At 37.5% G+C, this 72,089-nt stretch overlaps 1 protein-coding gene across 2 annotated transcripts; it reads right to left on the reverse strand.

Annotated features, from left to right (window-relative positions):
• Positions 1-26,526: 26,526 nt before the first annotated feature.
• SEC62 (SEC62 homolog, preprotein translocation factor) lies at positions 26,527-55,093 on the reverse strand. 2 transcript variants are annotated; one of them, XM_079704155.1, is made up of 9 exons: positions 55,040-55,093; positions 46,584-46,692; positions 45,448-45,553; positions 39,350-39,554; positions 39,012-39,104; positions 36,116-36,176; positions 31,786-31,905; positions 27,244-27,747; positions 26,527-26,692 (listed from the first exon to the last, which is right to left on the reverse strand). In XM_079704155.1, exons 1-8 carry the CDS (start codon positions 55,073-55,075, stop codon positions 27,278-27,280), a joined length of 1,200 nt encoding a protein of 399 aa, XP_079560281.1. In that variant the 5' UTR covers positions 55,076-55,093; the 3' UTR covers positions 26,527-26,692; positions 27,244-27,277. The 2 variants fall into 2 exon arrangements, with proteins under 2 accessions (XP_079560281.1, XP_079560280.1); XM_079704154.1 differs by having other exon boundaries at positions 27,230-27,747.
• Positions 55,094-72,089: the final 16,996 nt, after the last annotated feature.

The following is a 72,089-nucleotide window of genomic DNA, read 5'->3' on the forward strand; positions in this document are numbered from 1 at the left end:
TTTCTAAAGCCCTTCCTTTATCCTTTTTTTTTTTTTTAAACCCACATGATTCTGTGTGTCATCAAACCCTCTTTATTTTCAGTCATGTTTGTCCAAGGCCTTTAAATGCTAAGCTGCTCTGGAACAGCAGCTCTCACACCTATTGGTTTCTAGAGTCCTTAAATACTCTTTTCACAATTATTCAGGATGCTAAAAAGCTTTTTTTTTTGGTGGATTATTTCTGTCAATATTTTACTGCATTAGAAATTTAAAAAACAAAAATTTTAAAAATAGTTATTAATTAATTTAAAAATAACGATGAAAGAGATTACAGGTTAACATAAAATGTTATCATGAAAAATATATTTTTCAAGACAAAAAATTTGTGAGGAGTGACTATTTTACATTTTAAACAAACCTCTTGAATGTCTGGGTTAATAGAAGAAAGGTTGGTTCTTATATCTGCCTCTGCATTTATTCTGTTGCCATATCACACTGGAAAATTCCACTATACACTGTGAGAGAATGGGAATGAAAATAATTTGACTTTGCAGATCTCCTGGAAGGGGACAACCAGGAGTTCCCCTGGACCATACGTTGAGTATTGCTGCCATTTTTCGAGCTCATCATTCCTTTGTGTAGATCCGTACTTCCACCTGGCATCTTTTCATCCCATGTAAATAACTTCCTTTTACATTTCTTGCAATGTGGGTTTATTGGTTATGAATCCTTTCAACTTTTTGTATGTCTGAAAAAGTGTATTTTGTCTTAGTTTTTGAAAAAATATTTTCACTGGGGTAGTAGAATTCTAAGTTGACAGTGTTTTATTTCAGTATTTTAAAGATGTTGCCCTACTGTCTTTTCACTAGCATTGTATCTTTTTTTAATTAAGGTATATTTGACACGTATCATTAAATTAGTTTCAGGTGTACAAAATAATGATTTGATATTTGTATATATTGTGAAATGATCACTACAATAAGTCTAGTTAATGTCCATCATCATACATAGCCACATTTTTTTCTTGTGATAAGAACTTTTAAGATCTACTCACTTAGCATCTTAAAAGATGAGGTTGTTCCACAGCTCGCTAGTGCTCAGTTAATTTTTTAAAAAATTATTTTAAAATAAGTATAGTCTCATGGGAAGTTGCAAAAATATACATAGAGTCCCTTGTACTCTTCTTCCAGTTTCTCCCAGTGGTATAACTGTAGAGTAGTATCAAATCCAAGAAAGTAACATTGGTACAATTCTGTTAATTTACCAATTATCTGTATCTGTTAAAATACAGATAAGGTTTCGTTTTCACCTTTTTTTTTTTTTTTTTTTTTTTGCCGTACACGGGCCTCTCACTGTTGTGGCCTCTCCCGTTGTGGAGCACAGGCTCTGGACGCACAGGCTCAGCGGCCATGGCTCACGGGCCCAGCCGCTCCGCGGCATGTGGGATCTTCCCGACCGGGACACGAACCCGTGTCCCCTGCCTCGGCAGGCGGACTCTCAACCACTGTGCCACCAGGGAAGCCCCGTTTTCACCATTTTAACATACATTCATTTTTGTTTGTGTGTATAGTTCTATGTATTTTATCTTATGCATAGATTCATGTAACCACCACCACAATAAAGATGTAAAACTGTTTCATCACCACAAAAGAACTCCCTTGTGCTACCCTTTTATATTCAACCACCATCCCTGTCTCCTGGTAACCATTAAACCATTCTCCATTTCTGTAGTTTTGCATTTTGAGAATATCACATAAATGGAATCATTATGTAGATAACATTCTCAAATTTACCAGTGAAACCATCTGAACCTGGAATTTTCTTGGGAGAAGGTTTTAAAATACAAATTTAGTTATAAAAAATGGATATAACAGTATTCAGGTTATCTATTTCTTCTTTTTTTTAAATAGATCTTTATTGGAGTATAATTGCTTCAAAATACCGTTTAGTTTCTGTTGCACAACAAAGTGAATCAGCCATATGCATACACATGTCCCCATATCCCCTCCTTCTTGAGCCTCCCTCCCATCCTCACTATCCCACCCCTCTAGGTCATCAAAAAGCACCGAGCCGATCTCCCTGTGCTAGCTATGCTGCTGCTTCCTACCAGCCAACTATTTTACATTCGGTAGTGTATATATGTCAATGCTACTCTCGCTTCGCCCCACCTTTGCCCTCCCACCCCATGTCATCATGTCCATTCTCTGTGCCTACCTCTTTATTCCTGCCCTGCAACTAGGTTCATCAATACCATTTTGTTGTTGTTGTTAAATTCCATATATATGCGTTAGCATACAGTATTTGTTTTTCTCTTTCTGACTTACTTCACTCTGTATGACACATTCTAGGTCCATCCACCTCACTACAAATAACTCAATTTCATTTCTTTTTATGGCTGAGTAATATTCCATTGTATATATGTGCCACATCTTCTTTATCCATTCATCTGTTGATGGACATTTAGGTTGGTTCCATGTCCTGGCTATTGTAAATAGCTGCAATGAACATTGTGGTGGATATCTCTTTTTGAATTATGGTTTTCTCAGGGTATATGCCCAGGAGTGGGATTGCTGGGTCATATAGTAGTTTTCTTTTTAGTTTTTTAAGGAACGTCCATACTGTTTTCCATAGTGGTTGTATCAATTTACATTCCCACCAACAGTGTGGGAGGGTTCTCTTTTCACCACACCCTTTCCAGCATTTATTGTTTCTAGCTTTTTTGATAATGGCCATTCTGACTGGTGTGAGGTGATACCTCATTGTAGTTTTGATTTGCATTTCTCTAATAATTAGTGATGTTGAGCATCTTTTCATGTGCCTCTTGGCCATCTGTATGTCTTCCTTGGTGAAATGTCTATTTAGGTCTTCTGCTCATTTTTTAACTGGATTGTTTGTTTTTTTGATATTGAACTCCATGAGCTGTTTGTATATTTTGGAGATTAATCCTTTGTCCATTGTTTCATTTGCAAATATTTTCTCCCATTCTGAGGGTTGTCTTTTTGTCTTCTTTATGGTTTCCTCTGCTGTGCAAAAGCTTTTAAGTTTAATTAAGTCCCATTTGTTTATCTTTGTTTTTATTTCTGTTACTGTAGGAGGTGGGTCAAAAAAGATCTTGCTGTGGTTTATGTCAAAGAGTGTTTTTCCTATGTTTTCCTCTAAAAGTTTTATAGTGTCTGGTCTTACATTTAAGTCTTTAATCCATTTAGAGTTTATTTTTATGTATGGTGTTAGGTAGTGTTCTAATTTCATTCTTTTACATGTAGCTGTCCAGTTTTCCCAGCACCACTTACTGAAGAGGCTGTCTTTTCTCCTTTGTATGTTCTTGCTTCCTTTGTCATAAATTAGGTGCCCATATGTACATGGATTTATCTCTCGGCATTCTATCCTGTATCATTAATCTATATTTCTGTTTTTGTGCCAGTACCATACTGTCTTGATTACTGTAGCTTTGCAGTATAATTTGAAGTCAGGGAGCCTGATTCCTCCAACTCCATTTTTCTTTCTCAAGATTGCTTTGGCTATTCGTGGTCTTCTGTGTTTCCATATGAATTGTAAGATTTTTTGTCCTAATTCTGTGAAGAAAGCCATTGATAGTTTGATAGGGATTGCATTGCATCTGTAGATTGCTTTGGGTAGTGTAGTCATTTTTCACAATATGGATTCTTCCAATCCAAGAACATGGTGTATTTCTCCATCTGTTTATGTCATCTTTGATTTCTTTCATCAGTGTTTTATAGTTTTCTGAGTACAAGTCTTTCACCTCCTTAGGCAGGTTAATTCCTAGGTATTTTATTCTTTTTGTTGCAATGGTAAATGGGAGTGTTTTCTTAATTTCTTTTTCTGATTTTTCGTTCTTGGTGTATAGGCATGCCAGAGATTTCTGTGCATTAATTTTATATCCTGCAACCTAACGAAATTCATTGATTAGTTCTAGTAGTTTTCTGGTGGCATCTTTAGGATTTTCTATGTATAGTATCATGTCACTGGTAAATAGTGACAGTTTTACTTCTTCTTTTCCAATTTGTATTCCTTTCATTTCTTTTTCTTCTCTGATTGCTGTGGATTAAACTTCCAAAACTATGTTGAATAAGAATGGTGAGAGTGGACATCCTTGTCTTGTTCCTGATCCTAGTGGAAATGTTTTCAGTTTTTCACCATTGAGTATGATGCTTGCTGTGGCTTTGTCATATATGGCCTTTCTTATGTTGAGGTAGGTTCCCTCTATGCCCATTTTCTTTTTTTTTTCGTTTTTTTTCTTTTTTAGTTTCTGCTTTATAACAAAGTGAATCAGTTATAAATATACATCTGTTCCCATATCTCTTCCCTTTTGCATCTCCCTCCCTCGCACGTTCCCTATCCCACCCCTCCAGGCAGTCACAAAGCACCGAGCTGATCTCCCTGTGCTATGCGGCTGCTTCCCACTATCTATCTACCTTACGTTTGGTAGTGTATATATGTCCATGCCTCTCTCTCGCTTTGTCACAGCTTACCCTTCCCCCTCCCCATATCCTCAAGTCCATTCTCAAGTAGGTCTGTGTCTTTGTTCCTGTTTTACCCCTAGGTTCTTCATGACATTTTTTTCCTTAAATTCCATATATATGTGTTAGCATATGGTATTTGTCTTTCTCTTTCTGACTTACTTCACTCTGTATGACAGACTCTAGGTCTATCCACCTCATTACAAATAGCTCAATTTTGTTTCTTACAAATAGCTCAATTTCATTTCTATGCCCATTTTCTGGAGAGTTTTTATCATAAATGGGTGTTGGATTTTGTCAAAAGCTTTTTCTGCATCTATTGAGATGATCGTATGGTTTTTATTCCTTGATTTGTTAATGTGGTGTATCACATTTATTGATTTGTGTGTACTGAAGAATGCTTGCATCCCTGGGATAAATCCCACTTGATCATGGTGTATGATCCTTTTAATGTGCTGTTGGATTCTGTTTGCTAGTATTTTGTTGAGGATTTTTGCATCTATGTTCATCAGTGATATTGGTCTATAATTTTTTTTTGTGATATCTTTTTCTGGTTTTGGTATCAGGGTGATGGTGGCTATGTAGGATGAATTTTGGAGTGTTTCTCCCTCTGCAATTTTTTGGAAGAGTTTGAGAAGGATCGGTGTTAGCTCTTCTCTAAATGTTTGATAGAATTTGCCTGTGAAGCCATCTAGTCCTGGATTTTTGTTTATTGGAAGATTTTAAAATACGGTGTCAATTTCATTACTTGTGATAGGTCTGTTTATATTTTCTACTTCTTCCTGGTTCAGTCTTGGAAAATTGTACTTTTCCAAGAATTTGTTCATTTCTTCATGGTTGTCCATTTTATTGTCATATAGTTGTTTGTACTAGTCTCTTATAATCCTTTGTATTTCTGCAGTGTCAGTTGTTATTTCTTTTTCATTTCTAATTTTATTGATTTGCACCCTCTCCCTTTTTTTCTTGATGAGTCTGGCTAAGGCTTTATCAATTTTGTTTATCTTTTCAAAGAACCACCTTTTAGTTTTATTGATCTTTGGTATTGTTTTCTTTGTTTCTATTTCATTTATTTCTGCTCTGATCTTTATGATTTCTTTCCTTCTACTGACTTTGGGTTTTGTTCTTCTTTCTCTAGTTGTTTTAAGTGTTGGGTTAGATTGTTTATTTGAGATTTTTCTTGTTTCTTGAGGTGAGATTGAATTGTTATAGAATTCCCTCTTAGAACTGCTTTTTCTGCGTCCCATAGGTTTTGGGTCATCGTATTTTCATTGTCATTTGTTTCTATGCATTTTTAAATTTCTCCTTTGATTTCTTCAGTGATTTCTTGTTTATTTAGCAGTGCACTGTTTAGCCTCCATATATTTTTGTTTTTTACAGTTTTTTTCCTGTAATTGATTTCCAATCTCATAGCGTTGTGGTCAGAAAAGATGCTTGTATGATTTCAATTTTCTTAAGTTTTCAGAGGCTTGATTTGTGACCCAAGATGTGATCTATCCTGGAGAATGTTCCATGCGCACTTGAGAAGAAAGTGTATTCTGCCACTTTTGGGTGGAATGTTCTATAAATATCAGTTAGATCTATCTGACCTATTGTGTCATTTAAAGCTTGTGTTTCCTTATTTATTTTCTGTTTGGATGATCTGCCCACTGGTGTAAGAGGGGTGTTTTAAAGTCTCCTACTATTATTGTGTTATTGTCAATTTTGCCTTTCATGGCTGTTGGCATTTGCCTTATGTATTGAGGTGCTCCTATGTTGGGTGCATAAACATTTATAATTGTTATATCTTCTTGGATTGATTCTTTGATCATTATGTAGTGTCCTTCCTTATCTCTTGAAACAGTCCTTATTTTAAAGTCTATTTTATCTGATATGAGTATTGCTACTCCAGCTTTCTTTTGATTTCCATTTGCATGGAATATCTTTTTCCATCCCTTCACTTTCAGTCTGTATGTGTCCCTAGGTCTGAAGTGGCTCTCTTGTAGACAGCATATATATGGGTCTTGTTTTTGTTTCCATTCAGCCAGTCTGTGTCTTTTGGTTGGGGCATTTAATCCATTTACATTCAAGGTTATTATCGATATGTTCCTATTACCATCTTCTTAATTGTTTTGGGTTTGTGTTTGTGTGTCTTTTTCTTCTCTTGTGTTTCCCCACTTAGAGAAGTTTCTTTAGCGTTTGTTTTAAAGCTGGTTTGGTGGTGCTGAATTCTCTTAGCTTTTGTTTGTCTGAAAAGCTTTTGTCTTCTCCATTGAATCTGAATGAGATCCTTGCTGGGTAGAGTAATCTTGGTTGTAGGTTTTTCTCTTTCATCACTTTAACTATATACTGCCACTGCCTTCTGGCCTGCAGAGTTTCCACTGAAAAATCAGCTGATAACCTTATGGGGATTCCTTTGCATGTTATTTTTTGTTTTTCCCTTGCTGCTTTTAATATTTTTTCTTTGAATTTAATTTTTGTTAGTTTGATTAATATGTGTCTTGGTGTGTTTTTCCTAGGGTTTATCCTGTATGGGACTCTGTGCTTCCTGGACTTGGGTGACAATTTCCTTTCCCATGTGAGGGAAGTTTGCCACCATAATCTCTTCAAATATTTTCTCAGACCCTTTCTTGTTCTCTTCTTCTTCTGGGATCCCTATAATTTGAATGTTGGTGCATTTAGTGTTGTCCCAGATGTCTCTGAGATTGTCTTCTTTTCATTCTTTTTTCTTTATTCTGCTTCTCGGCAGTTATTTCCACGATTTTGTCTTCCAGCTCACTTATTCGTTCTTCTGCCTCCATTATTCTGTTATTGGAGTGTATTTTTCATTTCAGTTATTATGTTGTTCACTTCTGTTTGTTTGTTCTTTAGTTCTTCTAGATCTTTGTTAAACATTTCTTTTATTTCCTCAGTCTATGCCTCCATTCTATTTCCGAGATTCTGGATCATCTTTACTATCATTACTCTGAATTCTTTTTCAGGAAGATTGCCTAGTTCCTCTTCGTTTATTTGGTCTTGTAGGTTTTTACCTTGCTCCTTCATTTGTGACATACTTTTTGCTGTCTCTCTTTTTTTTTTTAATGAGTGGGAATGTGTTCCTGTTTTACTGGTTTTTTGGCCTGAGGCTTCCAACACTGGAGTTTGTAGACTATTGGGTAGAGCTGGGTCTTGGTGCTGAGATGAGGAACTCTGTGAGACCTCACTCTGATGAATATTCCCTGGGGTCTGAGGTTCTCTGTTAGTCCAGCTGTTCAGACTCAGAGCTCCCACTGCAGGAGCTTCCATGTGACCCCAGGATTGCAAATCAAGATCCCACAAGCCACGTGGGGTGGCAAAAAAAACAAAATAAAAAATAAAATTAGACTAGGAAACTAACAGATATGTTAGAAAGACTGTAAAAATAAAAATATAGGTGAATCAACAACTGGAAGGTACATTGGTGCCACAGTAGTAAAAAAGAGGAAGGAAAAGCAAACGGGGTGGGGGGGGAAGGCCTTGGCTGTGGAGGGCAGGGCCTAAGCAAGGGTGAGGTTTGGGCAGTGGGCTGGGCCAGTGCTCAGGACCCACAGGGCTGGAAAAGGCCCTGGGAGCTGTGGGGGCTGGGGCTTAGGCTCAAGGAACAGAAGGGGCCCAGGCGTGCCCCCCACCCTTGGTCTCAGAGGGCAGGGGACCTCACCTGGGAGGCCAGCAGTCTTCCTGGGCTTGAGTGGGTGGGGCAAACACCCTCCTCTCCTGCTCCTCAGGCCTGGGGTCTAGGAGGGCCCCTCCCTCCTGCCTCTCCTGATCCCCCTGGCCTCCCTCCTATGCCCCCAAGTACCCACACAGCACTCCACTCCTTTCCTCTCTTCCTGGAGAGTCCCTTCCACCTGCCTCTTCTGATCTCCCCTCCCTCAGGGGCACTGATCCTTGGTGGTCAGAGTTCCCCACCAACAGGCGGCAGGTACCCTAGTTGTGGGGAGATGCTAACTCCACGTCTTCCCACACCGCCTTCTTGACTCCTCCCTATCTATTTCTTTTTGAGTGGGCTTTGATCATTTGCATCTTTCAAGGAATCTGTCCATTTCATCTAATTTATCCAATTTATTATATAAAACAACTAAAAATTACTATCTGTTTAAGGTCTGCAGTCTCTCATATTTGTAATTTGTGTCTTTTTTCTTTTTCTTGATGAGTTTGGCTAGAAGTATACCCTTTTAAAATATTTTCAGAGAACTTTGGTTTCATTGATTTTGCTCTGTCCTTTTCATTGATATCACTTTTTCTATTTATGGTTTCTTTCTGCTTGATCTGGAATTAGTTTATTTGTTTCTAGTTTCTTAAGGTAGAAGCTTAGGTTCTTAATTTGAAAACCTTCTCTTTTTCTAATGTAAACATTTAGTACTATAAATTTCTCTCTAAGCACTGCTTTGGCTATATGCCCAAAATTCCCGTATGTTTTGTCTTTATTTTCATTTGATTCAAAATATTTTCTGATTGTCTATTTGCCACCCTCTTAGGCCCATGGTTTATTTAGAAGCATGTTGTTTAATTTACAAACATTTGGGGATTTATCAGATACCTTCTATTTTATATTTATGTTTTAACTGTTGTGATCAGAAAATTTTGTACAATTTCAATTTTTAAAACATTTTTTATGGCCTAGGATATGGTGTATCTTGATGAATGTTTCATGTGCACTTGAAAAGAATATGTACTCTGATGTGATTGGGTAGCATGTTCTATAAATAGAAATTAGGTAAAAAAGGTTGATAGTGTAATTCAGTTTTATATCCTTTTTGATTTTTCTGTCTACTTGTCCTGAGACAATAGTGTTAAAGTCTTTAATTGTGTTTATAGAACAGTGTATTTCTCCTAACAGTTCTAATAGCTTTTGCTTCTTGTATTTTGAAACGGTGTTCTTAGGTGAATACACATTTGAGATTATGTTTTCTTGATGAATTAATGCCTTTATCATCATGTAATGTCCCTCTTTATTGTTGTCCACTTTGTTATAATAAAGCCACTACAGCTTTCTTTTGATTTTCACTCACATGGTATATCTTTTTCCATCCTTTTCTTTTTAGCCTATCTATACCTTTATTTTTATCCAATCTGGCAACCTCTGCCTTTTACTTGGGGGGGGGGGGTACTTAGACCACTTACTCTTAGTGTTAGCCTTAAACCTACCATCTTTCTAGTTGCTTTCTGTTTGTCTGATCTGTTCTTAATTCATTTCCCCTTCTTTCCCTGCTTTTTAATCTGATCAATTGAGTATTTATTATGTTTTTATTTAATCTTCACTAGACTTATTAATCATGCATTAAAAAATTTTTTTGGTGGATGCCCTAAAGCTTACAATACAGATCTTTAACTTAACACAGTGTACTTTCAAATAATATTATGGCTTTTTTGTTGTTGCTGCTATTGGTCTGCAATCAGATGAGGTTTGCAACAGAATATAAATCAACTGTATCACTAAGCACATTGTTTAGTACCTGACTTTTCTTCAGATAAAGACTTTCTTGATGAAGTAAGCAGTATGTTGACTACATTCTTGCACAAGCTTTCTTTGTTTTTGTAGTCTAGTAATAAAACCGTCACAGCCCAGCACCACTCCTCAGACCACACTTTGAGTAGCACACTGGTCTAAGCCATAGGCAAGAGTACCTTTAAGGATAAGGAGGCATATGTCTTCTTCTACCAGTGCCTGATGCATGATCTAGAGCCCAGTACCTTCAAGGAAGGAGCAGTCCATTCTTTTCTCAATTATCTCAAAGTACATAAAAGATATCAAAGTAAATAGCCCATAGAACCTTTGACTAAAGACTTCTTTTCTCAGATACATGCACTCCTATGTTCACTGCAGCACTATTCACAATAGCCAAGACATGGAAAAAACCTAAATGTCCATCAACAGATGAATGGATAAAGAAGATGTGGTACATATATACAATGGAATACAACTCAGACATAAAAAAGAACAAAATAATGCCATTTGCAGCAACATGGATGTAGCTAGAGATGGATAAACAACAAGATCCTACTGCATAACACAGAGAAATATATTTAGCATCCTATGATAAACCATAATGGAAAAAGAATATAAAAAAGAATGTATCTATCTATCTATCTATCATCTATCTATCTATCTATCTATCTGTAACTCAATCACTTTGCTGTACGGCAGAAATGAACACAACATTGTAAATCAACTACACTTCAATTAAAAAAAAGACTTCTTTTCTCATATTCTCTAACACTCCACAATTTTTGTTCTTGCTTTACTTTTTATTGAAGTATAATCTACATATAGAAAAGTGCACATATCATAAATGTACAGCTCAATGAATTTTCAGAAACTGATTACACTAGGGTAACCAGAACACAGATTGAAAAACAGAACACCACCAGCACCAAAGAAGACCTCCTTGAGCCCCCTGCCCTTTCAGTCACTGTCCCCTCATCAAGGGTACCACTATTCTGACCTCCAAGAGTGTACCTTAGTGTTGCTTGTTTTGGATACTTATATGAATGGAATTGTATAATATGTACTCTTTTGTGTCTGGTTTCTTTTGCTCAACCATTATGTTCATGAGATTTATCCATATTGTTGCCTGTAGTTTTAGTTCATTCAGTCTCACTGCTGCACAGTATTCCATTGTGTGAATATCTCACAATGTGTATATCCAATCCACTGTTGATGGGCATTTGTATTGGTTCCAGTTTTTAGCTATCACAAATAATGCTGCTTGGATTCATCTTAAAAAAAATTTGTAAACATCTTTTGATGCATTTCTGTTTGGTATATTCCTAGGAGTGGAATGGTTAGGTCATAGAGTTGGCATGTGTTCAGCTTTAGAAGATACTGTCAAACAGCTTTCTGAAATTATTATATCTATTTATTGACAAGGCATGAAAATTCCATTTGCTTCACATCTTCACCAACACTTGAATTTTCTGTCTTTTATTTTAGCCATTCTAGTGGTTATGTAGTGGTGTCACACTGTGGTTTTAATTTGATGACTACTGATATTGAGCATGTTTGCACATGTTTATTTGAGAAACATTTCAGATGCTTACTTGAGAAATGCTTGCTCAAATCTTTTGCTTACTTTTTATTTGGGTTATCTGCTTTTTTCTTACTGATTCATAAGAGTTCCTTATATATTCTGGATACAAGTCAGATATAAGTACTATATATATCTTCACTTACTCTGTGTCTTATTTTTTCACCTTCTTAATAGTATTTTTGATAAACAGAAGTTTTTACTTTTACTGTAGTTAAATTTATCATTTTTATCCCTTTATGGTCAGCATGCTTTTGGTGACCTGTTTAAGAAATTTTTACATACCCAAGGTCATGAAGATATACTCCTTTCCTTTCTTCATAAACCTTTATTATTCTACTTTTCATATTTAGACCTTTAGTCATCTGGAATTCATTTTTGTGTATGACATGATGTAGGGGGTCAATATATTTTTTTCCATATAGATATCCAGTTGACTCACATTCACTCCCCACCAGACAGGAGTATCATCTTTATTGTAAATCAAGTGAATATAAACATGTGAGTATTAATCTTTTTCAAGGATGTCATGGCTATTTTTGGCCCTTATATTTCCATCTACATTTTAGAATCAGCCTATCAATTTCTATTTTAAAAATCCCTATTGGGATACTGATTAGAACTTAATTTAACACATAAATCAATTTGAGGAGAACTGAAATCTTTATAATATTGTCATAATTCAGGAACATGTTATATATTAATCCATTTATTTGTGTCTTCTTAATATGCCTTAGTTCATCTTAATATTTTCAGTTTTCAGTGTAGAGAAGTGTTATATCAGCACAATAACATTCTGTGCACATTTTGTTAGATTTAATCCTAGGTAATTTACATTTTTTGATGCTATTGTAAATGGTATCATTTAAATCAATTTCTACTTGTTTGTTGTTTGTATATAGAAATTCCATTGAGTTTTTAATCTCTGTTAACCTTTATCCAGTAGCTTTCCTAGTTCCAGTGGCTTGTCTGTAAATTCTTTTATACTTTCTTTCTATATAAGCATGTCATACAATTTCTTTCTTTCCAATTCTTATACCCTTTATTCCTTTTTCTTTCCTTATTGCATCAGCTGGTACTTCTAGTATGATATTGAATAGGAGGCCCTCTTGTTTCATTCCCAGTCTTAGTGGCAAAGTTTTCAGTAATTCATCTTTAAATGTGATGTTTGTAATAGATTTTTGTAGGTACTCTTTATCAGATTTAGAAAAATTTCTTCTATTTGTAGTTTGCTTCTGCTTATTATATTTCAAGTCAATCACTTCAAGTCATCATTCTAGGAAGTGAGAGAGAGTTAATGTCTAGAGCTCAGCTCTGCACTTATGGAGGACACCAGATCCACCTCTGCATTTGCCTTTAGCCAATGGTGACATTTTCCTTTTGCTACACCTGAATCAGCCATTCCATCCCAGTCCTCCAAACTCCCAAGTTTCTGACCACTATCAGTTTTGTAGGTCTGCTGATTTCCTGCTGTTAACCCCCAAACAGATTTTTCTACACTTTTGCCACTCTACCCCCAGTAGGCATTTATTCTGAAAAGTGGCAGCATCCTGTTTTCTCATGTGGAGTAATAATCTTTTATGTGTGTTTACATTTCAGTTATTCTTATAGCTGATTTGTAATAGAGAAAAGATAAGAACTGGTTAGTATTTCTAGCAAATTGCTCTCAAACCTGCTGTACTCAAAAAATGAAGCACCTAAAGAATATACAATGGAGAAAAGACATCTCTTCAGCAAGAGGTGCTGGGAACGTTGGACAGCTGCAGTAAATTAATGAGGTTAGAACACACCCTCACACCATATGCAAAAATGAACTCAAAATGGCTTAAAGACTTAAACGTAAGACATGACACCATAAAACTCCTAGAAGAGAACATAGGCAAAACATTCTCTGACATAAATCATACCGATGTTTTCTTAGGTCAGTCTCCGAAGGCAATAGAAATGAAAGCAAAAATAAACAAATGGGACCTAATCAAACTTACAAGCTTTTATACAGCAAAGCCAACCATAAACAAAATGAAAAGACAACTTACAGAATGGGAGAAAATATTTGCAAATGATGCAACCAACAGGGCTTAATTTCCAAAATATACAAATAGCTCATACAACTCAACAATAAAAAAACAAACAACCCAATAGGAAAATGGGCAGAAGACCTAAATAAACATTTCCCCAAAGATGACATACAGATGGCCAACAGGCACATGAAAAGACGCTCAATATCACGAATTATTAGAGAAATGCAAATCAAAATTACAATGAGGTATCACCTCTCACCAGTCAGAATGGCCATCATTAAAAAGTCTACAAATAACAAATGCTGGAGAGGGTGTGGAGAAAAAGTAACCCTCCTACTTGTTGGTGGGAATGTAAATTGGTACAGGCACTATGGAAAACAGTATAGAGGTTCCTCAAAAAACTAAAAATAGAGTTGCCAATACGATCCAGTGATCCCACTCCTGTGCATATATCTGGACAAAACTATAATTCAAAAAGATACATGAACCCCTATGTTCATAGCAGCACTATTCACAATAGCCAAGACATGGAAACAACCTAAATGTCCATTGATGATGAATGGATAAAGAAGATGTGGCACATATATATTATACAATGAAACGTTACTCAGCCATAAAAAGAATAAAATGATGCCCTCTGCAGCAACATGGATGGACCTAGAGATTGTCATACTAAGTGAAGTAAGTCAGACAAAGACCATATGATATCACTTGTATGTGGAATCTAAAGTATTCACAAATGAACTTATCTATGAAAGAGAAACAGACTCACAGACACAGAGAACAGACTTGTGGTTGCCAAGGGGAAGGGGGGATGGGGGAGGGATGGATTGGGAATTTGGGGTTAGCAGATGCAAACTCATATATAGAATGGATAAACAACAAGGTCCTACTGTATAGTACAGGAAACTATATTCAGTATCCTGTGATAAGGCATAATGGAAAAGAATATAAGAAAGAATGTATATATGTATATATATATATATATATATATAAAAATAACTGAATCACTTTGCTGTAGAGCAGAAATTAACACAACATAGTAAATCAACTATACCTCAATTAAAAAAATGTAGTACCTAAATATTATAGTTGATGGGCAATTCAACCAGACTGCATGAAAAGACACATATAATAAACTCTTCAGGCATTTATGACACCAGCATGTTAGGAAAATACTCTTAAAATAAGGCAAGTCTCTTACCATATGATCCAGCAATCCCACTCCTGGGCATATATCTGGAGAAAACCATAATTCAAAAAGATACATGCATGGGACTTCCCTGGTAGCACAGTGGTTAAGAATACATCTCCCAGTGCAGGGGGCACGGGTTCGAGCCCTGGTCTGGGAAGATCCCACATGCCGCAGAGCAACTAAGCCTGTGTGCCACAACTCCTGAGCCTGAGCTCTAGAGCCCACAATCCACAATTACTGAGCCCACGTGCTGCAACTACTGAAGCCCGCGTGCCTAGAGCCCGTGCTCCGCAACGAGAAGCCACTGCAATTAGAAGCCTGCGCACCGCTATGAAGAGTAGCCCCTGCTCGCCACAACTAGAGAAAGCCCACCTGCAGCAACGAAGACCCAACACAGCCATAAATAAATAAATAAATAAATAAATATTTTAAAAAAAGATACATGCACCCCAATGTCCATTGCAGCACTGTTTACAATTGCCAAGACATGGAAACAACCTAAATGTCCACTGACAGATGAATGGATAAAGATGTGGTACATATATACAATGGAATATTAGCCATTAAAAAGAATGAAATAATGCAATTTGTAGCAACATGGATGGACCTGGAGATTATCATACTAAGTGAAGGAATTCAGACAGAGAAAGACAAATATATGGTATCACTTATATAGGGATTCTAAAAAAATTGATACAAACGAACTTATTTACAAAACAGAAACAGACTCACAGACTTAGAAAACAAACTTACGGTTACCAAAGGGGAAAGGTTGGGGGAGGGATAAATTGGGAGATTGGGATTCACACATACACACTACTGTATATAAAGTAGATAACCAACCAGGACCTACTGTATAGCACAGGGAACTCTGCTCAATACTGTGTAATAACCTATATGGGAAAAGACTCTGAAAAAGAATAGATACATATATATGTATAACTGAATCACTTTGCTGTACACCTGAAGCTAATATAACATTGTAAATCAACTATACTCCTATATAAAATAAAAATTAAAAATATAAGGCAGCTCTCTACTATTCAATGATATGGAAAGTTTTACCAGCACATGTTTGTTAAGTGCCAAACAGTAAGATACCGAAGAGAGGATATAGTGTGTGCCTTTAGGGTAGAAACAAAGGGTGGGAGGGAGTGAAAATAAGAACTTTTATTCATACTTTATTATATATGCATAAAGAAACTCTGGAAGGATATCTATAGGAGAGGGGGTGGAGTGGGAGGATAAACTGGGCAGATGCAAAGTTAAGAGAGAGATTTTTTTTTTTTTTTTTTGCGGTACGCGGGCCTCCCACTGCTGTGGCCTTTCCTGTTGCGGAGCACAGGCTCCGGACGCGCAGGCTCAGCGGCCATGGCTCACGGGCCCAGCCGCTCCGCGGCATGTGGGATCTTCCCGGACCGGGGCAGGAACCCGTGTCCCCTGCATCGGCAGGCGGACTCTCAACCACTGCACCACCAGGGAAGTCCAAGAGAGACATTTTGTATACCCTTTATAACTTATGATTTTTGAACCAGGTGAATATAATACAAAATTAAACTTTAAAAAGAGAAGAAAAAGAAGATGCTCTTGAAGACCCTGAAGTACAGAAGCTGGTGAGCTCCCACATAGGACTCCCTTTTCCCCTTCTGTCTCTCTAGGCTGTGGCTCCAGCAGTCAAACTCAGTCCAGATCTTCGATGCTAATCAGTAAGCAGAATGGCAGTCAAGAGATCTTTTAAATATTTCAGTAAGTAAAGGGACATTTTTGAAATAGAATGGACAGAATTTGGTGGCTGATTATATATGGGGACTGTGGATGACTGGATTTCCAGTTGGGCCAATTGTGACTTGAAGCCAGTAAGGGGTGCAGCCCTGTATGGATGGAGATACAGAAATCTCAGCAATAGTAATTTTGGAAGAATGTTCGGTATAGAAACCAGCTGGCAGTGGGTTAAACTGAAGTGGAGAATAAGACTCTTAAAAAGGACGAGGAGGTCTTCCCTGGTGGCGCAGAGGTTGAGTCCGACTGCCGATGCAGGGGACATGGGTTCATGCCCCGGTCCGGGAAGATCCCACATGCCGCGGAGCGGCTGGGCCCGTGAGCCATGGCCGCTGAGCCTGCGCGTCCCGAGCCTGTGCTCCGCAACGGGAGAGGCCATGACAGTGAGAGGCCCGTGTACCGCCAAAAAAAAAAAAAAAGGACGAGGAGTGAAGGGAGGAATAAAAATACTTAGGAGAGAAGAAAAGTGTACAGAAGTTGTTAGAAAAGGGAGGTCTGAGCATCCTTGTAGGCTAAAGGGCAGAAGCCAGTGGAAAAAGCCACTGGAATAAATTTCTTCCTTACCTTGACATCTAAGGCCTCCTGCAAAATGATTTCCTTCTGGCTTTCAAGACTCAATTCCTGATAAACAACAAGGTCCTACCATATAGCACAGAGAACTATATTCAATAAACCATAATGTAAAAGAATATTTAAAAAGAATGTGTATATATATGTATAACTGAATCACTTTGCTGTACAGCAGTAATGAACACAACATTGTAAATCAACTATACTTTAAAAAACCCCTCAATTCCCAATATTCCCTATGATTAAGACAATTGGGTCACTTACTACTCTCCACAAAGTGATCCTTATCTGTCTTTGTTTTTTGTTTTTACTCAGCAGATAGCCTTGGCCTGGAGTCTTTCCACAGATCGTCCTATTGATCCCATTGGGCCTCCAAGTCTTGAACACTATTGCGAAGTCTTTTTCTGATCCCTGAGTGTGATCTCCTCCGACTTTAAAACTCCCAAAGTACCTTGTATTTCTCTTATCACCTCTAATCAGATTGTGCCCTTGAATGACAGTTATTGGTGTACTGTCTCATTGCTCTCATTGCTCCTTCTTGGGACTGTTATCCCTGCAGCATTCACACAGCACAGGGTTTTACACATGGGGGGCACTCAGCAAATACTAGATGAACTCACAGTGAAGGGAACAGAAGAATTCTTAATAGGGACTGAGGTTTAATGGTCAGAGAGTTCTCAGGAAACTGCTCTCCCAGCCAGGAATCCACCCTCAGTGGATAGTGGTGGCTCTGTTCATCCAGTGTTAGACTGGGGAGACGAGGCAATGGCACAGCACTTGGAGTCCCAGTCTGAGGAAAACCTCCACTCATCTGTGTGGTTCTTTCTCCCATCCAGGATGTGATTAATCATCTGTGCAAAGTGACGGAACTGTTGCTACATACAATATGGATCTCCCAACGTTGAAAAGTCCAGCATAAAAGAGTACATAAGATAGTTCCATTTTATATGATGTTAAAAACAGGCAGAAGTGAGCATGGTGGGGAAGGGAAGTCAGGTGGCTGGGGGCGGCACGGGGGTTTCTGGGTGCTGGTGTTCTACTTCTTGGTCTGACTGATGTCACGTGGGTGTGTTCACTGTGACAATTCACTGAGCCATACACTTATGATTTGTATACTTTTCTTCAGATGTTAGTTTATTTCAAAATTTTATTTAAAAAGATTTCCTGTGCATGTGTGCATTTCTTAATTATCCAGTTGAGCTGTTCCAGCAAGAGAACATTAGAAGGCAACAGGAAGTTGGTCACACACAACATTAAAGCAAACCCCCTTCTCTAAATGCACCATTCTTGGCTGCCTTGATCTGCAGGAGGATCTTATGTTGCTGCAGAAGAGACTGAATTTTATAGTACAAATCTGTTTGAAAAGCATTCCCATAATTACATGTTGTATCAAGAAAAATAAAATCAGCCAACAGGAAGGAAATGGAATTGTTCTCAGCAGCACACAACAATGTCTTGGGTTGCTTCCTCTTTGTGGTGCAGCATAGGGTAAACAAAATGAGCATCCTGGTGGATTTTATTTTAAGCAGGTTTAACTATGATAAGCACAAGATACTTAAGAAATAAGTGGAATGCTTGTTTGACATTGTCCCAGATGTTAAGACTGTGTACTAGAAGCCTCCATCACAGAGGCCCAAGGAGTTATTCTTTTGTTCCTTTCCTTTCTACTGCAACAGTTCACGGTTTATTTTTCACTTGGATTTGTAAACTCCTGGAGGGCAATATTCCCAATTCTGGAAAACATCTGTTGATGGTAAAAAGGAAGCACAGGGAATGAGTGATTGCAGCGGTAAAACCCTTGCTTGTCACAGAAGCGCTACCCCAACCGTCTTCCTTTTTTACCTCCCCAGCCTTTCCTTCATGATCTAAGCCCTGCAGCACCAATGTTTTGTCTCCATGGCACATAGGGTTTGACTCTGTATTTGCCTTATCTTCCCCCACAAGGCTGGAAACTTTCAGGTGGCAGAGATTGTGCTCTTAGGGTAGAGGATTGATCTCCTTCTGCACCGTATTTGCTCTTGTATGGGCAGAGGCTTGCTGCATGCTCCTTCCTGGACTGTGAGCTGCTTGGGGGTAGGGACTACAGGTTCCTTATGTTGTATCTTCCTTGTTTGGTACATAGTAGGGGTTCAGTTGGCCAAACGAAGAAGGGAAGGTGGATCGGGTCTCCCAGTTTCAAGATTCTTCAGATGACCAACTTCCTGAGTGCTGCAGAAAACTGTAATTGCCTCGTGGAAAAGCAGTCTACTTCTCTTAATCTGTATAGCGTGGAATAAAGACTGTGAGTTGGGGGAATTCCCTGGCGGTCCAGTGGTTAGGACTCAGCACTTTCACTGCCTGGTAGGGGAACTAAGAGCTCGCAAGCCATGCGGCATGGCCAGAAAAAAAAAAAAAAAAAGAATGTGAGTAGGCAATGGGGCTGAAAAGTTGAGCTTATTTCCCAAGAATCGGTCCCCTTACTATAGGGAAACTGTTTATAATTGTGCCTTGGCATTGATGGAAACTTTAAAACAAACATTCCATGCTGCCTTCCAGTACTGTTATTTAATAAGTCACTTTGGTTGGAGCCTGAGGGAATCACTAGACATCTTCAGAGTCCTTGCATATGCTGTTTTTAAGAAATAAAATTTACAATCTGTCCTTAGGAAAGAGACTGAATTGGAGGCAGGCTGGAAGGTGAGGTAGAAGCAAATGTATAGGAGTTTGAGAAGTGGAGAACTCTGAGGGTTCTACTAAACAGTGAGAACAAAGTTATTAAGAGTTTCAATCTTGTAAACCTTGCAGAGTATATGCAACTAGAGAGCAGGGATGGAGATGTGATCTGTCTTACTTGTGTAGCATCTAACAGCTCTTTCTAGTCGTGAAGTCTGACAGATATTGTATAGACTATATATTCAATAAATGCAGACCAGTTTCTATATACTCATTGCTATTTTCTTCAGTTGTAGACTAATTTGTTAGTAATCTTTACTTTTTCTTTGCAGTACAAACTGCTATAATTGTAAGAGGTAAAGATATGGGTAAGTTAACCATTAAATCTTCCTCATCTAAATCCCTCTTATGTTGATCATCAAACACATCCTAATGTGAAATCTTTGTAACATGCATTTGGCATATACTTAGTCTCAGGTTAACATTAAGTTCACAATTTGAATCTTGAAGTTGATGAACAGAAATACAATTTAAAAGCATAAGCTGGTCAATGATTTGTTCTTCTGGAAAAAATGTTAAGTCTGTTGTTTCGCACATGTTCTTTTTCCAGATCAGCAATTTTTGCATATTCTAAGTGCAAGGTACTTGCATTTATTTAATACATTTTCCCACCTCAGTGAACACACGGTTACACAGCTAAGAGTTTAGAAGTATAAACGTTAAGTTTTAACAGTGGTTGTCCCTGCAGGGTAGATTTGGGGGTTTTCTGTTTCCTTATTTTTGCTTTTAAGTATTTTCTGAGTTTTCTGTAATAAGAAAATAATCTCTATTTTAAAACAAGAGGGAAGTTTTGGTTAGAACATGTAAATTTAAGAACTATTAGAAATATTCAGAGAATCTGATGGTCGCTCCAAGAGCCACATCTTCTCCTTCCCTCTAGACTTGCCCCTCATGAGCCCATTTCCATGTGGTTAGTATAGTCTAAGATGCAAATTTGATTGTGGCACTTCCCCACTTTGAGTTAATTCCCTCCAAAGGTACTTCAGGGTCACTGTTCATCCTTATTATCCTGTGTAAGTCGGTCATCTTTCAGTTCCAAGGGACAGAAGCCTCACAAAATAGTTTAAGCAAAAATGAGGAATTCGTTCACTCATGTAACTGAAAAATCCAGGCAAGGCTAGATCTAGGAGTTCCAAGATGGCATTGTCTTCTTTCCTGGTTCTGCTTTTTTCACGTTGGTTTTATTTCTAGGCAGGCTTGGTCCACCTGAAGGAAACACAGCCATTGGTGTCTCCAGGCCGACTTGGTCCTTAGAACTCTAGATCCTGAAGAGAGGACTTGGATTGGTCTGGGTTGGGTCATGTGCTCTTCCATGGGGCCAGTCACCCTAGAATGGAATGAGGAGACTACAGAAGAGGAAGGAGTGTTCCCCAAAGGAAGAGATTTTAGGCAAACCATGACCGGGCTCCAGAGCCATCACTTCTGCAGGGGTGCATAATTGAGCAGCTTCTCAGGCAGGTCCATGTGGGCCAGTGGCATGCAGCACTGCAGGGAGTCCTCCTGGGTGTACTGGGCTTGCAGCAGCCCCAGGCAGGCCTCCCACTTGTTGCTGGCGATCTTGCTACACGTGAAGCAGTGCACAGGTATGATCACGGCAACAGCACAGCATCTGGCTGGTCCCAAAGGCTGTCCCACCATGGAACTTGCTAAATGTGTTAATGAAGTAGACATGAGCTGTGAATCACATTAAATACTAAATTATGCTAAATTAAGTATCACTGGCCTTTGAATATGTTATAGTCTCACTTGATATTGGTGTATCTGATTAGCTAGGTAAAGGGGTCTTACCTTGGAGTCCACAGACCTCTAAGGGATTTGATAAAATTCAGGGGATATGTGAACTTGGATGGGAAAAAAATTACCTTTTTTTCACTAGACCGTAACTGAAATTTAGTATTTCCTTTGATTATAAATGCATACAACAATGCAGAGCTGTTTTAGGCAGTAACGTGACTTCGTCACTAACAGAAATCAGGTCTTTTCATATCACATTACAGTTGCAGAGATCTCAATATATTGTTCATGCTACTTCAATGTCAGAGCAGTTATTAAACTCTGCTAGATGTGGTTATTAAATGAACATATATTACTGTACCACACATACATATTTTGATAACTTACACTTCAACATAATTGGTTTTGTAATGCTATGCATTTTATTTTCTGCACTTAAAAACATTATTCAGAGAAAGGATCCATGGCACAAAAAGTTGAAGTGATCTAGGTCTTCACTTAAAACAAGATGAGACCAAAGTGTGATGATTTGACTCCAGAGAACCTTAGCCCACTTGACTCTTTCTAATGCCATGCTGAAATAGAGATGAGGAGCCTTTTGGACAATCCAAAAACTACAGACCTATGTGTGATTTACTTTAGTTTCAGAGGGTCTCTGGGCTAGAAGAGTGGAGTAAATGCATTTGGACCTACTCAAAAACTTATAACTAAATGCTGCAGACATTGGCTTAGGAGCTTGCTAAAGAAGACAAATTTGTTTCTTTGTGTGGTTATCTGCATAGGTATCTACCAGAATAGGATTTTGGTTATCAAAACTCGTCGGGCAGAAAATCTACAAACAACAAATGCTGGAGAGTGTGTGGAGAAAAGGGAACCCTCTTGCACTGTTGGTGGGAATGTAAATTGATACAGCCACTATGCTATGGAGAACAGTATGGAGGTTCCTTAAAAAACTAAAAATGGAATTACCATATGATCCAGCAATCCCACTACTGGGCATTTATCCAGAGAAAACCATAATTCAAAAAGAGACATGCACCCCAATGCTCACTGCAGCACTACTTACAATACCAAGGTCATGGAAACAACCTAAATGCCCATCGACAGATGAATGCGTAAAGAAGATGTGGTACATATATACAATGGAATATTACTCAGCCATAAAAAGGAACAAAATTGGGTCATTTGTAGAGACGTGGATGGACCTAGAGATTGTCATACAGAGTGAAGTAAGTCAGAAAGAGAAAAACAAATATTGTATATTAACTCATATATGTGGAATCTAGAAAAATGGTACAGATGAACTGGTTTGCAAGGCAGAAATAGAGACACAAATGTAGAGAACAAACGTATGGTCACCAAGGGGGGAAAGCGGGGGCAGGGGTGGTGGTGGTGGGATGAATTGGGAGGTTGGGATTGACATATAGACACTAATATGTATAAAATAGATAACTAATAAGAACCTGTTGTATAAGAAATAAATAAAATAAAATTCAACCCCTCCCCCCCAGAAAACAAAAATAAAAACAAAACGAAATTCTTAGGGCATGCTCTGTAAGGTTGTGAGATACTTTCTAATTATGTTTGGGGACAAGGACCTGTCAAAGAGGTAAACTCTTCATCAGAATTGTTCTCTAGGAATTTCTCTGGTTTACTGGTCTTGGTTCCCAATAGGAAGCAGATGGTTCTTAAATTAAGACACTTTGAGGAGATACTAACAAAGATGTGGGGTGTAGGGGAGCCACAAGAGGAGGGACAATAGCTTCAACAACTCCAGGCTAGTATCAGCAGAGCTGACATCACCCCTTGGCCAGAAGGGAAGAGAACAGGAAGTGGCAACTCGAAGGAAAGGAGTGAAGAGAAGTTTAGAGGAAGTGGTAACCTTTGACTATTGAGGGAGCCCATAGTGGGAGAGCAGAAAGAAGAGGTTACCCTGACCATCCTCAGATCTCCAGCTAGGACACTCCTTAGCCACACCCACCCAGAAACCAGGAGGCGAAGCAGCCCACTGCTGTGGTCTACTCATAAGTCTCTTGAGGGCAGCGAGCAGAGTGGAACTGGAGAGGTAGAGATATCCAGCACATTTGGCAAATCCCTACCATAGCACTTTTCACACTATCTGATGGTCCAAGAGGGCAAAACTTTTTTTTTTTTTGCGGTACGCGGGCCCCTCACTGTTGTGGTCTCTCCTGTTGCGGAGCACAGGCTCCGGACGTGCAGGCTCAGTGGCCATGGCTCACGGGCCCAGCTGCTCCGCGGCATGTGGGATCTTCCAGAACCGGGTCACGAACCCGTGTCCCCTGCATTGGCAGGCGGACTCTCAACCACTGCACCACCAGGGAAGCCCCGCAAAACGTTTTTAAAAATTCATGGCTACACCTAAAATTCTGGCACGTTGTGTTTGGTATTACTGAACAAATGGACAAAGAACTGAAATACTGCTAAAACAAAGAGTAAAAGGAAACTACTACATAAAATTAGGAACTAAGTATTTACTTTCAGACAGAATGGATATTTAAAATGTTATGGAAATACTGGAGCATGATTCAGCAATAAATCCTATTCTGTAGATCAGACAGGTATGTCCACAGCTTTATAATACAATTAAGTATAGCTGTTCCTTATTTGTGGATTCTGTATTTGTAAATTTGCCTGTGGTTTAAAACTTTTGTGGTGCTTTCACAATCATGCATAGAGAGGTGAAAAATTTGACTTGCCCAATGTATATGTTCCCAGTTGAGGGTGACAAGTTGACATGCTGTGTCCTTGGTTCAGCTCTCTTAAACAAGCATCCTTTTCTCTATTTAGTGCATTGTTTTTTGCATTTTTGTGTTTTACTGGTGATGTTACTGTTTAAAATGGTCTCCAAATGTAGTGCTGAAATGCGGTCTAGTGTTCCTAAGTACTAGAAGGCTGTAATAGACCATATGGAGAAAGCACGTGTGTTAGATAAGCTTGGGTTGGGCCTGAAGTTATGGTGCTGTTGACCATGAGTTCAATGTTAGTTAACTCAACAAAACAGAAAGACACCTAAAACAAATTTATGTATGGATTAGCTGGTGAAAATGTGGCCAGAAGCTCACACAATAACCCCAGTATTTCCCCTAGGAGCAATGATTCAGTATTTGTTAATTCCGTGTTGGTGGTGACTTTACAGAACCTAACTACACGAATAATGATGATCAACTGTACTTATTGTTTTCCAATTCCTCATAAAGATTCAAAAAAGAAAATTCAATTTACAAAAGATACAAGATGATTTTTCTATAGTTAGCAGCTAACTGGTACTCATAATGTAAAACCAGAAGGGGGGAAAACATTAAAACCCATCACCACTGCATAATTTTAATGTGATATATTAAAATTTATTACTTTTTGATAGTATTTGGCTAAATCCAAATTATTTCAATGAAAGTCATCTAGAAGGCCATATAGTTTGAAAATTAAAGAAATCAGTGGGAGGGAAAAGGAAAAACAACCTATTTAATACATTGACTTTACAATCACAAATGCATTATTATTATCTGGACTCAGTTCGTTAATTCAATCCTGCTTATTAGTTAAGTCAATTTATACCCACTCCACAATAAATCCTACATTATCCAAAAGCTTCATGCTTCTATTTACAGTAGCATAGCAAACTTGAAGTTTTTTGTTTTTTGTTTTTTAAATCACGATTCCAATGACTAATGTAAACAATTTTCCATGCTCTGGCATAAGAATAATGTTAGTCAACAAAGACAGCCATCTATTATTCTGAGAAATGTAAGTGGCAGTCTTTTGATTTTTTGTTTAAAGTATACAACCTTGAATAGTAAAAGAGCTGAAATTTCTAACTTGCTTTCTAACCATAGTAAGAATGATATTTTCCCCCAGGGACCACCAAATATTTATAAAAATTTGTACTAACATTCTTTAAGAATCCACACATATCGATAAGAAGGACTTTCCTGCCATGCTCCAAATGTCTTAAAGGTTAGACACAATACATATATTATAAAGAGCTTAAGGATAAATATTGAGTGCCTGGGCATTATCACAACAGTAAAGGTTAAATCATTTTTATTTCTGAAAAACACTTTTGGTACCATTATCATATCCCCAAATAGGTATTAATGCTACTGGTGATTAAGAAGCTCAGAAGTTATAATTATGCATCCCTTTTGGGGAAATAAAGCAGAAGAGCTCTGAAAATGTGAGGGGAAAACACCCAGGCACTTAAATCAATGAACACTTGCTAGGAGGAAACTTAAACTGACTGACTGCAGCCTTGACAGAGTTGCATTAACATCAAACAGCCACATTTCTGTCCACTTAACAAGGAATACTATAAAGAAGCAAACAAGCCATGTTTAACAAAATCTGTCAGTATACACAAAGTGTACTTTTTCACAGTTAGAAAAATTTAACATCTTTAGTCTAACACTTAGGTGGGAAACTGCCTAAAGAAAAATGAAGACCTATACACACCACCTATTTCAACTACAAAGCAAAATGCTCTCACTGTGACTGAAGGAAAATAATTTAATATTCATTATCATTTTATAAGAGTATAACTCCAAGGAATGATTATGCTCATAAGTAAACACATGATTTTTCCTAAAGATTTTTTTTGTAACTAAGGTTTGCAAGACATGAAATCAAACTGCAAAACTAGTTTAAAGCAATTAGAGTCCAATGGTTCTCTTATGTTTGCTTTTACGTTATTTTAAATTGATATTTTAGAACAGTAAATTATCTTTCATAGCAGTCCTCCTGGTCTGATAATACAGCACCCCATTTCTGAATGTAGAGATTTAAGATAAATCAAAATGAACATTAAGGCGTACAAACAGCTACTTTAAGTCTGCTCTTACTTAATAAGGATCGTTTTAATTCATATTCAAATACATGGAATGTTGGCACAAAACTGAAGCTGCTGCAGAAAGATCACAGATGTTTTGTGGGTTATTGAAACTTCCGTTTCTCTAAAAACATATGCTTAAATGGTCTTAATTTTACAAATTTAAGTGTTGAGAAAATGTCTAAATAAGAAGTCAATTAAAATAAAATGTTTATTTGTAAATTATGTACAGAATACATTTTACTTTATGACAAGGAAATGGGAAGAAGAGCCATCACCTTCCAGCCAATGCTGCTTGCTTCCTCTGTTGGAGATGACCACCTTACTCTGAATCAGTCATACAAATCAGTTTGGATTTCCTAAGTTGGAAAAGGAGAATTTGTAGTTAAACTAAGTGTTGCTGCATTATTACTAGTTGGCTTGTTTCCACAAAATGCTTTTGAACCTTGCTAACTCAGAATCTTGGAAATTTTCTGGTATAATTTTATAATCAACAAAAGCTAAACTATCAAGAACAATAATTTAAGCATTTCACCTTAAAGAAACTGTGAAATGGCTACAGAACTATGCATAATCTGAAATGCTGATGTTTGTTTTTATCCCTTTTAGTTATTTTGATTAGTCTAACAGTAAAAAGCCATACAACTATCAAAAAATGTCATTAATGTAAATGTCACTGTGGAAAGTGCACCTTTGATAACTATCAAAATAAATGAGACTTATTTACTGTAAAATTATCAAATAGATAAAACTTACAAATGGCTTTAGACTGTACCAATAATAGTATTACATGAAATGTGGGGCTGAATATAACTGCTTGGATGTCAAATCCACTTCAGTAAATGGATTTAAAGAATGCTACAAATGTCATGTGTACATTATGATGATCAGCCAACCTAGAAAATCCAACCTCTTGCACTTATTTAGTCCCCAAATTAGCCAGATTATGATTTTTCATGTGAAGATTTAGTTGTTTCTCCATCATTGTCTTCTTCTTCCTCCTCTTCACAATCTCCATCTGTTTGCTGTTCCAGTTCCTCTTTTGTGATCATTTCAAAATCATTCCCATTTCCACTACTGTGTTGGGACCGGTCATCTTCTCGCCTGTCACTGTCTGTGTCTGAATGCCGTTCTCCACCTGAGCCTTCTGTTCCATGATTTCCTGGTCCTGCTTTTCCTTCCTCATCTTCCTTTTTCTCACTGTCTGACTTTTCCTCACTGTCGGACTTCTGCTGCTTTTTGGTTTCAGACTTCTCATCTTTCTTTAAGTCTGCTTTTGGTCCTTTATATTCATGTGTGTACAGAGGCCTGAAGGAGTCAATGAAGCCCACGTCAGCAGTCAGATTTGGCAAGAACCAAAAATGGTGCCTTCCTCCAGTTATGAGCCAAATGATGAGAAATAGAATGCAACGAGCTGTGGGAGAAAAATTTCTCTAATTGAATAATTCAAGCATTGTCTCAGAAAGCATGGAATATTTGTTAATGAAAAAGTGGGAAAACATTCAGAGTTTTATTATTTGCATATTACGTGCACCTTAAGTATAAACAATTAAATCCTAGTTTAGCAGCTATCAACAGTATTCTAGGCACAGAGCATTCTTCTCTGAACTTGAGGGCATAACGCTACAATGCCATTCAAAAAATTGCTTTTATAATTTTTTAATTCGGGTGCTATTTCATGGATATACTTATGATTTATGCACTTTGCTATGTTATAGTTCAGTAAGCACAGCTGCCAGTTGGACCCTGAAGTACACATGAGATCACAGTAGAAGAAAAAGGAAATAAATGCAGGATGAAGGATACCTTAAGCAGCCTTAAAAAGGAGAAAGCAGGGCTGCACCATGACTTCCCTAGACCCCAGACACTTTTGCCTTTGTAAGGCAATTCCTTCATTAAAAAATATTAAAAATTCTGCTTTCCCGACCATACTGGTACAAATACAAATATAATCCTGCACAGGTTCACTATGGTATACATGTGTATATATTATTACTTTTGATTTTAAAAGAAATGAAACAATTTCCGTGGGCCCCTAAATGTATCATGAGTTCAAGGCATGTGCCTACCCTGCCTAAAGGATAAGTCTTCTAAGAAAAAATACTTTTGAACAATAAGATAATGTTTTACTAAAAGTTACGAGTTTCTTAAATAAGTATATAATTTCTGTTTATTTTAAGGACCAACCTTCTCCCAATATTAGGAAACATACAATGCTAATGAAAGCCAGATTGCTTCAACAAATAGGTTTGAAGTTACTCTTTTAGAGCAATATATGACAAAACTGTGGTTTAGATAATGGAAGAAATTGAGAATTTTAAAGTTTATAGTAATGAGCTATCACAAACACAAACCCCAATATTTCATATAGTTTTCTCTTAATTTACCAAACATATTGAAGAGCTGAGTGAGTGATTTGCCTGGTTTTTCTTTTTCTTAAGGTCATGATTATGTGAATATTATGGACTAATCAATTATGACAGGCTTTTTGTGTTTATTTTAGTTTTTGTTTTCTTTACTGATAATTATATCATTGTTTTCAAATAAGACCTGAGAAAAGCTCATCTATGTTTCTTCCATTATATTGCTTTGGACAAATAAAATGGTTATAGCTGCCTTGACTTTTATAAAGCAGTAATTTCTATTTTCACAAAAGAACATAAATATTCTGAAAGACTGTGTGTGTATACATCAGTATCTTTTGTGGTACAAACAGAAAAGGCAAATATACTTTGAAATTATGGAATAATCAGTGAATAAACCCCACTGAAAAAAATAATGAACATCTCTTAAGGAGGCTGCATATTTTTCCCTCCAAATAGAATTATGATGTTATGATAGGCTTTGAAGGGTTGTTAAAACAGACAGTTCATAATATGAAATCTTGCCTCAAATCCAAGAAAGAGCAATATTGAAATGGCAAATAAAATCTAAATTCTAATGCCATATATAAACTGGGTATAGCAGAATTCTAACATTTTTTACAGTTTTTCTCTATGTGGCAGTAGATTATCAGGGGCAAAAGGAGAGGAATCATGAGAAAACCGCTGTGATATGTATTGTCATACCACTTCTATACTAAAAGTGACATATTTAGAAAATCGGCAAAGATCTTATTTTAAACGGCAATACTAAGAATATGTATTCAAAGTAGCACCAAATATAATTTTGACCAATATATAATACTTCATGAGATAATATTTAGAAAATCTCCAATTTATAAGTGGGGTAAAGATCAAAACCATTTGAAAGTATATTTGGAATTTTCCAAGAGAAGCAACATTTTCTAAGAGAAGCAATGAAAATGTTGGGTTTATTTTCTGATTTGATTCACAAGACTATTTAATGCACAATGCTACTTAAATCCATAGTGTATTTAAAATGAAAAATTATAGAAAACATTACTGAAGAAACAATACTTTAAAAAGCAAAACAAGATAACCATAAATTACTGCGAATATTGGTTTAAATAAAAGATAACCAAGTGGGTTAATTCTATTCAGTGGAGTTAAACCTTTGCTGAAAAATTTCAAAGAGCTTCTAAATTTTCAGAGATTTGGGAACCAGAAGACACCAACTTGATTAGTATATTTAATGGCAGATAAAAGTTTATGGCTTCTCATTCTTGATGCAGGTAGTACACTACCACGAATTACCTGCTTCACACTCTTAGATATTATTTCTTGGCCTACAAGTGTGCTGTTACATGCAGAAACTTCAGGGGCTATTTTCAAGGTGACTAAGCTAGAGGAAGGAAAAACTGAAAGGTGGATGAAAAAGGCTTCACACACAGTCAGAGATCCCAGAAAAAAATGGAGGCCCATAAACAAGATGAATTGAATGAAAATACTCAATGAATTCCTGGGTCCAAGGGTGGTGGCACCAACTCAGGACACTTTGATGTCCAGGGTGAAGGGATGTGCAGAGGGAAACTGCTTAGGGCTATAGCAGTAATGCTTTATAAACATAAGAATCTATTATATTATATATCATAGAATCTCAAAGTAACACACACCCTCCTCAGATAATCTTGGCCAAATCATGTCCTCTAAAAACAGATATTAAATCATTAATGTGGATATTTAAAAACATTTCTATAAAGAAGTACTCCTATATGTCCTGGTGGAAAAGCTCGTTTGTCATTTGAGGAAAACAATCAGAACTTAGTACCATATACCAACATAAGCTCTCGATGGTTCAAAGAATTATATATAAGGTTAAAAAAAAAATCACTAAAGAGTTTTTAGACAAGCATAAAAAAATTCCTATTTCTTTCCCAAAATGAAAAACTAAATTAGACCAGTTTACCCTATACAGGAAAATCTTCAAAGACTAGAATTTTAAGCAAAATAATACTTGTTTTTTCTCATAGTAACATGTTCATTGTAAAAAATACAGACAAGGGGCTTCCCTGGTGGCGCAGTGGTTGAGAGTCCGCCTGCCAATGCAGGGGACACGGGTTCATGCCCCAGTCCGGGAAGATCCCACATGCCGTGGAGCGGCTGGGCCCGTGAGCCATGGCCGCTGAGCCTGGGCGTCCGGAGCCTGTGCTCCGCAACGGCAGAGGCCACAACAGTGAGAGGCCCGCGTACCGCAAAAAAAATAAAAAATAAAAAAAATAAAATACAGACAAGTGTAAAGAACATTAAAATCATTCAAAACTACCACCACCATTTATATTTAGGTATACTTCCTTATAGTCAAACCCTCCTTGGCACTATTTCCATTTCAAACAAAACAAAACAAAAAAACAAAAAAAAGTTCCTAATTATATAAGCAAAAAATACCACATTATCTTAATTTTATCATTTGATAACTAGTGATGAGTATTTTTCATATATTTATTAATCAGTTGTTTTGAATTTCCTCTTTTGAATTGGGTTTTTTTTATATTGTTATTTTAGCTATGAAAGACCCCAATCATCCAGAAACATAAAATAACATTATTTACATTTTCTTGTTGATTTTTAAAAAGCATTTTACAACCTGTTAATGCATCAAGAATTTATCTTGGTACATGGTACAAACTGATTTTTACTAAACATGGCCTATCAATTGTTTACAATCATTTACTGTATAAAATGTAAATGTTTAAAATAAGTTTCATTTGCCTTAGGTAAAAAAAAGTGTTTACTGAAAGTATTATGTCTAATAAATGATCAACCACTGTAAAAATATTGAAGTCCTTGTGGTAGTTAAATCTTAAAGCATAACTATTTGCAGACTGAGACATATTAAATCCTTTCATCACAACAGGCCAAATCTAATCAAGCACATATACTACTTCAAGCCTGAGTCAGTTTTGGGATATGACCCAAAAAGTAGGCCCACATATTTCTTGATTCACTTACATTAATTTTGCTGTTAAACTTTACTGAAGCTCCAGATTACAGTCCAAACTGCTCAATATCTACCTCTTACCGAGGTCAGTCTTACTAATAACAATACTTACCAACAGCAAGGAGAAGAATGCTGGCTACAAAACAGCCTGCACCCACACTGAGGTAATAAACACCTACTCTCATTTCTGCTGGCCAAAGAGGGAAGAGGGTGGCTGCTATCACTGCAATCACTGGAACAAGAAATGAAAAAGTTACATACACAACCTTTAGATTAGAATTTTAAATGGCTTAGTTGCCATAACAGTGAATATACTCCTAGGGGGAGAAATAAAACATAACCATATTGAAACATATAAAATTGCCAGTTTTATAGGTAAAAAATTGTGGATTATCAACCATTTCATAGTTTAACTACTATTTTTAAATTAGATTAGGATTTTTCTAGTATAGATTATATATAATTAGAAAAAAGTATTGTCTAAAAATGTGAGACTGTTAGCTCCTTAAATGATCAACTCCTGCTGCTGTCAACCTTATTTTTGACTATAACATATCTATCAAATAGGGAAGCTTAAAGAAACAGCAACCAAACAACAGAACTAACCAAAAATGATTCCAAAGATCCCTCCCTGGAGATTGGTTCTGGGGTGAAGCTCTGACATCTACCAAATGAAAAGCTCACCAGGAAATTCTGATACAGATCATTTTTGGTAGTTAGGGAAGCTGTATACAAGTATCTCCAGTTTTTTTCTAAGTACAGTGGGACCACATGGAACAATCAAAAGAAAGACCTGGTTTTTAGGTATTTATAGCAAAAGAGATCAGGATTCAAATTCAAATTCTAGCTATTTCATTTATAAGCTAAGGACTGGATTTATTATTTTGAATGGGATCCTATGATCATATTGATCAAACTTGTTTAACTGCTATTTTTTTCTACTTGTTAAATCATTCCCTCCCTCTACTCCTATACCCTCCCCTCCCCCCCACTAAATTTACAGGAATAACACATATCTATGATAAGAAGCCAAAAAACCCCAAAATAAACAAACAAAACCCCCAAACAGTAAAAGAAAAAACAATAAAAAACCGAAAGGTATAATGTGAAGTCTTCATCCAATTCTTGGTCCATTCCCCAGAGGTTAATTACTATGATTTATTTGTACTCCCAGAGACTGCCTATATACAATTAAAACTAGCTATACAGAATTTTTTCTTACAAAAATGAGCTTATAATACTCTTACTCTTTTACAGTGTTCATTTAATCTATTCTACATATCTTTTCATGAGTACTAGTAAGATTTAGTCTTATCTAATTCTTTAAAAGCTGCATGATATTCTGGCATGCAGTTGTACTGTAATTTATTTCACCATCCTCCTACTGAGGGACTTGATCTGTTTCCAGTTTTATCCTATTATAGACAAGAAGGCAACAAATACCAATGTACATGTACATGTGTGCAACTGTGATTACAGCACAGGATAAATTCCTTGAAGTGTAACTATTAGGTCAAAGGGTAAAGGCATTTAAAACTTGAAAGATGTTTGCAGACGACATGATACTATACATAGAGAATCCTAAAAATGCCACCAGAAAACTACTAGAGCTAATCAATGAACGTGGTAAAGTAGCAGGATATAAAATTAAATGCACAGAAATCTCTTGCATTCCTATACACTAATGATGAAAAATCTGAAAGAGAAATTAAGGAAACACTCCCATTTACCAGTGCAACAAAAAGAACAAAATATCTAGGAATAAACCTACCTAAGGAGACAAAAGACCTGTATGCAGAAAATTATAAGACACTGATGAAAGAAATTAACGATGATACAAATAGATGGAGAGATATACCATGTTCTTGGATTGGAAGAATCAACATTGTGAAAATGACTCTATTACCCAAAGCAATCTACAGATTCAATGCAACCCCTATCAAACTACCAATGGCATTTTTTACGGAACTAGAACAAAAAATCTTAAAGTTTGTTTGGAGACACAAAAGACTCTGAATAGCCAAAGCAGCCTTGAGGGGAAAAAACGGAGCTGGAGGAATCAGACTCCCTGACTTCAAACTATACTACCAAGCTACAGTAATCAACACAATATGGTACTGGCACAAAAACAGAAACATAGATCAATGGAACAAGATAGAAAGCCCAGAGATAAACCCATGCACCTATGGTCAACTAATCTATGAGAAACGAGGCAAGGATATACAATGGAGAAAAGACAGTTTCTTCAATAAGTGGTGCTGGGAAAACTGGATGGCTACATGTAAAAGAATGAAATTAGAACACTCCCTAACACCATGCACAAAAATAAACTCAAAATAGATTCGAGACCTAAATGTAAGACCAGACACTATAAAACTCTTAGAGGAAAACATAGGAAGAACACTCTTGGACACGAATCACAGCAAGATCTTTTTTGATTCACCTCCTACTAGAGTAATGGAAATAAAAACAAAAATAAACAAATGGGACCTAATGAAACTTAAAAGCTTTTGCACAGCAAAGGAAACCATAAGCAAGACGAAAAGGCAACCCTCAGAATGGGAGAAAATATTTGCAAACGAATCAACGGACAAAGGATTAACCTCCAAACTATATAAACAGCTCATGCAGCTCAATATTAAAGAAACAAACAACCCAATCCAAAAATGGGCAGAAGACCTAAATAGACATTTCTCCAAAGAAGACATACAGATGGCCAAAAAGCACATGAAAAGCTGCTCACCATCACTAATTATTAGAGAAATGCAAATCAAAACTACAATGAGGTATCACCTCACACCAGTTAGAATGGGCATCATCAGAAAATCTACAAACAACAAATGCTGGAGAGGGTGTGGAGAAAAGGGAACCCTCTTGCACTGTTGGCTGAAATGTAAACTGATACTGCCACTATGGAGAACAGTATGGAGGTTCCTTAAAAAACTAAAAATAGAATTACTGTATGATCCAGCAATCCCACTACTGGGCATATACCCAGAGAAAACCATAATTCAAAAAGACACATGCACCCCAATGTTCACTGCAGCACTATTTGCAATAGCCAGGTCATGGAAGCAACCTAAATGCCCATCGACAGACAAATGGATAAAGAAGTTGTGGTACATATATACAATGGAATATTACTCAGCCATAAAAAGGAACGAAATTGAGTCATTTGTTGAGATGTGGATGGATCTAGAGACTGTCATACAGAGTGAAGTAAGTCAGAAAAACAAATATCGTATATTAACACATGTACGTGGAACCTAGAAAAATGGTACAGATGAACCGGTTTGCAGGGCAGAAATTGAGACACAGATGTAGAGAACAAACGTATGGACACCAAGGGGGGAAAGCTGTGGGGGAGTGGGGATGGTGGTGTGCTGAACTGGGTGATTGGGATTGACATGTACACAATGATGTGTATAAAATTGATGACTAATAACCTGCTGTATAAAAAAATAAATAAAATAAAATTCAAAAATTCAAAAAAAAAAAAACCTTGAAAGATATTTGCTAATGGCTCTCCTAAATATAGTCTGAGGGATTTGGATTAGAATAAAGTGTCAATGCATATTTCTGAATAGACACTTTGTGCACGTGTATTAGGAACAACCATGACATAAATTCCTAGAAGTAGAATAGTTGAGTCAGTGTGTATACATTTAAAATTTGGAAGATATTGCCAAACTGCCCTCCATAAAAAATAAAATAATGGACATATCATCAATTATTGGAGAGTACTGGTTTTTCTTAAGTGTTGGACCTTCACTAAGAGTAGGTACTATTAAACTTTATAATTCTCTTGATAATCAGTTACTTTAATTTGTATTTAATATGAGTGTGATTAAGTATCACTCACAATTATTGGTCACTGTATTTCTTTCTTTTTTTAAATAAATTTATTTATTTATATTTTATTTTTGGCTGCGTAGGGTCTTCGTTGCTGCATGCGGGCTTTCTCTAGTTGTGGTGAGCAGGGGCTACTCTTCGTTGCGGTGCGTGGGCTTCTCATTGTGGTGGCTTCTCTTTGTTGTGGAGCACGGGCTCTAGGCGCGTGGGCTCAGTAGTTGTGGCTCACAGGCTCCAGAGAACAGGCTCAGCAGTTGTGGCACACAGGCTTAGTTGCTCCGTGGCATGTGGGATCTTCCCGGACCAGGGCTCGAACCCATGTGCCCTGCACTGGCAGGCAGATTCTTAACCACTGCGCCACCAGGGAAGTCCGGTCACTGTATTTCTTTATCTGTGAGTTACCTTTACCATTTTTCTAGCAGGTTGTTAATCTCTTAAAGATGTAGTGCAAATATTCTCCTCAGTTTATCATTTATCTTCTGGCTTTATTTAAAATGTACTTTAAAAAAATAACTATTTTATGTTAAATATTTTCTTTCTGGCTTCTGCATTGTTTATATTCCTTTCTAAATTTTAGAGATTGTACTTACCAAGGATTAATCCCATGACAAATGTTTTAAAGTGAACTGGGTCATAGATCCACACAAATACCTAGAAGAATCAAGAAACCTCAGTGCTTAAAGTTCTAAGGCTACATTACAACAACAGTTACTTCCAACCTCTTAACATATAAGAACTACTTTTAAAGTTAAACAAATTCCAAAGACTGTTCCTTTAGTAACAGTGTTTCTTTTGGTATCCATTCAGTTAAAAAATTATTTTAGAAACTATAAATGACATAACGCAGTTAAGTGCATTTCTATGTACTTGCATGCTTTTAACAGTTTACTCCTGTGTGCAAACCATTACTTATTCAACCTAAAGACCAGCAATTGTACAGCCTTTTTGCCCCTAATGTAATGATGTATACTGGCATGAGTAGAGTAGAACCAACCAGTCTAAGAGCACAGTTATGATAGATTCCAGTCAGGCCCTATTAAAGATCCAGCAGCTCTCAATTCCACCCAACTGATGAGAAGCAAAGAACCATGATTAAAGATCTTGCTCAGTGAACATAAAGATTCTATGACTCCCTGCAATAATTTCACTGCCAGCTCCCCACGGAGGGTCTGTAGCCACAAAGCTGGGAACCACTGCTTTAAAGCTTACTTTATAAAACAGAAATTTACTTCATTTAGAATAATCAGAACTCTGTTCATCATCCATAAAACTCTTAGTTTTATCTCTCAGTTTCTATAAATAACAGTACTCTTCCATTTCCTGGTTCTATTTTGACTAGCGCTCTTGGTTACTGCTTTTTGATTTGCTTCTATTTCTAACACTCCTCTTTTTTAATGCTGCACTTTTATCCTGGAAATCGGATCCACAGACATCACTTCTGCCATTTAGCATTCTAAAGAAACAAGTTTTTAAAGGCGTTTCCCATCTTTAAAAGTTTCAAGGCCTGCTTCTTTCTACAGAATAAAATCTTAGCCTTTTTGGGAATGCAAGCACCCATGCTTTTGCTCAGGAAAAAGCTTCCTTTGTCTAACAGGTCTATAACTCCTTTGCAGTGTACCTGGCAATCTACCAGTCATCCTTCAAGGCTCAGGTCAAGTGTCCAGAATCTCCAGACCCTTCTTATCCTCTCTTGATTAAATTACCTATCCCTAATTGGTATTCTCCCATCATAATACTCACCATGCTGTAATACAGTTTAGGCATGTACTATATTATACTGTACTGTATAATATACACAGTGTACCTCAGAGTTATTTCCAGTTCAGGTCCAGATCACCGCAATCATGCATTTTTTTTTGGTTTCCCAGTGCATGTAAAAGTTATGTTTACACTATATTATAGTCTACTAAGTGTGCAATAGCATTAAGTCTAAGAAAACAATGTACATACCCTAAGTAAAAAATACTTTATTGCTAAAAAATGCTAGCCTTCACCTGAGCCTTTGGTGAGTCTTAATTTTTTTGCTGGAGGAGGGTTTGAAATATTGTGAAAAATACCAAAACGGGACAGACATAAAGTGATCAAATGCTGTTGGAAAAACGGAGTTGATAGACTTAATGCAGGGTTGCTGTAAACCTTCAATTTGCTGAAAACAAAAAAACAAACAAACAAAAAACTTTATCTCTGAAGCACAACAAACAGAAGTACAATAAAATGAGGTATGCCCATACCATGTTTAAACACCTGTATGCTTGCTAGACTATAAGAGCTTCCAAGAAGATAATTTTATCCTATTTATCATGTTATTCCCAACACCTATAAAAACGACTTTGCATATAGCCAATGCCTGATGTTTAACTGAAGGTATTTGCACTTTCACATTAAGAAAGACCTGTGGTCTTCCATTACATTGGTTCTTAAGCAGGGGTTCATATCAGAATCACCCAGGGATACATTATACAAAACACACACACACATCCATATACACACTCACTTACTATAGATTCCACCCTAGAGAGCTTCATGCAAGTATGCCTGGAATGAGCCTAGTACATATGTTTTGTGAAAAGCCTTCCCAGATTTTCAAGCTCACAGCTCCAGGAACCACTGCTTTCTATTTATACTACTTTTGTATTAGGTATAGCAAGAAATTCACAACAGCTCAATGGCCAGTATATAAGTAAATGTTTCTGTATTGGTTAAATGACTAAATTAAGTGGTCTTCATGGAAGGCTACAACCATACAAATAAGCCACTAAATTAAATAAATAAAAATGATCTCCTTGAGTAAAGCATCAAGTAATGTTGAAAATTTTAGATCCTTATAGTCGTGTGTCTAACTATAAGAGACAGAAACCTGTAGGTGTCCCTCCTTAACCATTGTACTTTTTTTCCTTTGATTCTAATGGAAATCTTATTTTACTGGGCAAATGACCACCCAGTATAAAAAGCATATTTCTAAGACTTTACTGCAGGTAGGCATGGCCATATGAGTAGGTTCTGGCCAATGGAATCCATGCAGAAATAAAATCGCCAGCTTCCTGGAAAGTATCCTTAAAAAGGAAGCATGTCCCTCATTCTCCTTCCCTCCTCTGGATGCAGATATAAGGCTGGCAGTCATTTTGCACCATGAGGTAATCTTTACTAACTGCCTCACACAGGCGGAAAAGTTCAGATCCACCATGGAGCTGCCGTATCTGCTTATCCTCCGATTTCATTAATGAGAGAGAAACAAGTATCTCATTTGTTTTAAGCCACTGTTATTTCATGTTTCCTATCTATCATAGACAGCTGAACCCGACTCGGATTGATTTCAAAAATTTTTTATAAATCTAAATTCAGAGACATTCACTTTTAAAAAGTAGATTTTGTATCTACATGGTTAAATTTATCTGAATTACTTCTTTTCTTAGTGAAGGCATCAAAGATAATTCTAAAAACTCCTATGGAAAATTGGATTTCTACTTATAAGCTACATACTCTCACCTCATTTCCATCCAGAAAAACTTGATCATCATGCGGCTCAAGCTTGAATTTTTTCTTAGTTTCCTTCTTTTTGGGAGTTCCAGGAGTTTCCTCCTATTAAAAAACAAGTTGAATAGAAGAAAACACATTATCAAACAAGCAAAAAGCAATGTAACATCCATATAGTCAAAGTTTCACTATATGAGACACAGAAATCAAAATTCTCAACCAGGGTATTTGTAAGAACCCTAATGCGGTTTAAGTGGTTGTTGCGCAATATTTTAAAGGGCTGATACACCAGTAGTGCTAACGTGCAAGTAATAATTTCTTGATTTTTACTTAATTTTAGTTGAAATCACCTTTTTGGATTCTTCCTTATCACCATCTTTCTTTTTTTCTTTTTCCTTTTTTGTCTTTTCATCCTTTAGATTTTCTTTCTTGCTCTTTTTATCTTCTTCTTTTCCACTTTCAGGTTTTCCTTTCTCTTTTTCTTTTTTTATGTCTTTCTCATACTTCATTTTCATTACTTTTAGTGCCCGATGAAAAAACTGTTTCTTTAAAAGCCTTTGGAAACAAAGATATGACATTACATTCTCTGTAAATTATATAGATACAGACTAAAAAGCAAAAGTATCAAGACCTGAATAAAATGAGTAAAGGAAGACATACACTGGCAACTCACAAAAGAAATTACAACTAGTAAGCCCACTGAAGAACAATCAAAAATGTCTAACTGAAAACCTGTGCAGCCAATTTGATTACATGAAAGTTGTCAACCTAATTTTCATTTTTTAACTGTATAATTTAATGAGATTATAGGTTTGGAATTATCCTTAAGTTTTTCTCTAGGTTCATTAGGAGTAATCAAGACTGCTTTATTTAAAGTTAAGTCTCAAATTCAAGAGCAGACATAAGTGGTATATAAATATATGGGGAAAATAAATATAACAGTTTAAGAAATGTTAGCAGATTAAAAATGTGCCCAGGCTTCCCTTGTGGTGCAGTGGTTGAGAGTCCGCCTGCCGATGCAGGGGATGTGGGTTCGTGCCCCAGTCCGGGAAGATCCCACATGCCGCGGAGCGGCTGGGCCCGTGAGCCATGGACACTGAGCCTGCGCGTCCGGAGCCTGTGCTCCACAACGGGAGAGGCCACAACAGTGAGAGGCCCGCGCACTGCAAAAAAAAAAAAAAAAAAAAAAAAAAAAAGTGCCTATGATCTGACTGATCCAAATCGTGTCTTCAGCTGTCCTTCTTGATGTATTTTTCTTCTCTCCATGTACTTCACTATTCAGCCTGTCACTATAATGAAATATCTCCAATTAACTAATGAATAATTAAATATGCTAAGGTGAGATTTCTGGACTCTGAAAACAACACACTATCAAGTTGAAAACTGTATAATATATGTAGCAAAACAACACCATGTGTTCCTTGCTTCACTAATTTCTCTCAATAAACTGACCTTTCTTCTATTTAGCAGGGGTTTTTTTGTTTGTTTGTTTTTTAATATTCCTACTTCAGGGCATTTCCACTGGCTATTCCCTTTACCTAGAATGCTCTTCCCCCAAATAAGCATGTCCTTTTGGTCTACTTCCTCACTTCTTTCAAGTCTTCCCTCAAATGTTACCCTCTCTACTAAGCCTACCCTGTTTAAAATTATAAATCTATCCCCCATCCTTCCTCCTGTTTCCTGTTATCCTATCCACAGCATTTATTCTTTTAGTTTAATACACAATTTATAACATGCTTGTTTGCCTCCTTCACTAGACTGTAAACTTCTTTAGAGTAATATCCTTGCTTTATTCATTTCTTTATCTGGTGAATTTAGAAGCGCAGCTGACCCTAAATTAAGTCAACCTTGGCTGCCTCAATCATTTCTAATCCTACTCAAGAAACTAGTTTACCCTTACCTTTGTCATCTAAAAGCCATCTTTTCAAATCTTATGTTCCAGTTTCAGAGTTCCTGATTTCTTTATTCCTGCCTTGATAAAGTACAACTACCAAAACACAACTAGAAGCTAGGTCTCACTGCCACCATCTGTGCCTGTTAATGGTAACTGTCCACCTTTCTATTCAATACCTTCACTGGTGCCTACTCCAGCACATCATACCACTTGCTAACTAGATGCTTCCTTCTTGCCTAAAGACCACTTATTTCTGATCATTATCTTGTGCCCACCTGTGTTTTGACCTGCTTGGCTGGGCTTCTTTCTGCTGCTCAATTAGGTCCACCCCATGAACATCTCCACAAAGCTAACTTCTAGGTCTCCTCATTTGGATTTTTACTTGTTCAGAAGATCTATAAGGCATATAAAATTATGCCACTGTCTGAAACGCCCCCAAAGAATCCATCATTAATATCTGCTACACATATACATATATACGTAAACAAGCAAAAGTCTGAAATGAGACCCTTAATAATTAACTACTTATGAGTAGAAAGTGAGACTTAAAGAGTAGTGGTGGGTATTTGAATATGAAGGGGGATCTTTAATTTTTACTACTTCAGAACTTCTTACAAAAATTTATAATGAAAATATTCTAATCTCTTTATTTTTGCACTTAGATGATTTTCTATCAGGATCATTCATCACAACTTCACACATTACTGACCGCAGATGTACTAACACCACAGGCATTAGTTTCTCCAAAACTCCCCACCCCAGTCAATAATGTGTTAATATGAAAACAAAAATACATCTTATTCATTGTATGTTAATTGAAAAACAGCATTTCATACTACAGTTCATATTATAGCTCTCCATATATTAAGAGTACATGTGCACACACACACACACAGATACTTGAGTATACAGTCTCAAATGGTAATATAATTATCCATGAGGCAACATTATTAGTAATTTGGATTTTCTTCTGTATCATTTTCAAAATTTTCTCAAATTTACTTTAGTGAAAAAAATGTTCTTAATAAAGAAATAAACAATTAAAAAATATAAACCATAGAACTTTAGGAGAAAAAAAAAATCCTTCCCTTGACGACCAGATACAGAAGAGCACAGAATCAGCAGGAACACCTGCTTCTGTTACTCCTCCTGTACAGCTGCCCCAACCCCTTGAGAGAAAAGAAGACTATTAACCAATCAAATTGGTCTTGAGAAGTTCACATTCAGGTAGATAGGTTCAAATATCACCTCTACCACTTAACGAGCTATGTAGTACTGGGTAAGTTACTTAATTTTAGTGTATTTCTAAAATGGGGTATAAATGAGAAGCATGTAGATTGTTTAGTGTGGTGCCTGGCATGCATGTTCTCAATGTCAGCCATTACTACTGCTGTAGCAAAATCTTGAATTTCATTTAATATTGATAGTTATGGAAAACACAAACACATTTGGTTTTATAAATAGTTACATCATACCCTCATTCCATTCATTAATAAGTAGAATCATTCACTTATTCCTTGACAGTTCCTTAGAGAATGCCTACTTCAATTCACTCTATGCCTCAAAAAATGAGATGGCATTTACTATTGTAATAAAATCAGTGCCTCCATTTATTTAGCTTTAAACACACTGTACAGTACAGATCATCTACATAAACTCTGACATTTTCACAGACTACTCATACTTTCCTATCTCAGTATGTTCTGTGCCCTCTGCCAGGATCAAATGTCCACTCTCCTATTGTTTACTGGGTAATCACCTATATCTGTTTCAAAATTTGATTAAAACATTTTCCCTGAGAGGTCATTCTTGAAGTTTCCCCATTTCTGTCTTTCTTACAGAACACACTGTATTGTAATTAGTCACAAATCTTCTCTAACAGATGAAAATATGTGCTTTGGAGGCAGGAACCAAGTCACAGTTATCTCTGTATTCCTGAGGCCTGGCCTATAATAGATATTTGATAAGTATTACTAGAATAAATGAATGGATTAAAAGCAGCTTGTAAAAAGTTATTAAATTGCTTATTATTTTTCTTCACCTCTTAATTTTTTTTACCAGGTTTAATAAGTGTTTATTAAATGCCAGACATTTGTTTAGGACTTTCACTTATCTGACAATGGTGAATGCCCACATTGTGCTAATTGCTGTGGAGTTACAACAAAGTATAAAACAGTCCTCCAATTGCCTTCAGATTTAGCAGGCAAGAAATTCAGAAAAACTAACACACATGCAACAACTCTATTTAAATAGTTAAGGACTAAACTGTATGCTATTACCTTTATAAATTCTGTAGAACATTAATGTGTGCTAGAGGATCTGGGGAATACTAAATGGTAGAGATGGAATTTGAGAGATATTTATATTGAGAGGCAGGGAGGACAGAGGAAGAACTGTTTGTGGAAAATGGCAGGTTATTATCAAAGAAAGACCAGAAGAGAGAATGAGTATGGTGTATGAATGAGAGTTAGAAGGACACTACTGGACTGGGGGTTGGAGATGCAAAGTCACTAGGAGGGTTAGGATGATGCTAGATAAAAGGTTGAAGAGTCTGTACTTGAAATAGGCCATAAAGAGGCACATCCTACAGTCTCCTGTCTTCTTTTGTTTTTCCTTAGACTCCCTCAAGACTTCAGAAAATGAGACAGGACAAGTGTCCCTTTGTGGTTTTGCCTGTAGTCAGGCAGGAACCCATGAGGACTGGCCATCATGAGGTCATGGTTATTATTAGAAGTGGCTTTGAAAACTTTAGGTAGTTATGCTTCTCTTAGTGCAAAAAGGACACAAAAAGCTTGATATGAATGGGAATAGCATATACAACAAAAAGTGAGTGTATCGCTAGGACAATCTCTGTACTCAGGTTTTTTTGGCTTTTCATATAACGAAGTATCAAGTCTCCTAAAAGGCCAAGTGAAGTGTATTAATACAGGCTGCTCTCCTCAGAGATTTGGGCTCAGATTTAATATTCAAATAGTATTGACAGGTTAATTCTTCATCTTAATTTTTGCTTCATTAAATGCATCATCATTTTGGAGGAGACAGTATGTGCAGTGGTTAAGAGCATGGATTATGAAGTCAGATTGTTGGATTTAGAATTCTGGCTCAGCCACTTACTAGCTGTGTGACCTTGGGTAAGTGATTTAACTTCTCTGTTTCTGCATTTATAGCATCTTTTAATTTTTACACTATATATATAAAAAATAAGTCTGTTTTGAGGCAGGCAGGGAAATTTGCACTTTGGAGTTCTAACACACAGACGGCTGTAAAGGAAAATACCGACTACACCACTCTTAGCTAATCCCTGCCCCGACAATGAAATTTCCATAGTTTCTGAAAGGTCCATTAGTGACTCTAGATTTTGGCAGCTAAGAGTTTTTTTTTTTGGCTGTGCAGTGTGGCTTGTTGGATCTTAGTTCCCCGACCAGGGATCAAACCTGGGCCCATGGCAGTGCAAGCGCAGTCTTAACCACTGGACTGCCAGGCAAGTCCCTGGCAGCTAAGAATTTTAAGAAATAGTTAATAATTCTTCAACTTTACAGCTTTAGAAACCAGGTTGTAAAATAGTGGTTTTTAAGAGGGATCTCATGTGGCTGATACTTTAAATGCCATTAAGCAATACATTAGTAAATGCTATGTGTATCTCCCTGCTAAGCATATAAAATAATCTAAAATGTCAAATTCCCACCAATTATAATATTTAGTGTCACAAAAACAAAATTTGATTTACTAACATCTTAATAAATATGTTTAAGTAGTAAATAAACCAAGGGAAAAACTGGAATTAAAAAAAAAAAAACCAGCATACTTCTTTCCAAGAGAAAAGTGATTTTTTTTTGGCTGCACCATGCAACATGTGGGATCTTAGTTCCCTGACCAGGGATCGAACCTGTGCTCCCTGCAGTGGAAGCGAGGAGTCCTAACCACTGGACCACCAGGGAATTCCCCAGAAAAGTGATTTTTGTACACCATTCACCATGAAAAGTTTTTCCCAAAGAAGTACTTATTATAAAAAACATGGATATGTTACTGAATTGTGTATACTTCATCTTGGAAAGAAGACAGACAGATGTTTCAGCTGCCTTGATTTCACAAGGATATATTAGCAATCACAAACAAAATAGGGAAGGGTACCTGGCTAATGGCTCAGTAGGCACTGCAAAAAACAAAACAAAACAGGGACAACAGGTCTATTAGGAATCCCTGACAAAGTTTTGGAAAAGATTCCCCAACTTTTGCTCTAGAAAAGAAAGAACTTTTTTGTTCACGACAGGCACTGGTATATGATTTTTATTGCTGATCCTTGAGTTCAGTCAGCCTGGCAAATGTACAAATGTAACAGAACACAAATAAAAGTTATAAAAATATGATAGCCTAACACCAAATAAATGCATTTCCAGAGGTACTGAAGAAATCCAGGTTACATGTAAAAGCTATACTTGAGCTATGCTGTAACAGCACTATACTTAATGATGAAATAGGGAAGGAGCTTCAGGACCATGGAGAATATTTTTAAATTACTATTTATATTATCCTTCACTAGGAAATAAAAACTACCTGTTGCAGTAGTCAACCACAGACTCCCTCGTTGTAAATAAAGCTTCCTCTCCTTTCTTGGCCTTCGCCCACTTTGAATCCAAAAGGCAATCCACTGCTTTTGAAGCTAAAGAAGAAATTTATTATTTTAAATTTAGTATACAGCAGAATTTGTGTCTATCTAAACAATATTCTATAAGGCAAATTTCAACATTCTGGCATCCGAAAATAAAACCAAGTTCAACAGAAAATTTAAGTCTAACATAATCATGACAAATAGTTCCTCAGAACCTCAATTTGTGAAATATACTGATTAAGCATCTTTCTTAAAGAATGCTGTGAAATAAATGACACTCAAAAATATAAACTAAAGCAAGATAAGTTAATGAGAAAATGTTCTTTAAAAAATTCAAAATAAATGTAAATAACACTCTTATCAAATAATCATAATATGGGATAAACAAACCAAAAATCTTCCACTACCACAGTAACAGAAATTCTGTCACCAAGCTTTATTGTAACCCACCGAGGAATAAGCTCTGTGAAACAATCTACTGTCACTGGAAGAAGCTAAATATATGAGATGTGAAAAAAACAGCATGTCTATTTTTATAAACTTTTAAGGACTATCAAAATCATTAATCATAACACTGAAGAGAAGATAAATAAATGTCTTCCCAATAATAGGTAATTCAACCTTAACTGATCAGACAGGCAAACTCAACAACTATTGATTTATAAGCTATGGGGCAATACTACAGATAATATTAGCTCATTATGAAGCTGTTTAGATTATGTGAAGAACAAACACTCCTAAGTTGGTTCTGACACACTTGTATCACACTGAATTCTATTCCAGAGTTTTACAAACAGAGTATCGTTAAGTACATGTACTATCTTAATAAAAGTTAGTGTTAGTACTGAAAATAAATCCTATTTTAAAGATTTCCAAGAAACATTATTAAAAAGCACTTTCTTTTATACTTATTGACATTTTCAATCATGAAAGGAAAGAACAGGATAATCATTTGTCATATGCTCATCACTTAGCTTCACCAATCATGCTTGGAGAGCATTTTTAAAATATCTATCTATCCCCAAATTAGGTATCTTCATAAGATATGTACACAAATATAATTTTATTGATGTAATCCTACCAATAAAATAATCAACCCGGTGACCCATCATATTGGTGGACTTTGTTGGACAGTTGAATCGAAGAAACTTGGCTACAGCCTTCTCTTCTTTAGATGGTTCACCAACTTCCTGCAAAGTAAGAATATTAATTTAATGTAATCAGTTACTTAGATCTTTTTAAGTTTAGTACAGCCCTTTCTTTCAAGCTTTTTCTGGAGCAGACCTGGTAATGTATACAGAAGACAGAATGGAGATTTTTAAAATCACGTTTTTCAAATACAAGTTGATAGGGCCCAAACCTGTCTGCCTCTTGGCCTCAGCTACAAAGCATTTATTTTGAGTTGTTTTTCCAGTACGGTAATCATTTTGTACCAGTTCACCTTCACTCTTGCCTGGTCTCTTTTTAAAAGCCGTAAGGCAATAATTCAAAACATTAAGAGGTTGTCAATAGTGAGTGCCCAAATGTCAAAGTAAGTAGAAACAGGTGCCATAAATAAATGTTAAATAACAGCCAAAGCCATGTACCTTGAACAATGGACAACAGATTGCAGGAGGAGTTCTCAAATTAACCAAAGACAGCTCTCCCAGTGTGGTCCCAGATACAAACTACTATCAGAGATGCTGAAGATTTGTATTCCCTTCCCTTTCCCCTGTGGTTACAGATTCTAGATACTGTCAGGGAATCTTTTCTCACCTTGCCTTTCTTCTTTTCTTTCTGAACGGGGTAAAGCAAAAATAAAGATGCAATAGACAAATAAATTACAACTCATTTAAGAACTGATTAATGGAAGGGCACAAAGAGTTTTGGAAAGGCTGCTTTAATTCTTCCCTGTTTTCTTTTTTCCATTCCCTCCTCCAAACTTTCTACCAGCTTCATTGTTTATCATTCCCCATCTTGCTTTTATTTCCTTACATTCTGAACTTATGTTCCTGTATACTTATCCTCCCCACTCATATACTGAAGAAAATTAGGTCAGTCTATGTTTGCATATATCTTTTATATATATACTTTTAGCTGTCTTATTGCTGTAAGCTATCGTAATAAAAGTACTGTCTTTAATTACATGTTTAAGCACAGTACATAGAGCACTCAAGCAATATTTCTAGCAATATACAATTTAAATGTGAATGATTTCAGGAAAGTCTATTTCTTAAGATGAATAAAGTGCCAAATAATAGTAAAGAATTATCTGCCAAGAATCTAGTCTGCCGAGAAAAATTAATGCTGAAGACAGTTATGTTTTAGGCAAGACATTCTAATAACACAAAACAGGAAAAATAAAACTCTCTAAATCATCTATCTTTACATCAGTTTTCCCAAAAATTTCAAGTTAGCTTGCATTCAGTTATGTTTGTTGAAAATAAGGAACAACTAACAAATCAAAATTTCAGCTTTAATTTTATCCTGAAGAGGAGTAATTTGTGAGATGTAGCGAAAATCTGTGCCGTGGTTGCTGGGTCACCTGGCAGCTACTTCTCATATTTCCTTCTTTGCACTTCCCAACTTCTCTACTTCCAACAGCCAAATTAACAATGCATGATTCTTATACTCTCGTACTACCCCATTTGTGGGTTACTATTTGTGACAATAAAAATTAAAAGCCTGCACAACACTGTATATCAACTATACTCCAATATACAATAAAAATTTTAAAAAAGAAAAAAAAAAGCCCAAACCATTCAATCCAAATGAAGACTATAATAAAAACCAAATATTTATGTGAATAAAAGACCTTTAGTTTTATATATAAAAACACATATCACAAAAAAATAGAATCTTAAAAAACTGTAAATTCAAAATTTAATACTCCAAGTTCAGTAACAACTACAATGTTCATAATTATTTAATCTGGGTCCTAGTCACAAAATATAGTTTCTGACAAACTAAAAAGTAAAAATTCTATATTTCAGTTTTTGAAATCACACTAAAATTATTAACATATATGTTAGTATATGTTAAACGATAGCATTTAATTATGTCTGTGTAACGCACTGCATTTCTAGGAACCTCATCTATTAGTAAATAATATCCTATATATTCACGTACAGCCAAAAAAGTAATACTATATAAATAGTTGGAAATAATGAGATACTATAATTGGCTTTATAGAAACCAATTCTATTTTATAATCACACCCATATATGTTCAGTTTTTCCCTCAGTTGATACAACTGTTGCCAATTTAAAGATTTATCCAATTAACTGATAACTTGTTACTGGGATATGCTTGATTAAAAATGGTATGTGGGGGAGAAGTCTCAATAAACATAAATTGTTCAAATGCATACTTACTGAGTGTTTACCCTATAATAACTCTGGGTGCTACTGTTAATACCAAAAAGTTGTTAAGGCATGATACCTACACTTTGTTACAACCTTCCAAAACAACTGTTACTTTCCAAAATGAGTGGTAGAAAAAATATTTTAGGAGTACAAAAGGAGTGAGATTATCAATGTGGATGAGAATACCTATGAAAGACCTCTTGGAAGAGGGACCTGGATTTTGAAAGATGAACAAATTTGGGATAAGCTGAATGAATAGCATAAACATACTGTGGCTAAAAATGAGCATAAAATTTGGCTCTAGTAGAGACAAAGTTAGGAAGAATTGTGAGGTTAAGTAAGTATAATAGGGCTATACAGTATTCAAGGCAGTCTAAGAAATTTCAAATTTACTCCTTAAGTCACAGAAACTAGGTTTTGAATAGAAGGAGGACAAAATGAGAAAAAAAAATGACTTAGACACTATTTTGGAGCCTGTATGTAGAATGAATTGGGGGAAAAAAGCACAAGGCAGGAAAACTACTTAGTATTCAAGTAAGATGTGATGTGATACTAGACTAGGAATGGGAAGGATTTTGACATTTGAAACATTTCAAATGTAGAACAGATAGGACTCAATGATAAAAGATGAATGAAATGGCTTAGTAAAAGATGTCAGATTTCTAATTTGATCAACTGAAAGGAGAGTTTTTCAATTAACAGAAATGTGGGAGGAAAGTGATTCTGGGGGAAAAACAATCACATCAACTTTAGGCATGACAAGTCTACACTCATACTAACACTCAAACCATTTACTGAACACAGGCATACAGGTACTAATCTACTGATTGTTGATAAGAGGCATCAGATGTAAAATCTATTAGAATACCCAAGAAACTGAAAAGTCCGTTCTATTATTATATAATAGGGAATCTGATAATACATGAATCCACATTTTAAAACCTCATTTTAACAATTAACTTCAAGTTCACCAAACTCTTTTCCACAGCTGCAAAAACAGACTCAAGTATTCTATTTGCATTCCCTTCCCCTCCTTGGTAAAGGCACTACAAAGCAAGAATGAAGAGAACAGACCCAGAAAACATGGACTTGGATAATCTCTCCCAACCAGACACAGAGTTACTTATTCATTGATACTTTCTTAAAGTATCAGTTAACTTCCCTTAAACATCTGACTAGAAAAGTAGTGAATTCCATCAACATATTGGTACAACAGAACTGATTCCTTCCTTGCTCCTCTTTCAAGTTCAAATCCTTAAAAAGTTTCTATTATCCTTTGTGAAATATTATGAAATATTCATTATACCACATATAAGTTATACATACTGTAGACTGCCTCTAACAGTTTAGGATTTGTGCCATCTGCTGGGGCTTTAAAGCCAGAAAGAAAGACTGCTACAGAAGAGCACCAAGAGAATATGACCTTGGGAAGCTAGTAATATAGCAGAGCCTGCCATGGAATCTTCATTCTCACTGCTCCCCTGCTGCAGGCTTAAACAGTCTTATCCTCTTCCTGTTTATACATTAGTCTAAAGTACTTCCCCTCTTTGTTCCCTTTTGATGTGAAGAAATCTTCAGAATATTTTCCTAACTTTTCTAGAAACCTTCTGACAAAAAGTGAAGGCCTTCTGCGAATAGCATCACCCACTAATAAAGAGAAACCAGCTCATCAAGCCTTGAATGAAGAGAACTTTGTAGCTCAATGAATGAGCTCAAATGTCTTAGAATGAGGAAGCAAAGAGCCAGTACGTTTTGAGGCTGGACTGCCAACCCAAACACCAAGATGCAGGGTGTTGCAACTCTTAATCCAAAATTACAAAAATTGAAAGTTTGGGTAGAACATTCTTTTTAAATTATTTAACAAATACTATTTTTATTTTAGAATACTTCAGCACTCAAATACTACAATGAAACTGGGGTTACCATTTCTAACTATATATTATTTTTGGTACTTAAGATAATCTCTTTGAGAAAAAAAATATTAGATCAAGAGTCAGTAAGCCATGAACTTCAATCTTACAGAATTTTTGACTTAGAATTTGTTTTCCCCATCCTCCCACCCCCAAAACGACTAGAATTTTTAAAAATTGCTATATTCAATAGAAATAAGCTTAGGTAATAAATAAGCTTGTTGAATGAACTGAGCAAAAGAAAAAGATTAGTTCACCGTCAATTTGTATCTTTATACAAACAGTATAAAATATTCGTGAAAATGCAAATAGGTTAACAGGTTAAAATCTGAAAGCTGGAGGAGATCTTAGATAAATCATTTGCTTAAAGTCACACAGTATGTTACTAATAGAGCTTTACAAGAGCCTCTGTATCTTGAGTTTGGCAGTGCCCTTCTAAAATCCCCCACCCCCTGCCATTGTAAGCCCTTCATTAAGCCTCTGGGGGGAGTTTTCACCTAGGACTGGCTTCCTGGGTTCCATCTCTTTTCTTCAGAAAGTCCCAGAGTCAGAGTGCATAATCCTAAACTTTCCCTTTTCTGAAATTAAGCATATTGGTTCGTGATATGTCAGGGTTTTACTGACAGGGAGCCAGATGGGTGCAACAAAGTTAACTGAGATGCAGGTATTATAAAATTTCTAGGAATGAATAAGCCATTTCAATGTCCCAAAACTCAACTAGATACTTTACACATAAGCAGAATACTAAATGGGATGAGTCTCTTTAGCAGGGACAAGTCTCGTTAAGTCTTTGTTGTACAATTTAATATAAAGATTGCAAGACTAAAGTATGTCAAAACAATTTATTTTTATTTTTTATTTTATCAGTGGTGCGGTGGAATGAACATTCAACTGGAATTAGAAGACTCAAAATCTGGTTTTACTATCTTGAGTGACCCTGGGTCAAGCCACATATCCTCACTGAACCTCAGTGCATCTGTAAAATGATGTTAATGGTTTAGATCAATATGTTTTATACCTAGTAATACTTTTAGATCTAGGTCCTAAAAGTAGCTTAAGGATGAGGGATAATGGTAGTGAAGTAGTGGGGTACTGAGGTGATAGGGCTTTGGGCCCACCCCTCTGCTTTTACATAAGAGCTGCATTTGTGCAAAAAGATTCCAAAAACCCCTACTACTTGAAAATCGTTTTCAACTCTAAAATTTCATGGTACTAGGATTCTCAATTAACCCTTCTAGTAAGCAGCACTTTGTTAACCTATAAGCACTGATTGTAATGTTCTTAAAAACTTACATAATTGCATTTCTTAGAAAACTTACAATTATTTACTTTCAAATGTTTTATTAATTTGAATTGAGATCACTCTCACTTGAGAATCTCAATCATGAAAACTTTTCAATAACGTCAGTGAACACATAGCTCACTTTTGGTTTTCAGTGACCAGTAAAGTGAGTCCAAGAAGGAAATGTGACAAAATAGTCTTCTTGCTTCCAACTTTGATGGAATACCAGAATCTATAATTAGGCTACATTAGAAAAAGCATACAGGGCTTCCCTGGTGGTGCAGTGGTTGAGAATCCGCCTGCCGGTGCAGGGGACATGGGTTCGAGCCCTGGTCTGGGAAGATCCCACATGCTGCGGAGCAACTAAGCCCGCGTGCCACAACTACTGAGCCTATGAGCCACAACTACTGAAGCCTGCACACCTAGAGTCCATGCTCCGCAACGAGAAGCCACCACAATGAGAAGCCCGTGCACCACAATGAAGAGTAGCCCCCACTCACCGCTACAGAAAGCCCACGCGCAGCAACGAAGACCCAATGCAGCCAAAAATAAATAAAATAAATTTTAAAAAAAGAAAAAGCATACAAATTAACTACTTTTTAAAACCCTGAACTTGTTTGTATCAATCATTTCCCCCAATATACAAATTACAATTCAAGGTCAGTAAATCTACTAAACATAAAAATCTTTTCTAAACATGAAACATCAAGTAGCAACAGGAGTTAATATTACAGATCTTTTTGCCCAGAGTCTCACAATAGAATTTTTTCTGTAACTTCAACTCTGAATTTGGTCATTACGTTTGATCTTTTTGTCTAAAGTAATGCCAATATTATAGAGTTTCTGATTCTCTGGAGGGAAAAAAACCAAGATATTGTACACTTTTATTAATTTGTTGACACTGCACAGTAGTACTCCAGGTAGCACTCCCAAGATCTCCACAACATTTTACATAGCACAGGTATGTAGAAAACTTGGAGGAGGTGAAAAATGTTATTTATTTTCACTTAGCAGTACACTAAATTGATTTTTAACAATCAGGTCCTCACACACTTATCTAATTCCCAACTAAACAACAGTAAGTAAATAGCCATTCTTTATGGAACTCACAACTCAAAGGTTTATTTACTGAATAGATAACTGTTAATCTTTCTTCAGCATATCAGAGTGCTTGACAAAAACCAAAACAAATTATCCTAAAGCCTTCATCCTTAGGGAAGGGGAAAAAGGAGTTATGTGCTAAGCACTCTTTTAATAGCTTTTATAACCTTTAATAACAAGTCATCCACGTACCTATTTTTTCCACAACAATCCAATGAGGATATTTTTTAAGGTAAATATTCCTTCTTACGGATTTGGAAATAGAGGAAAAAAGTTAAGTAACTTGACCGAAGTTAGACGGCCAATAATTATTGACACTGGGGTACAAACAGGCACAAGTTTTAGCTCCCAGTCACTACCACTACTATACAGGTTTTTAAATCTATCTTTCTGCTTAATATGAGATCACAATTGAAATAGAGCAGCTATTCAAAGTGAATTAGGATCACCTTTATAACAATATTGAAGAACAGTTGAAACTGTAAAAACAATGTTTATTTAAGGCCATAAAATGTACCATGTGTGTAAATGTAAGTCCAGTAAGTCCTAATTTGATAACTTCAATACAAATTCTAATAAAAGTATATTTTGTATCCATACCTGACCAATAACACTAAATTTTGAAAGACTAGAAACAGTATAATTAGAAACTTCTTCCATAATAACCTTAAGCCTTGGTTTTATGACCTGTCTGAACTTGGGGGGGCAATTGTCTCTGGTCCCCTTCTGTACTCTTTTTGAAACTACTTTCTTATTTCTGCCTAATTCTAAAATTCCAAATTTACTGATCACTGGCATCTTTTTTTCCCTAGTACTTCAAAGTTTTCAGGAGAATTTTAACTTGCATAGCTCAAATCACCTGTGGTGTAAGTCAGTTAAGTGATAAAAATGGGGGAAAAAAACATCAGAAAGTCATCTAAGCAATGAAATAGTAAGGAACAAAAAGACAATGACGAGTGTAACAATTTGTGATTAGTATATTAACAGTTTACAACACGCCATCAATTTATGACGACATATGAAGGTTTCTAGGCACAGGAGCTAATAAGGAGACAACAAAACATCCTGAGTCTAAGATGTTCCCCATATTTAATCCTCTTGGCAAAGAGCAAGAACAACAGGGGGAAAATTGCAAGGAAGAAATACACAGATGACACGCATGTGGAATGAGGGAGGGATGCTATGTAGGTTATGAGGATGACACACTGGCATGTGAAAGGTTTCTGGGCGGGACCCGCTCGTTGCAGTACCAAGGGAGTTTTGTTTATTTACACTGCGTCGCTGAAAGAAAGCCGGAAAGCTTCTGTTGGACGCTTAAGTTAATAACTGTGAGGAGAAAGGAGGCTGCACGCAAACAAACATCTGGATACGCAGATTGCCGCCTGGGCCCCTGGGGCAGCTGACCAAACCCCGATCACTGCCCCCTCCTACGGTCCTTCTATCTGCGCACAAAGAACGGGCAGCTTTTGGTCAGTCCTCCGCCTCCTTCTACCCTAATTATCGCGGCCTTAATTTCGGGACAGCTGAGGCGAAAGGATGGCGTGGAGAAGGGAGGGGAGGAGCCCGGGGAGGGTCGGTGTCTGCGCTCGGAGGACGCGGACCTCCCAGCACAGGCCCAGGCCGGCAACGCCAACGCCGCCGCCGCCGCCGCCGCCACCGCCACCCTGGGCTGGCGGCCGCGCCTCCCGCCTTCCGCCGCTGCCCCAGCACCTCCGCCTCAGTCTCCGCCGTCGCCAACACCGCCCTTCCTCAGGCCCCTCACAACGACTCAGCCCGCAACCGGCGACCTCGCGAGGGAACCCCACCCCACCTCGTCCTCGATTTCGCCCGCCCTTCCCGGGAGCTTTCCCTGCGTCTTCCACTTCCGAGAGTCCCCTATCCCAGGGATCGGGTTTGCTACCTGAATCCGCTTCTTGTGTCGCCTGCGTTCCGCCATGTTGGCCGCTCCGCCCGATTCTCTCTGACGTGGAGGTAGGCGGGGGCGGCGGAAATATCGCGAGAGCGCGCCGCGGGGCTGTTATGTAACCTACCGGCTGGCGCCGGAGCGGGGAGGCTGGCGAGCGGCCGGTACTAGGCGGGCTCGGCGGGTCTTGGCTGCGCTTTCTCTCCCCTCTTTTCTTGGCTCCTTTTGTTGCAGGAACTGGAAATCGCTGGGACCAGAAGGAAGTTGAGAAGTGGAGGACTGGAAAGAGTCCTTGGTTCTCAAACCTGACTGGGCATCTGAATCACCTGGGAAGCTATTAAAATACAGATTCCTGGGGCCCCACGCCCCTCGGAGTCAGTAGGTTTGGGGTGAGCCTTTTTTTTTTTTTTTTTTTTTTTTTTTGTGGTACGTGGGTCTCTCACTGCTGTGGCCTCTCCCGTTGCGGAGCACAGGCTCTGGACGCGCAGGCTCAGCGGCCCTGGCTCACGGGACCAGCCGCTCCGCGGCATGTGGGATCTTCCCGGACTGGGGCACGAACCCGTGTCCCCTGCATCGGCAGGCGGACTCTCAACCACTGCGCCACCAGGGAAGCCCCTGGGGTGAGCCTTTTACAGAGGATTTCCTGAGACCTATGGAATTCTAGACGTCTCTGTGGCACTTCTTTTCTTGCCAGTGAGCCCTGCATCATCTATTGCCCACGTGTAAATTCTCCTAATCCCATTCTGAAGATGGGAAAGCCGAGACAGCTGAGGTGTAGCGATATGAACAGATTTATCTAAGGCTCCACAGTTGGTAGATGGCACAGACGAGACCTAAGCCAAATTATCTCCCCGTACAATGTAGGGGCTAGTCGGGCTTATGTGAAACAAGCTTTGGATTCCCCATTCCATTTTCCACGTTGCTTCTCGAAACGCACCTTTAGAATCCGAGTCAGAGAACTCAGGGAAGTACAAGCAACTAATACGATGAATAAGGAGAGAGATTCTAAGAAGTTGGAATTAAGAAGACTGCAGGGTATTTGGAGTCTGGTGAATTACTATTATAACTGTTGTTATTTTAGAGCTACCTAGATAAAAGAGAATGGGCTTAAATTGCTAGTAAGTGTTTTTAGATGGAGATTTTAAAGCATTTTAAATAATAGAAAATGGGGAATTTATGGAAAAGTAAGATGAAGGAAATAAAAATCCCTAACGCTACCGTCCAAAGATCTGTTAACAGTTTATTTTCTTCTAGTATTTATTCATACTTTGTGTGTATATATTTCCCCCTTTCCCCCAATTGAGATATTGCATAATATGCCTTTTTCACTTAATGTTATGCTGAGCATACATTATATCTTTAAAAAATTCTTTATTTCCCATATATATGTAACCTAATAGCAACTAAATATGTAATTAAGGCAAATAGTGGCATCTTGATGCCTAGTCTTTTATAAAGTAACCTAGCTAAAGTTCATTTTTGGACTATGCAGTTCTGCAGTCTGGGGACTGGATCAGCAAGTCATTTGGTTCCTTTTCCTTCTACAATCTACAATCAGGGTGTGTGTAGTCAGAGAGGGGTGAGAAAAAATGATGATTCTTACCAATTAAACCAAAACATAACACAGCATATGAAATGTGTTTATTTCCTTCAGTCCTCCCCGTCCAAAATGAGGGTAGATCTGTTTTGTACTGTTTTATTTGGAGAACACTGGATTCTCTTCATAGGAAAGTTACTTTATAAATGAAAATATTATTGTATTTAATAGATGTTGAGTGCCTACTAGATGCAAAATGCTAGGTTAGGACTATGATGGGGAATGAAAGCCCTTCGTGGAAAATAACTACCTCTCTAGCTACTGCCCTACCACCTTTTTCTTCAGAAAAGGTTTAATTTACTCTCCCACGTCTCACTGACATTCACTCCTTAGACTACAACAATTTGGTTTCTACCTCCACCATCCATTAATAATTCATGTCAAATTGTAGCATCTTATTAAGGATTTGACAATATTGACCATGAACTTAATTTGTTCTCCTCCTTTGGCATTCATGACATCAGGTTGTTCCTTCTGATTTCTCTTTGGCTCCTCTCTACCTAGCTCTTCAATGTTCCTGGCCACCATGTTTCCATTCTCATGTTCCCTTTTCTCCATGCATTCTGGGGATTCTTATTCATGTTTACAGCTTAATTCCAAAACACTGCATTAATGTTTATTTCTAGTTGTCTTCTGGATATCTCCACCGAATGTCCAACTAGAAATCACCATCCCCCCCCCCCCAAAACCTGTCTCTTTTACTGTATTTTTAAACTCTGTTAACTGCATCACTGTTCACTTAATCACTCATGCTAGAAACCTTGGAGGTATCTCAACCATGCCAATCAGTAAGCAATCCTGTTGACTCTGCAACTGAGATGTTTGGAATTCTTCCCTTCCTCATCATTCCTATTGCCATTGCTTTGATTAGGTCTTTATCATTTCCTACCTGAAATGTTGTTGCAAAAGCCTGCTAATCGTTCCGCCCCAACTCTACCCTCTCTACACTCCAGACCATCTTCCACTCCCTTGTTAACCACCCGCCAGGCACCATTGCTCCCCAGAGTGTACAGCAACATTAAGGATGGCTAATGTTTGCACATGTAACCCAAATGTCATGTTTCTGGGTCCTCCCTCCATTTAATATTTATATAAAAATAGCTCAAGCACTCTTCTCATCACCCCATTTATAGCTTTGATGGTGGTAGTGGGCAGTTTCTCCTGGCCACTTCTTGCTCTGATTTCCCTATGAATTTGCAATCTCATTCCTGTCACTTGACTTTTATTTCTCACCCAAATGAGGCACATTACCCCTCTCCCTTTCTTTTGCCAACACAAAACTTCTGTTTATCCCTGGACTCTGTCACTTCTTCTCCCTGGGGCTGAAACTCAGAATTTTTCTTGCTATATAGAGAATTTTAGGTCTTTACTCTTTACTGGATTCCTTGGGATGCATAAATATATAAAAACTCATTACCATGTTCTGCTAAACAAAGGGTTCTCTGATCAGGTTCCCCTCTCTTGAGGACTGATGATTAGGTGGGGACTTGAAAAAGTCAGTTTCCTGGGATCTACCATTCCAGTAAGTGGAATGGAATAGTATATAGAAATGTATTCCCATTGATCAGACTTATCCAAACTGGAAACTGATACATTTAGTTTTTTGTTTTAAATAACACTTTCTCTGGGTCCATCTTGTATGTTAAATATATATGTGTGACTAAATTGAAAAGAAAAAAACTGTAGGGAAGTATAGCAAATAATGCCCAGGCCTTTTGGGGCATTATTTTTATAAAAGCACTTTAAAATATGTTAATTGACAATGTCAGTGACTTAATGCTGTTATCACAAAGAAAAAAAATTTAATATAGATATGTTTAATATAAAATACAGTAAACCTAATTTTACTTAAAATTTCAGTCAATGTTTTAAATTGAGTTGATTCTTTAGACTTCCACTCAGGAAACAGCATAAATAAGACAACGAATATGTATTATTGAAAAATGAGCGTAAATATTTTGTTTTGAAAAAAGCACAATACATGAATTTTTAGTACGCTAATATTAGACTAAGAACATTTTAATTTTTTAAAATTTTTTTATTTTTTTGTGGTACGCGGGCCTCTCACTGTTGTGGCCTCTCCCGTTGTGGAGCACAGGCTCCGGACGCGCCAGCTCAGCAGCCATGGCTCACAGGCCCAGCCGCTCCGCGGCATGTGGGATCTTCCCAGACCGGGGTACGAACCCGTGTCCCCTGCATCGGCAGGCGGACTCTCAACCACCGCGCCACCAGGGAAGCCCTGACTAAGAACATTTTTAAAAGTCACTTTGACTTTTTAACCGAAATGGTAATTGTTTTGTCATTCCCCTAATTAAGTCCTTGTTAAAATACAGAGATTAGTTTCTCTTTTTTTGCACTGAACCCTAACTAATAGAGCAAAGATAAGGAAATCATGAGTACAGTGTATGTGAATGAAGATTGTACTACTAATGTTGCTGTTTGTAAAGACCTAATTAGGGGAATTAGATGCTTCCAAAATCATTGAAAGTTTGCAAGAGCAGGATCAAGTCTGGGCCTGTCAGACCCTGCAGAACTAACCACTCAGGGGAATCTCTACTTTGGAGGAGTGAGGAGTCCACGATAGCCACACTGAGTTCAAGAAATTACCAGATAGCTGTGATCAACCTGTCGGGAAGCCAGCATCAGAAGTTGTTGCCAGCACTGATGCAGCTGCCTCTTAACTCCCACAATCAAGACTGAACACTGGAGCTGTAGAAGAACCCTGTGTCTCCATGACCTTGCTTGCCAGCAAAGTGAAAGCCAGCCAGCAGCAGGAAGGTGGCTTCCTCATCACTTTTGTCCTTCTGATATACAACCAGTGCATTGAATTAGAACCAGACTCTAGCTGCAAGGGAGTCTGAGGAATGAAGACTTTAGCTTTCTATCCTTTGCCATGTGCCAGCTGACCATATCCAACCATCATCTTCTTCCTTAGAATCACCTGGGTCACTACTTTCCTGCTTCATCTTTCGTACTGTGAGACCACACTTCTCCTACTCCCCCATCCTGCCAAGTGCCTTTTCATACCCACGTTTTCTATTTTTTTCTTCCCTTTCTCACTTGGCAGATCCTTCAAGGGTCAGGAAACCTAACACTTCCACAGTGAAACCTTCCCTGAATTCTTTCTTCAGTAGAATTAGCTGTTCCTTTTTCTGGGTTTCTGCAACATTTCATACAATCAATGCTATAATATATATAATTTAATATAGTTTTAATATATTATATGTAAAATAATTCTATAAATTATATATATATATATAAAATACAATTTAAAAAACAAATAGTATAATTTGTTGTTTTTCTTTCTACCAGACTGTGAACCTTTTAAGGGCAGGTACTACGTCTTATTCTGCTGTTCTCAATATCTAGTCCAGTGCCTGGCTTAGTGTCAATGGGTGTCAATGGAGTAAATAACGAATGATGACAATGACATAGTCCTTATCCTCTGCAGCTTTCATAAATGGAGAGAAATATACTTACAAGATGGACAAAATTATGTTAAGTCTTCATTATATCCATGGTCTCTATTATAGTCCTCTATGAAATTAGAAGAAACCGGTTTAATAAGCTTCCCTAGGTTTGATGGAGGAAGCACTTCCTTGTGCAAGACGAGAGACTCTAGCTTTCAGTCATTGTGCTTGGTTTCCTGTGTAATAGTAGTCTTACCTGAGAACAGAGACGTGTAAGGATCCACCTTCTCAACCTACCTCCAACCCAGCAATTTGAGAGAAAATACAGGGTTTGACAAAGCAAAAAATCCCCCACATTAAAACCTTTTGGACAAGGAAAGAAAGCTAAACCTCATAGGTTATTAATATATCTAGAGCTTGTTTTCTGTCCAAACGCAACATCTATGAAGATGGGAAGAGAGGAGAGGGATGGCAAGGGTGAGAACAGAAGTTCAATTGGCCCAGAATTCATGGAACCTGAAGTCAGGAGGGCCAAGAAAACCAGGGCATCTAGACCTGGACCTCACATGCAGATTGGGAGAAAAATCCTAACATTTTTTCTTCTTGTTGATTAAATAAAATTCATATTTTATGTCAAGACAAGAAAAATTTAAACATAAAAATTTTTCTTTGCCGTTTGGGCCTCCTACCTTCCCTTTAGTGTGTATTGTGGATCTGCATTAACCAGCCCTCCTTAGGAAATAACATTCCTTCTTAATCTTGTAATAAGCATGGGACTTCCCTGGTGGCGAAGTGGTTAAGAACCTGCCTGCCAACGCAGGGGACATGGGTTCAAGCCCTGGTCTGGGAAGATCCACGTGCCGCGGAGCAACTAAGCCCACACGCCACAACTACTGAGCCTGCGCACTAGAGCCCATGAGCCACAACTACTGAAGCCTGTGCGCCTAGAGCCTGTGCCCCGCAACAAGAGAAGCCACCACAGTGAGAAGCCCACGTACCACAACGAAGAGTAGCCCCCTGCTCACCACAACTAGAGAAAGCCTGTGCGCAGCAACGAAGACCTAATGCAGCCAAAAATAAATTTTTAAAAAGACAAAAAACAAAAAAAGAGCATGACCCACTACTTGCTTTGTATGTGTAGATCTGGATTATGTAAATTGTCAATAGTCATTTGACATATAACCCTTTGTCTCAAAAACTTATATAACTGTGTTTTGATCTCTAATGGGCAGAACAGTCTTCAGAGCTTTCTGAAATACTGTCTCCTTGGTTATAATCCTCAGTTTGGCTCGAATAAAATTTTCCATTTCTTTTTTAGATCAATTATTGATTAATTTTTTGTTCACATTATATTGGTCTCAGAAAATTTTCAGACAGCACTTGTGCTCAGGAACTGGTCCAGTAATGCTGATTTCTCTGAAAAGGAACAAAAGGCCAGTAAATCTTACGGAGTAGATATGTTAACTTTTAGGTAATTATCTAAATAATCTGGTGGAGGCTGTGGTAATTATGGGTCTACCCCCCCATAGTTATTCAATTTTTTTGTATATATAAGAAACTACTAAATATAACATTTTATATTCCTATGTGACATGTAAAATCTTCTGCTTCCCATGACTGCACTTGCCTTTTTTTTTTTCCCTTACAGGTTGCTTCTGAGTTATGCAGGGTCACCCCTAACCCCACTGGAAATGAACTCAGTGCATTTAAGGTGCTATATTTCAGAGCAAACAGCAAAAAAGTACTAGGTTCTTTTCCTAAGCTCTACTTCCTAAGGAGAGGGATTTGGGGGTCTTGATTTTTCATCTGCCAAATGGAAAACTTTCTTCTTCTATACACCCAGGAATTGCTGACCTGAAGATTAGTGAGTTTAGTGCTCGGCTGTCATAATAAAACAGTTCCCAGCAGAGGTCTATTGATATGGTGACAAGGACAGACCAAGATTATCTAAGTACTTTAACGTACAGTTGCTATACTGAACTTCAACTTTTGGTAATAAAGTATATGCTGAGAGTTTAGAGTGTGATTTTAAGAAATGCCTGAATAATTCTACACGACTAATCAAAGAAAAAGCTTGCTTGTCTAGTCTTAAATTCAAGAGTGAAGATATTTCTTTTAATTAATATGTATTTTTTACTCTGTCCACAAACCAATATTATAATAAGTGAATTTTTCTCAACCATGTTTTTTAGAATTTATTTTTAATTTTTTTCAACTATTCATTTTGAAATACTTTCATACTTATGAGAAAGTTGAAAAAAATGGAAGAATTCACATATACTCTTCACCCAGCTTCTACAAATGTTAACATCTTGTGTAACCACAGTACCATTTTCAAAACAGGAAATTAACTTGACAGAGTACTACTAAGTAATCTGCAGACCTTATTCAAATTTTGTCATGTCCTACTACTTTTTTTTACTCAGGATTCAATCCCAGATCTTAGACTGCATTTAGTTTTCATGCTTTGTTAGTCTTTAATCTGGGCCGGTCCTCAGTTTTTGTCTTTCATAACAATGAAACAGTAGTTTTTCTTTGCCTTTCTTTGACTCTTTGAAGAGTATTGGCCAGTTATTTTGTAAAATGTTGCTCATTTAGGTTTGTCTGATGTTTCCTCATGATTATATTCAGGTTATGAATTTTTGGCAAGAATGTCACAGAAGTGACATCGTGCCCTGCTCAGTACATTCTATCAGGAGCAATATAGTTGATGTGTTCCATCACTGGTGATGCTAACCTTGATCACTTAGTTAAGATGGCATCTGCCAGGTTTCACTGCTGTCAAGTTACAGTTCTTCCCTTTGAAATTAAATAGCATCTAAGAGAGGATACTTTATGTAAATATTCTGCTTTTCATCATACTTTTGCCCACTCATTTTAGCACTCATTAATTATCTCTGCCTGAAATAATTATTTGTTGCTAAATGCTGATTTTCTATTGTCAACATTCCTTCTACATATATTAATTGGGATAATATTGTAAGAAATAGTTTATTCATTCAATTATTTATTTACTATTTATTTATTTTAACAACTTTATTGGAGTATAATTGCTTTACAATGGTGTGTTAGTTTCTGTTGTATAACAAAGTGAATCAGCTATATGTATACATGTATCCCCATATCCCCTCCCTTTTGCGTCTCCCTCCCACCCTCCCTATCCCAACCCTCTAGGTGGGCACAAAGCACTGAGCTGATCTCCCTGTGCTATGCAGCTGCTTCCCACTAGCTATCTATTTTACATTTGATAGTGTATGTATGTCAATGCTACTCTCTCACTTTGTCCCAGCTTACCCTTCCCCCTCCCCGTGTCCTCAAGTCCATTCTCTATGTCTGCGTCTTTATTCCTGTCCTACCCCTAGGTTCTTCAGAACCTTTTTTTATTAGATTCCGTATATATGTGTTAGCATATGGTATTTGTTTGTCTCCTTCTGACTTGCTTCACTCCGTATGACAGACTCTAGGTCCATCCACCTCACTACAAATAAGTCAATTTTGTTTCTTTTTATGGCTGAGTAGTATTCCATTGTATATATGTGCCACATCTTCTTTATCCATTCATTTGTTGATGGACACTTAGGTTGCTTCCATGTCCTGGCTATTGTAAATAGTGCTGCAATGAACATTGTGGTACATGTCTCTCTTTGAATTACGGTTTTCTCAGGGTATATGCCCAGGAGTGGAACTGCTGGATCAGCTGGTAGTTCTATTTTTAGTTTTTTAAGGAACCTCCATATTGTTCTGCATAGTGGCTGTATCAAAAAAAATCTACAAACAATAAATACTGGAGAGGGTGTGGAGAAAAGGGAACCCTCTTGCACCATTGGTAGGAATGTAAATTGATACAGCCACTATTTATTTACTTTTAAAATTATCAGTTTGGCTTGACTCTCTAGAGACCATCAGTCAGGAATGGTTTGTGAATGAGAATTAATATGACAACCTTTGGGTACTGTAATCTCCAGTCCCCCTCCCCACACCCCCAAGAACTGCTTCCTTTTGTGATATCTGAGGAGCTGATTTTTTTTTCAATTGAGGCCGATCTGGAAAAGAACTTGTATGGTTTTGTAGAGAGGATCATAGAGAAGATTCATCTCTCACTATGAATCTGTTTGCATCCATGGATCTGCACTGTGGCTGAACATCTTTCCAAGAAAAAGACCTTGAACTCTGTGAAGGCATATGCAACATGTGTGATGGTCCTCATGGGGACCAGAGTTTCGGAAGGAACAATGTGGGGCATGAGAGCAAAGGGAGCTCCTGATAAGAGAAAAAGGAGCCTGATCTGGTAAGTCAGACCCAAACAGAGTGCTAGCTTCAGAGGAGGTATAGATTTTAGATCGCTGATGTAGCATTTACCTCTGATGTAGAACACAGACCTCTGGCTTTAGTGTGACCCTTGGTAAAAGTTGCTTAGTGTATTAATGAAAAGAACTGTGTGTGTGGGAGGGATACATTAGGACTCTGGGATTAAAATATACATGCTATTATATATAAAATGGATTACCAACAAGGACTTACTATATAGCACAGGGAACTACACTCATTATCTTGTAATAACCTATAATGGAAAAGAATCTAAAAAAGAATATATATCTAAAAAAGAATATATATATGAAACCGAATCACTTTGCTGTACACCTGAAACTAACACAACATTGTAAATCAGCTGTATTTCAACTCAAAAAAAAAAAGTTGTTGAGAGCTGGAATAACAGGCACTCACTCATTGCTGGCAACAGTGTAATATTTTGTTAAATGAAAAACAACCCTCTCAAATGTAGTATGTTAATATTTGCGTAAAAAGAGGGTGAAAAAATAGATATACATTTTTGCTTGTTGCAGGAGGGCAATTAGTGGCTGGAGGACAGGGATGGAACAGAGGTTTTTCATGGTTTACCCTCTTGAGCCATGTGACCCTATGCACTACTTTTCTTTTTTTTTTTTTTTTTTTTTTTTTTTTTGCTGTACGCGGGCCTCTCACTGTTGTGGCCTCTCCCGTTGCGGAGCACAGGCTCCGGATGCGCAGGCTCAGCGGCCATGGCTCACGGGCCCAGCCGCTCCGCGGCATGTGGGATCTTCCCGAACCAGTGCACGAACTCGTGTCCCCTGCATCGGCAGGCGGACTCTCAACCACTGCGCCACCAGGGAAGCCCTACTTTTCTTAAACTAATAAATTTAAGTTTAAAAAGCAAAAGAAGGGGGAAGAGGAGCAGCATTTATTAGCCAAGGTGGAAGCAGCAGTGGCTCCCCACCACTGCAGGGATAGGAGGGCCCAGGTGTTAAGCACACCTCCCATTTGGGGGCCACAGCAGTGATAGCTGGGTCAGCAAGGCCTGGCCTAGACCCTAGGAATCAAAGACAACACTTCCAGCCAGGCTTAGCACGGTGGTGCTACAAGCGTAAGGGCAGAATGTCCCAAGTTAGAGGAAGTGAGTAAGAATTGGGTGCATTTCACCTGTATTAGGAATGAACAAACCTGTTCCGATTGATCATTTGGAAAAAGCAAACACTCTGGAGGTGGTGAGTTCCAAAAGCCTTGGTGCGCTTGCATGGACAAACTTCTAGCAGCAGGGTTTTCTAAGTATGGTTCCCTCTGGTCCCCTCCACCATGCTTAACATCCCCTCTGCTTAGGCAGGGTGAAGAGGCACATGTGGGAAGGAGCCCTCAGCATCAGCCAGAACATGTTGGAAACACATCATTTCTTAAATGCTCTCAGGAATTGGTATGGGGTTTTAAAATGGCTCCAAGCTTGACGGGAAGGAATGGGTAGGTGGTGATAGTTCATACTCCCTTTCCACCCAGACACTTGAGTTACTAATCATTTTCCTGTCTCAACCTGTTTTGATATTAGGATTTCTTCTGCTTCAGTTGTCAAGTTCTCTTACCAAACAGAGCTCATTGTTCACAGATCAGTGAAGAGCTATTCTCTGCTTGTAACCTTGGAAATGGGGGGAGGGAGTATTTTGAAAATGACACAACAGAGTGTAAAGCTATGAAACAAGAAAGGGAGCCTCAGACAGACTACAACAATCATCTGAGAATCTGAGAATCAATAAAAGCCACATGTAGAGAGATGCTTTCATTATTTTCTATTTTTCTTTTTGGTTTTCATGCTTTTGATTTTCCCAATTTATCCACAGAGAGTGTTTGTGGGCATGGAAAAGCATGTTGGCTGGGTTTCCTATAAGACTTTCAGTTTTTACAAAACAGGCAAACAAAACCAGATTTTGTCATACTAGCACCTCAAGGCCTAGCACCTGGGTCCTTTCTTCACTAAAAAAATTTTAAAAATATATACACACATACATGTATGTATGTTTGGTTGGATGGATGGATAGATAGACAGACATATATAGATAACATAGACTATTAACTGCTAGGGATCCTATACATCATAGGTCAATGCCTTCATTTCACAGATTAGAAGATGGAGGCTTAAAGAAGTAAAATAAGAAGTAAAATGACCAATTGTAATTCAAACTTATATCTTCTAGCTCCAAGTTAAGGGCTCTGTCACTTGTGAAGCATTCCTTTTAAGGAGGGGTTTTCTAGTGGAGTTAGCAAATACTGTGATTTCTTGATGGTTTCAGATAAGTCCCAATACCTGATACTCCTTTGGCAGGCACATGGGAACAGAGTGGTGCAGCAGTTGCTATATTAACCTCCAGCAGCATATGAATAAAAGGAGCTGATTTGGACATTCAGCCATTCATCCTTTTATTGAATACCTCCTCATGCAGGACTGTGTTAGGTTCTGTGAGGAATAAAAGACGAATAAAATTAATGGTGTATAAAGATATTCAAAAGGATATTTATAGTAAAATCCCAGAGAGAGAGGGAGACAAGGAGTGAGTGAGCTTTGCGTATACACCAAAATGTTAACCATGGTCATTCCTAAGAGGGGTAATTAAAGGCTACTCTCTCCTACCTTCTTCTTTCTTTTTTTTGTTACTCTTAAATGTTTACATTCTGCATAATAAACATGCATTGCTTTTGGAAGAGGGAAAAAAGTTATTTTTAATTTAACAAAATTGACTAAGACATGCTGTGTGGGTTCTTCAGAGAGCCAAGTGGGCTACGGTTGAAATGTCCTTGGTGGTCTCTCACCTCCCCCAAAGGTCTGGCTTCTGGGAAGCCCTGGCTGGGTGGGAGCATGGGTGAGGAGGGGATTGTTCTTGTATTCCCACGGCCCTATCTTACCCCAGCTACTGCCTCTTGGGCAGCAAGTACTTTGCATTAATTCTCATGGTCACATTACTCTCTTGATTGTTATACTTGTCCATGCTAAATAAGGGACAAACTGCTGTCATTGGCATAGCATGGAACAACAGAGACACACTCACTGGTTACCTAAAAAAGAAATAAATGAAAGAATCAAAAACATTTAAATAACCTTTTCCTAACTTAGAAAGTGTAAAAGATGAATTTTTGTTTTTTTGAGAGAAAGTCAGCTGTGTTAAATCTCATACAAGTATTTCAGTTTAAAGGCACAATTGTCCATTGTTCACAGGGAAAAACAAAGTGCTTGAAACAAAGGGAAACTTTTAAGCATACTTTATGTTATCTTGTTCTTTAACTTTGACATTATAGTGTTATTGGAAATATTGTGTACAGAGTGAAAGTCTTTTTATCTGAAAAAATTAGAAGTAGTGTATGTTTCGCTGTCCTTGGTTACTATAAATCATTTACTAGTAGTGCCCTTGGTCTTCTGCAGTCTCTCCACTATACAAAATCGGCAGGAATGGCCAGCAAGTGTTTGGGAACAGAGAGGTACATCAGTTGCTATACCATCTCCAGCATCACGTGAGAGAAAAGAGCTAGTCACTACTTTCCATCATCCATCAGTTTACTGAACCTACCCTGTAAGGACTGTGTCAGGTACTGTGAATAAAAGAGTTAATGATGTGCAAAAATAAAAATGATGAAGCAATTATCTTTCCTTTAGGTTCCATATAGTTCTGTGGAGTTAGTTTTGCTTTTGGCCTCTGAAAGTTCTCATTTATTTATCTCAAATGTTTACAGAGTGCTAACATAGGATTCAGAAACAACTGGGCCAGTAAACTATTTTCCTTATTCTTTAGTGCAAAATGGAGCAAAAAAACCCAAAAAACAAAACAAAACAGAAAAAACCCTTTCATCCCTCCTGCACACAAATTTAATTATATTATAATCAAGAGAACAATCTGATTAATAAAGTTTCTTCCAGTTCTAATTGCCTTGATGCCGTCATTTGAGCCACTGCACTGACTTGAAGCAAGACATCTTTTTTTTTTTAGCTGCATGATTCAATAAATTCCATTGATGATTTAAGGCAGTTTGAGTTTGATTTTCTAATAGTGTATGTGTGTGTAAGTCAGGATGCTGGCAGGACACAAATGGCACACTTAAACCAGATAATTGAGGAGAGTTTAATGAAGGACCAATTACACATGTGTGAGTGGGGTTAAGGGAAACCAACAAGAACTAGCAATAGCAGGAAACCTTTTCATCCCCCAGCCTGAAATGACAAGAGGAGGGGCTGGTTCCCCACAACCCAGAACTTAGGAAGGGCCATAGCTGTTGTTTCTAGAGAGGGTTGCCTGACAGGAGCTGTGGGCTTTATGAGGAAAGCAGACTTGCAGGAAAGTATCCCAAGGAATAAATAAACACTCTAACTTATCTTTCCTCCCACTCCCAATGGAGAACATTGGTCATCCTGTGACTCTAACATATTTTTTACAAAGTACTTTGGGATGCTAGAGACAGTGAATAAATAAAAGAATGATCATTATGATCATTGCTACATATAATTCAGTTCCATTTGTTGAGCATTCATTGTTGTGGGTACTTTGAAATAGTGCAAGAAATTTAGATTCCATAGTTGCTTTCAAGGGGCTAATACCCAAAAGAGTGAGATGAGATAATACAAATGAAAAACAAAATTAAGGAGCTACAATATAGGTACAAATTCAGGCTTTAGGGATGAACCAATCTGTATCCAGCTCATAGGTATTGGGCACAGGAGCCAAAGGAATCAATGAAACTGAGTGACTCCCAGGAGTTTGAATCTATTAGAAGAGACATGCTCTTCCTTTCTATCCTGTGATTTGAGAATATTAGGTCTTGACTGTTAGAGGCATTTCACTATCAGGGGAAGAGGCCCTGGAACTGCTCAGAAGCCATTTCTATAGAACTTAACATTGGAGTCAAAGGAAGGCAGCACAAAGAGAAACTGGATCCTTGGTGACATCACTTGAACCACTGGATAAGCCTCGCCTGAAGCCGAACATTTAGACTTTTTAGTTACAAGATCCAACAAGCTCCTTTTTACAGTTTAAGCCAGTTTGAATTGGGTTTTCTGTCATTTGCATCATAAGAGTATCCTAATTGACACACCACCCTAAAATAATTGAAAAAACTATTATTTCAAATTAAAGATTTCAAACATGAAAAGTGAGTCTTCACAAGAATGCTTGCATTTTATTGTTATTCTTCATCCTAAATTTTAAAAGAAAGCCCTGATTTACGAATTAACAAGTGTTTTAGGGATAGTAATTATAAGAAGTAACCTAATCAGACCATTCACTTTGGAAAGTTCTCTCTGAGGGAAGCAATGCTTAGAATCTATTCCATACATGATTTACCTAAAGACTTGGTGAGTGTAGACAAAGGCTGGTGAGTAATGATTTTTTATGCCTCTAGCATGGGAGCAGTCATCAGGCCTGGAATAAAGACTTTTTTTCATATTCTCCCAGGACTAAAAATGTTGCCTTTTATAGATTTATTCTTTGGAATTGTTGATATCTTTCTTATATACAACCAGATTTTGGATGGTTCATTCTGATTCCTGTGCTGTGAATATTTATTTGCTTAGTCAATTAAATGAGTGGTTTTAGTGGTAGCCACTGGTGTTAAAGCACAAAGAACCAAGATGATAATTTAGGAAAAGTTGAGTGTTAAAGGATTCTAAACCAACTATTAGACTACAATAATAACTCCAATCTCATTAACACAAGGAACCACCTGATCATCATCTAATTCATAAAAAAAAACCTAACATGGACAAAATTTCTTTCTGCAGCTTGGAATGAAGCTGTTTTTATTTATTCAGTGTCTGGGGACCTAAATGTATGAAAAAGATGTTGCCCTAGTAGAGGTCTGCAACTGAAGTTTTGAAAATATCAGGGAACTGTTTCCCACTATTTATTAAATCATACAAATGCTTTTCATAAACACTTATCATACCTGTTTTGAAAGTAAAAAAAAAAAACTGCAGCAGAGTTCTGTTATCAAGGCAAAACACAGCACTGCATTTGACATAACTCCAAGAAATACTGTGCTTCCTTCACAAAACTGGTTGGATTAGTCTCACAAATGTCAAGAAACAAGTTGAGCGTTCAACAGATTATCTACCTGTCCCATATAGAAAGCACTGAAATTTCTAGCTTCCACAGGACATTTTGCAGTGTTCAAAGAGCAGTTGAAAGGCATTTCTAGTTTGTGATTCAAGGCAGTTCGTGGCCCAGCCTATTAGGAGAGAAACATCCTTTTTGAAGTGAAATTAGCTCTTCTCTATATAGGAGTGGAACTGTGAAAAAGAAGTTCAGAAATTTGGCTATTTCCCCCACCCCAAAAAGACACAGAAGGGCATCTGAGATTGCTGAATAATTTTTTAGACATCAAAGAACCCAAGAATGTTGAGAGAAGACTAACAGAAAATGGGCCTATGAAGGTGTTATAGACTGAATGTGTTCCTCCAAAATTCATGTTGAAATCCTAACCCTCAATGTGATGGTAGGAGGAGGTAGGGCCTTTGGGAGGTGATGAGGTCATGAAGGTAGAGCTCTCAAGAATGGGATTAATGCCCTTCTAAGAAGGGTCATAAGAGCTTGCTCCAGCTTTCTGAGTTCTACCATGTGAGGATACAACGAGAAGTCAGCAGTCTGCAACCTGGAAGAGGACTCTCACCAGAACCTGACCGTGCTGGCACCCTGATCTTGGATTTCCAGCTTCCAGAACTGTGAGAAATACACTTCTGTTGTTCATAAGCCACCCAGTCTATAGTATTTTATTATAGCAGCCTGAACTAAGACAAAAGGTGATAAATTTGTTTACAGTAACAAGGTATTTGAGATCCTTGCTTTTGGTTTTGTTTTTTTGTTGTTTTTTTATAAATTTATGTATGTATTTATTTATTTTTGGCTGCATTGGGTCTTCGTTGCTGCCGGTGGGCTTTCTCTAGTTGCAGCGAGCGTGGGCTACTCTCGGTTGTGGTGCACGGTCTTCTCGTTGCGGTGGCTTTTTTTTTTTAACATCTTTATTGGAGCATAATTGCTTTACAATGTTGTGTTTCTGCTGTATAACAAAGTGAATCAGCTTTATGTATACATATATCCCCATATCCCCTCTCTCTTGCGTCTCCCTCCCACCCTCCTTATCCCAGCCCTCTAGGTGGTCACAAAGCACCCAGCTGATCTCCCTGTGCTATGCAGCTGCTTTCCACTAGCTATTTTACGTTTGGAAGTGTGTGTATGTCAGTGCTACTCTCTCAATTCGTCCCAGCCTTATTACCCTTCCCCATGTCCTCAAGTCCATTCTCTACGTCTGCGTCTTTATTCCTGTCCTGCCCCTAGGTTCATGAGAACCATTTTTTTTTCTCTTTTTTTTTAGATTCCATATATATGTGTTAGCATACGGTATTTGTTTTTCTCTTTCTGACTTCACTCTATATGATAGACTTTAGGTCCATGCAGTGGCTTCTCTTGTTGCAGAGCATGGGCTCTAGGTGTGCGGGCTTCAGCTGTGGTACACAGGCTCAGTAGTTGTGGCTCATGGGCTCTAGAGCACAGGTTCAGTAGCTGTGGTGCACAGGCTTAGTTGTTCTGCAACATGTGGGATCTTCCCGGACCAGGGCTCGAACCCGTGTCCCCTGCATTGGCAGGCGGATTCTTTTTTTTTTTTTTTTTTTTTGCAGTACGCGGGCCTCTCACTGCTGTGGCCTCTCCCGTTGTGGAGCACAGGCTCTGGACGCGCAGGCTCAGCAGCCATGGCTCACAGG

Source organism: Hyperoodon ampullatus (assembly GCF_949752795.1).
Source record: "Hyperoodon ampullatus genome assembly, chromosome: 5".
Classification (NCBI taxonomy): Eukaryota; Metazoa; Chordata; class Mammalia; order Artiodactyla; family Ziphiidae; genus Hyperoodon; species Hyperoodon ampullatus.

Excerpts from the sequence above, each read along its gene's own strand:
- SEC62 (XM_079704155.1), bottom strand. The coding sequence starts at position 55,075 with ATGGCGGAACGCAGGCGACACAAGAAGCGGATTCAG. Across the intron at positions 46,693-55,039 it reads GACACAAGAAGCGGATTCAG|GAAGTTGGTGAACCATCTAA; the intron begins GTAGCAAACCCG and ends CTTACTTTGCAG. Across the intron at positions 39,105-39,349 it reads ATAAGGAAGAATCCAAAAAG|GAGGAAACTCCTGGAACTCC; the intron begins GTGATTTCAACT and ends GTTTTTTAATAG.